The sequence below is a fragment of the Leucopleurus acutus genome (genome assembly GCF_964270905.1).
Source record: "Leucopleurus acutus genome assembly, chromosome: 13".
In the NCBI taxonomy this organism is placed as follows: Eukaryota; Metazoa; Chordata; class Mammalia; order Artiodactyla; family Delphinidae; genus Leucopleurus; species Leucopleurus acutus.
The window spans coordinates 65,928,150-66,000,055 of record NC_139155.1 but is presented as its reverse complement, the minus strand read 5'-3'; the positions used below and the strand labels follow the sequence as shown (position 1 = coordinate 66,000,055).

General features: G+C 46.2%; 3 protein-coding genes across 3 annotated transcripts; all 3 read right to left on the bottom strand.

Moving 5' to 3' along the window:
* Positions 1-12,855: 12,855 nt before the first annotated feature.
* Positions 12,856-26,073, bottom strand: LOC309970891 (zinc finger protein 280B-like). Its single transcript, XM_082853589.1, has 2 exons — positions 26,013-26,073; positions 12,856-14,754 (listed from the first exon to the last, which is right to left on the bottom strand). Exon 2 carries the CDS (start codon positions 14,683-14,685, stop codon positions 13,051-13,053), a length of 1,635 nt encoding a protein of 544 aa, XP_082709715.1. The 5' UTR covers positions 14,686-14,754; positions 26,013-26,073; the 3' UTR covers positions 12,856-13,050.
* A 6,494-nt stretch (positions 26,074-32,567) lies between these two features.
* On the bottom strand, positions 32,568-37,551 carry LOC309970890 (zinc finger protein 280A-like; the record flags this gene model as incomplete). The annotated part of the gene is made up of 2 exons (XM_082853588.1): positions 37,459-37,551; positions 32,568-34,320 (listed from the first exon to the last, which is right to left on the bottom strand). Exon 2 carries the CDS (start codon positions 34,254-34,256, stop codon positions 32,568-32,570), a length of 1,689 nt encoding a protein of 562 aa, XP_082709714.1. The 5' UTR covers positions 34,257-34,320; positions 37,459-37,551.
* Positions 37,552-47,551: 10,000 nt separating this feature from the next.
* On the bottom strand, positions 47,552-64,976 carry LOC309970983 (melanoma antigen preferentially expressed in tumors-like; the record flags this gene model as incomplete). Its single annotated transcript, XM_082853742.1, has 5 exons — positions 47,552-48,128; positions 49,600-50,208; positions 50,555-50,874; positions 59,068-59,184; positions 64,941-64,976. 5 exons carry the CDS (start codon positions 64,974-64,976, stop codon positions 47,552-47,554), a joined length of 1,659 nt encoding a protein of 552 aa, XP_082709868.1.
* Positions 64,977-71,906: the final 6,930 nt, after the last annotated feature.

Sequence of the window (71,906 nt, the reverse complement as noted above, 5' to 3'; positions counted from 1 at the left end):
GCCCTAACATATACCTACTATTCAACAGAAATGTATTTATATATGCTCTCCCAGAAAGTGCCAGCTTCTGTTGTCACAGTTTAATGACTTATTGCTACATAAAAAGTAAAATTTATGTTACTAGAAACTTCCATCTTGAAAAACCATTAACATGTTACCAAGGAAAATCTATGAAATATTTTTATGTAAGGGACTAATTTCACCTAATATTCCTCAAGTTAAATCCTGAATTAAATCAGAGATTTAATTTTGGTTCCAAAAAATAGGGGGAGGGAGTATAAAAAATTGGAAAGGAAGAAATAAAAACTGTCTCAATGCTTTTGAGATATTAAATATCTCCAAATTGGTATAGACGTTCAAACCAATCCCAATCAAAATTCCAGTGGGTTGGCAGAAATTACTAAATGATTTAAAGTTACTTAGAAATGTAATGCACCTAGAATAGCCCTAGTAATCTTGAAACTTTCTGCAAAGCCAGAGTAATTAAGACCATGTGGTACTGGTGTAAGGATAGAAAAATAAATCAGTGGAATATAATAAACAGTTCAAAAATAAACCAACATTTTATACTGTATATTTTAAATTTTCTAAGAGAGTAGATAAGTATTTTCACCACACACACACACACACACACACACACACACACACACACACAAAGGACACTATGTGAGATGATGGATGTGTTAATGAACTTAATTCTGGTAATCATTTCACAGTGTATACATACAGCAAGTCATCATGAATACTGTACAATTTATTTTCTTTATTTTTTTGTTTTTTTTGTTTTTGTATGTTTTAAATATATACAATTTTGTCAATTATACCTCACTAAAGCTGGAAAAAAAACCAAACACATTTATAGTCATTTGATTTTCAGCAAAGGTACCAATGAAAATCAATAGAGGAAAAAGTGCTTTTGATAAATGGTACTAGGACAACTTAATATTTATATTGGGGGAGAGCTCTGACTCCCTACCTCACACCACACACAAAATTAATTCAAGATGGTTATAGGGCTTCCCTGGTGGCGCAGTGGTTGAGAGTCCGCCTGCCAATGCAGGGGACACGGGTTCATGCCCCAGTCCGGGAGGATCTCACATGCCTTGGAGCGGCTGAGCCCGTGGGCCATGGCTGCTGGGGCTGCGCAGCCGGAGCCTGTGCTCCGCAATGGGAGGGGCGGCGGCGGTGAGAGGCCCGCGTACTGCAAAAAAAAAAAAAAAAAAAAAAAAAAAAAAAAAAGCTCTATTTGGGCTTCCCTGGTGGCGCAGTGGTTGAGAATCTGCCTGCCAATGCAGGGGACACGGGTTCGTGCCCCAGTCCGGGAAGATCCCACTTGCCGCGGAGCAACTGGGCCCGTGAGCCACAATTACTGAGCCTGCGCGTCTGGAGCCTGTGCTCCGCAACAAGAGAGGCAGTGATAATGAGAGGCCCGCGCACCGCGATGAAGAGTGGCCCCCACTTGCCACAACTAGAGAAAGCCCTCGCACAGAAACGAAGACCCAACACAGCCATAAATTAATTAATTAATTAAATTAAAAAAAAAGATGGTTATAGAATCAGTGAAACCAAAACAATAAAGCTTCTAGAAAAAATAGCAATAAGAGAATAAAAATTAATAATATAATATTTCTATAATATTTGCATAGAAAAGGCACAAAGATACCAAGAATACAAGAAAAAAATTGATAAATTGGACTTCATAAAATGTAAAAGCTTCTACTCATCAAAAGATACCAGTAAGAATGTGAAAGGCAAGCTACAAGTTGTAGAAAAAAATCAAAGGAATTAAAACAATATTTGTTAGTTGAATGAATGGATGATCACTCATTCTCACTAATCTCCCATTACCATTCACATTCTCTTGAAGAAGCCCCCACGAGGCACTATGCATTCCCTCAGAGGTGAGCACAGCCCGAAACAAACTCAACACTTCAAATTTAAGGGGCTCTGGACCCACTTGCTTCACCAGACAAACTTGTCTCCTGGAAAGGGAGCTGCTTTGAGAGCTGAGGACACGGTTGGGAGGAGAGTAAAGGGAGCAGATTTGCACAATGCACCACACACAGGAACTAAAGAGCCAACAGAGAGCTCAGCATCAGCTGTGGAGCCAGCAGATCCTTGGAGCATCTGCACCATGGCCTGGACCCCTCTCCTCCCACTGCTCACTCGCTACCCAGGTTCGTGGAGATTTCAGAGACTGGTCTTTGGAGTGATTCCTCTGCTTTTGTTCCTCATTCCTAAAATGGGTCTGTTTTTGGTTTCAGGGGCTAGTTCTCAGCCTCTGGTGACTCAGGAGCCCTCACTCTGGACAGTCACTCTCACCTGTGCCTCCAGCACTGGAGTGGTCCCCGGTGGTCACTATCCATTCTGGTTCCAGCAGAAACCTGGCCAAGTTCCCAGAACGCTGATTTAGGACACAAACAACAAACATAGATTCCCACCCGGTTCTCAGGCTCCCTCCGCGGGGGCAAAGCTGCCCTCACCCTCTCGGGGCCCCAGCCTGTGGATGAGGTTGAGTACTACTGATGGCCGTACTAGTTAGTAGGTTTTTTATTATAAGTAGTATGAGTTAACAATTCTGAATCTATGTAATGTGCTTTCTAGAACTGAGCAAATAAGAAAATATATTGTAGTTAATGGGAGCTAGTGTTCTCACTAAAACAGAAGGGAGATATAATATGGAAAAATAGTCTAGACTGAATCTAGGAGTGCTGGAATTAAACAGGAGGTATCAGTATAAACTCTTCCAATAGACAGGTATGGAAATACCATATGTATAGTATAACTAAAATATTGAATACAATTTAAATTTTAAAGATTAAAAATGTATATTATTCTCCAAAGTTCTACCAGTCAAAGAAGATTGAAGAAAATTATAGGTGAGAGTTGAACTGTTATAAAAAGGAAAACTTTAAGAGCAAAAGAAAGAAATGAATAATTCACAAACATTGCATATGTTTTCTCTACTCTTATTCTGCTATTTTGCCAAATTTTAAAGATGCCTCCTATTTATTTGCTTTCTTATCTCATTTCCTTTTGCTTTCGAGTTCTAGATCTCATTATAACATGAAGCCCCTATCTTTAAATATTTTAACCACAAAGTATTAGGGGAAAATTAATAATTGTTTAATCTAATACCCTCATTTTACAAATATATGTCTTGGGCTCAAACTTTCATCCATCTATTCATCTGCCCATGCATCAATTCATTTACTCAACCATTTATTAAGGGCTACTCCTTATAAGGGCTAAACAATGTATTAGGTTGGTCTGGGAGGGTGTAAATACAAAGACAAATAAGACAGGTTTCCTTCTGTGAAGAAGATTTCCCTCAAAGATATTAGAAATAAATTATAAACTCATATGCTAATTACTATTACAGAGAATTAGCTAGGATCTTTGAAACTCAACTGATAAAGCAACTACCCTTTTTCTGGACAAATCAAAGAAGAGTCCACTTAGGTAAGACATGTATGCAGGGTCTTAGAAGAGGATGGGTAGGTGAATGTCGAGAGAGTAAGGGAATCTTCAGCAGAGGGACTGTGTGATGGCTATAGAATGTATCTCTCCAAAAATTCCTATGTTGAACCCTAACCCCTAATGTGGTGGTGTTCGGAGATGGGGCCTTCAGTAAATAATTAGGTTTAGATGAGGGTAGAATCCCTATGATGGGATTGGTGTTCTTATAAGAAGAGAAAGTGACTAGAGCAAGTGCTCTCTCTCGCTCCCTCTGCCTGTGAGAGGATCCAGCCATGTGAGGCAGGCAGCCATCTGTAAGCAAGGAAGAGTGCCCTCACCAAGAACCAAATCTGCTGGCACCTTGATCTTGGAATTCCTAACCACCAGACTGTGAGAAATAAATGTCTGTTGTTTAAATCACTCATTCTATGGTAATCTGTTATAAGCAGCCCAAGTTAAGACAGAAATTGGTACCAAGAAGTGGGTGCTGCTCTAACAAAGACCTAAAAATGTGTAAGTAGCTTTGGAACTAGGTTATGAGTAGAGGCTGGAAGAGTTTTTAAATGCATGCTAGATGAAACAAATATTGACATGAAGGGACATGAAGCCCCTTTAGTGAGGGCTCAGAAAAAAAAATAGAGCAGCTATAGAGGAGGCTTCCATCTTCTTAGAAAATACATAAATAGCCATATACAGAATGTTGGTAGAAATATGACAGTAAAGGTCATTCTGATGAGGTCTCAGGGGAAAATGAGGAACATGTTAGTGGACAATGGAGAAAAGATAATCCTTGTTATCAAGTGCCAAAAAACCTGGCTGAATTGTGTTTGTGTTCCAGTATTTTGTGGAAGATAAAACTTGCAAGTGATGAAATTGGATATTTAGCTGAGGAGATTTCCAAGCAGAGTATTGAAGAAGTGGCTTGGCTCCTCCTGACTACTTAAGGTAAAATGAGAGAAAAGAGAAATAATTTCTTTTCTTTTGGCCACACCATGTTGCATGCGGGATCTTAGTTCCGTGACCAGGGATGAAACCCGCACACCCTGCAGTGTCTTAACCACTGGACCACCAGGGAAGCCATGGAAAGAGAAATAATTGAACAAAGAATTGTTAAGCAAAAAGGAAACAGAACTTAAAGATTTGGATAATTCTCAGTCTATCTATGTTGCAAAAAATGAGAAAGCATACTCCAGAGAACACTAAGGGTGTGGCCGAGCGAACATTTGATAAAATTGGTTATCACTGACTTAGTCAGCCACCCCAGCAGGAACACTGAAGGATACGGAGATGGGACAGAATGAAGGTGCAGAAAACTTGTAATATAAATCAGTTATATTAAAAAGAGAGAGAAAAACACTAGAAATTATATAGAAGGCTAAAAAAGAACCTGAGAATGGTAGTTATAGTTTTTGATGTTCGAACAATGTGAATATATTATGTATTCCAAGTTTTAAAAATAATGTACGTACTTCTAAAAAAAAATCTCATCTCAGATTGACCAGTGTCAGCCACAATGGCAAACTGGAGAGTGGGAAAGTAACAGCATGACCATTAACTCATTTTTATCTGCATTCCTTGTAGATTCTGTGTCATATATATTTCTATGTTCCATTCTCCCTGTGGTAGCCTCAAGATGGCCTGCAAGGATTCCCCACCCTCTGGCATTCCTGCCCATATATGGTCAACTTCCATATTATATCAAGTTTGGTCTGTGTCACCGACAGTAAACAACAGAAGTGGTGGTATTTCACCTCTAAGGCGAGATTACAGCTTCTCCCATGCTCTCTCTTGGATTAGTCACTCTGCCACAGCCAGCTGACATGACACGAGGAGCACGTGACAAGGAACTGAGGCCTCCTGCCAACAGCCATGTAAATTTAGAAGTTGATTGTCTTATTCTGTTCAAGCTGTTATAACAAAACACCACAGACTTGGTAGCTTGTAAACAACAGAAATTTATTGCTCTGGAGGTTGGAAGTCCAAGATCAGGGTGCCAGCATGGTCAAGTTAGGGCCTTCTCCCAGGTCACAGACTTCTTGTTGTATCCTTACATGGTGGAAGGAGCTAGGGAACTCTGTAGGAACTCTTTTATAAGAGCATTAATCCCTCTCATGAGGGCTGCCCCCTCACAACCTAATCACCTTTCAAAGCCCCCACCTACTCAACACTATCACTTCTGGGAGACAGGATTTCAACATGAATCTGGGGGGACAAAACACTTAGACCACAGCACTGATCCTCAGCCCCAGTCAAGCCTTCAGATGACTGGAGCTCCATTTTAACATCTTAACTGTGACCTTATGAAAGAAGCTGAGCCAGAACCACTCAACTAAGCTAATTCCAAATTCCTGACTCTTGGAAACCATAAGATAATAAATGTTTGTTGTTTTAAACTGATAAGTTTGGGGTAAAATTTTATACAGCAATAGGTTACTTGGAAGGGGAGCACTGCTGTAACAAATACCTAAAATATGAGAGTGGCTTTCAAACTGGGCAGCGGACAAAAGCTGGAAGGACTTTGAGGAGAGTGTTAGTGCAAGCCTTAGTAAAAAAACAAAAACCGAACAAAAAACCCTGGACTTTGAGAAGGCATGGGTTAAAAGGAAGTGAGGGACATGTTATTAGAAAACTGAGAAAGGGGGTATATAGCAGCAGAAAGTTCAGTAACACTACACATACAGTTCTATGACAAGTAGAAAATGTACCTACTGAGCTGAAAGGAGAAATTGTACCTAATTAAGTGAGTCATCTAGCTAAGGAGATTTCCAGCCAAACGGCTGAAAGTGCTGCCTGGTTTCTTGCTGACTATAGTATAATATGAAGGGAAATAAAAAAGCTAAGGGAAAGACTATTAAACAAAAAAGGAGACAGAACTTGCTGATTTTGAAATGTTCCAGTCTTTTAAGATGGCAAAAGATGCTAAAATTAATGGCTACCAAGCAAAGATCATACCCAGGGCCCTGAAGAAAGGTGGTCTAAATATAATATTGTACATCAACTATACTTCAAATTTTTTAAATTTAAAAATTTTTTTAAAAAGGTGGCCTAAAGATGAGTGTGACTGTAAAATTTTTTTAAAATTTATTTTATTTATTTTGGATCCTACTTGGCAGATGGAGAAACTGATGCTCAGAGAAGGGACTGACCTGCCCTGAGCTAGAGGCAGACTTGGAACCTGGGTATCCAGGCTCCTGCTGGCTTCACTTCCCACTGCTCACATTTGGGTTGTTTTAGGTCTTCGTTGCTGCACGCGGGCTTTCTCTAGTTGTGGAGAGTGGGGGCTACTCTTCGTTGCGGTGCACAGGCTTCTCATTGCGGTGGCTTTTCTTGTTGCAGAGCACGGGCTCTAGGTGCACGGGCTTCAGTAGTTGCGGCACATGGGCTTCAGTAGTTGTGGCGCATGGGCTTAGTTGCTCAGCAGCATGTGAGATCTTCCAGGACCAGGGATTGAACCCGTGTCCCCTGCATTGGCAGGAGGTTTCTTAACCACTGCACCACCAGGGAAGCCCAAAAATAGCTTTTAACCAGAGGAAAAGGAGCCTGGCCTTCTTGGAGGAATGGAAGGAGAAGCAGATGGCTGGAACAGAGGTTCAAGGGAGAAGGTGGATTCTAAAATTCTTTGTTAAGCCTCAGAAAGATTGAAGGTGATGCTTCACAGCATCATTTAGTCAGGCCAAGGCCCTCCAAAGAGTTAGGGGTGTGACTCAGCAGTCATCTCAATCACACAATACGACTTCTACAAAGCTTAAGGGTGTTATCCCTCAGCTATCTCAGCAGAAAACTTAGAGTAGGCCTTATCTTGAAGAGATGTGTGGTTGTGGCTTTGGAGTGGAGTTCTTTGGCATGAACACCAATAAGATTAACAGGAGAAACACCAAGTTTTTAAGAGAATATATTTAAGAAATGCCTCTAGCTTGTACTGAAAGGACCAGAAATAGTACAAAATAGAGAGCTTTGGACTTCTGCCTTCTACAAGCAGGAACCAGGCTAGGCAAAGACTATTTCACTGTAACCATGTATTACCTACCCTTCATAAAATGGAAGCATGTCAGAGGGCAGAATCAAGAATCCAGAGATTGAAGCCCAGAAAGTTTCCAGGTCTTGAATCCTAGTCAATGAACTGCCAACATGTACCTGGTGGGATTTCAGAATTGCTACTGACTATTGACTCCCATCTCCCCTCCCCTTTTGGAACAGGAGTATCTATGAAGGTTATCTATGCCATCCCACCACTGTATGTTGGCTGTGGAAGTGGACAGATTAACTCATCTCTTTTGTTCACAGGTCTTCAGATCTAAAGGAATTATACTTGAGATGCTGCACAACTGGACCCTGATCCATATCTGGACCTGATTTAGATAAGATTTTAGACTTCAAGTTGGAGTCTTTGGGGGGAAAATGGATTTTGCACATAGGAGGTATGTAAACAATTTGTGGCCAAGTGTGTACCCTGGTGGTTTTAAATTATGTCCACAAATTCTTTCCTTCAAGGGTGGGCTGGATTTAGTGGCTCACTTCTAATGAATAGAATATTGTAGAAATGACAGTGAAATGTCTGAGACTAGGTCATAAAAGGCATTGCAGCCTCCTTGCTCACTCTCTCTAGAAGCCAGCTTACTCATATCTTGAGAACACCCAGGTAGCCCAGTAGAGAGGCCCACATGAAATTACGGAGGCTTTCTCCCAACAGCCAGCAAGGAAACTGGAGTTTCAACAGCTATGTAAGTAAGCCATCTTGGAGGGAAAGCCACCAGCCCCTGTCAAGCCTTCAGATGACTGCAACCTCATGAAACCCTGAGCCAGAACCACCCAGCTGAATTGCTCCTGGATTCACAACTCTCAGAGCCAGTGTGAGATAATAGTTTTTAAGCTGTTAGTTTTGTAGTAATCTCTTATGCACCAATAGTTAATTAATACACTGCCAACTTTGGGCTATGTCTTTATCCAGGGGCTCTGCCCATTTAGTCCAATTTTAGCAAGAATCCTGCTGAGTTAGTCCAGGAAAAATCCCCCACCCTTGATCTGACCACCCTTGATATCAAATTCCTCTCCCCTCACCTAAATATCTCATCACCCTGGCCTGGCCTCAGCAATGATCCCATCAGTGGGTTTAGCTAGAATCCACCCTTACCCCTGATGCTTCCTCTCAGCAAGTTTCCATGCACTGACACCCACTCTGATCCTTGGCTATAAATCCCAACTTTGTCCTTGCTGGAGTCAGAGTTAAGCTCAATCTCTCTCCCCTATTACAAAACCCCATTGTAGTAGTCTTCCCTTGAATAAAGGTTTTCTTACCACCTTTAATAGGGGTTATGAATAATTTTTAACATTTCCAAGTTTTGTTACTAGGAATTACTCTCAAATGAATATTTTCATGCCTTTACCTTTTATACTATATTCATTTAGGGGGAATAGATTTCTAGAATTAAAACATTTCACGTTTTTACCAAACAGAAAATATCTTTTTAAAAAATAACCCATATAGTAATCTGAAAAGGATGTGTATATAGACATGTCAGTATACATACACACAAACACTCAGAGCTCCAAGGAAAACTTAATTCTCAATAAACTATAAATTAAGACTAAAACATTCAGCCTGCAAATTCTGAAATCTTTGGAATTAACTTACAAAAAACATACAGAGAATGAAAATTTTAATAAAAAAATATATGCATCAAAATATTTGGGATTCAGACAAAACTGTTATTTAAATAAAGGTAGGTAAAGTCCTAATCCTTTATTAAATAAAAAAATACTCAATATCTTGTAATAACCTATAATGGAAAACTAAAAAAGGATATATACGCATAACTGAATCACTTTGATGTACACCTGGAACTAACACAACATTGTAAATCAATTTTCATAAAAATTTTTAAAAAGAAAGAAAGCTTTTAAAATGCAAGGTTATAAAAAAGAACAATCATAAAGAAAGTAGAAGGTATATAATGAATTGAGACAAAAATAGATTACAGATAAAACTTGTTGGGATAATAAAGCAAGGGTTGCTTCTTGGAAAAAGTAAATCAGAAACATTGATAAAACTGTGGCAAATCTAGTAAGGGGAAGAGGAAATTAATTCCAATACTAGAAATGAGAAATGGAATGAGATTCTGAGAGGATAATATTCAACCCCAAGTGGAATTATTTTTGTTTCACGAAAGAAAGTTTCTAATAGAAAAGTTGTGAATCCAGCCAAGCAAAACCTTGGGTTAGTGAAAGAAAGGAAAGAAAGGGAAGGAAAGAAAGGCAGGGAAGGAAAAGAAAAGAAGGGAAGGGAAGGGAAGGGAAGGGGAGGGGAGGGAAGGAAGGAAGGAAAATGACTGTCTCAACGGATGTTGTAAACTATCCAATAAAACAATTCTCTTTAAATTTTAAAGATAGAAATAGAAATTCATTAAGCCATATACTCATTACCTCTGATGGTAAAGCATTTCTAATTAAACCAAGAAGAAGAAAGCCCATTTACACATCATTGTTTAGAAGTCCTGGCCAATGCAATAAGATTACAAATAAAACTAAAAATATGCCACATTACTGGTGAAAAGACAACATAGTGAAAACACTTTTTCAAAAAAACATTTTATTTCTATAATTGCTAATTTTACTTACAATTTTTGGCAACATTAATAAAATAATAAATTTTATCTGAAAGAACAAGCAAAATAGACAAGGAAATTCACAAAGGGCAATAACAAAATAGTAATCTTGACAGATATTCAATACATTTGTAAACAAAACAAAGTGACATTCCTTAAAAAAATATAGAGGTATCAATAGAAAAACAGAGAAAGTTCTTGAAAGAACTCAACTCACTATTAATTGTCTTCTATTTGCAGGCACAGAAACTGACTCAAGCAAACTCAATTCTAAGAGAGAAGCAAAGCCCTTGATAATTATCTCTTCCCAGCTTTTTGTGAAAACCTAGGAAATTTAGACTGATAGGGAAGAAGAGTGTGGAGACTTAAAGTGCGTTTAAGAGGAGGAAAAAAAGGGGGGTGGGTTGGAGACTTCACTGTGTGATTGTAACAACACTGGTGAAGCTCAATATACCAAAGGAAGTGTCAAACAATTAAGCGAGGTAGCAAGCCATGCAGGCCTAGGGGAAGAGCATTCCAAGAAGGAGAACAGCAGTTACAAGTCTTTGGATCGAGAAGAAATGGAATTTGCTTGAGGAAAAGCAAGGCCAGTGTGTCAAAAATAGTGCACCAGTGGGGAAAATGGCAGAGTAGCACGACAGAGAATGGAAGAGAGGAGGTAGTCAGGGGCCATATCACCAGAACCTTAGTTGGCAATAAATAACAACTTGTACTCCTTAGGAGCATACTTTAGAGCAAACAACAGTAACAGGGTTGATAACACTGAGCAACCACAAACACAAAGAACTAAAACATTTCATATTTTTACCACAGAAACAGAATAAGGGAGATAAGTATGCAAAAGTATGCACATTTATTTATATATAGAAGTTTCCACCTGAGACCAGAACACACACACACACACACACACACACACACACACACACACACACACACACATACACACACACACTCTTTCTACACCTAACAAAAGGGGTTCAACCTGAAATTTTACCAAAGTGCTTTGGCCCAAGCAAACTAACTGGAAAGGCCTAGTAAAATATTCAAAGTGCAAATCAATCAATCAAGCATTGAGCAAATAAATACAACAGAATCTACACTCAGGAAATTAAAATATGGATGATATACTCACAACAACTTTGTTATCTGTAGTCCTTCCTCCTCAATTCTAAGAGGGATGCTAACCCCTTGATGATTATACCTTTCCAGCATTTTGTGAAGGCTTAGAAAATTTAACTAGATTGAGGAGGGGGCAAAAGGAGTGGGGAGAGATAAAGTACCTTTAAAGAGGAGGAGAAAGCAACAGAAAAAGGGAGAGATTTCTCCTGGAACAGGTCTACAGCCAGGATCCCAGATTCCTTGAGTGGTGCACAGAGGCTGCTAGGTACCTGGGCTGGAGGTGGAGTGAGAAGGGATGGCACTTAAACATGCCTAGAGAGACTCAACTCCAGGAGCCCACAGAGGTAACCAAGGCTGCTGATGTTCAGGAACCAATACTTAGAAGGTACCCCAGTTCTGTGAAAGAGCCCTTGGAGATGGCAAGGAAAAAGGTTCCGGCAAGTATAATCACAGATTAGACAGTTGATAGATCAAATGAAGGATAATAACCCTATGACCTGATAATTACTGAAATAAATGAGATATTTCTGGCACATTGGAGTGTGTCAAGTAAGACCCAAACTCAGTATTAGTTTAAAAAATGGGAAATTATACACACAGAATTAACTGTTAACTGTAATACATTCATGTCCAAGGCAAGATACAAAATTGCAAACTTCACATGTTCAATTAGGGTAAGACATATGTAATTGGAAATGTTAGGAAAAGTCCTATAATGGGTTTAATCACTCTTAACTATTTTTATCCACTATTCCTACTTTTCTTGGACAACCCCATTCCAGCTTACGGGTAAGAGAACTAAACTTAGCTCAATTCATAAACTGGACAGATTCCATGTGTTTGGCCCTTTTCAGTTAAAACTATGGGTCCAGTACAGACCAAACTATGGATGTCAGGGATTTTTTTCCTTGGGAACGTTAACTTGCTTTACTGCTGTGACTGAGAGAGATATGGCTAGTTCATTCTGACTAAAGGCCAGCCAGATGGGAGAGGTGAGAGAACAAATTCCCCTTTTGATCAGTCAAAAGGAGGTCCCCTGGCACCAGGTCCCATTCTATTAATTATCTCTACTTCCCCATCTGAAGCCAATGATACACAGTACCTGCTTGATGCCTGCAGGGGCCCCTCACTAAACACAGGCATTTTATTTTAATGGTTTGGCTTCCTTGCATGTCCTTGGGCTAGGTAAGGACAGTCCGAGACAGTGTTCCTTCTGCCTTGGCTCCAAGCCTGGAGTGAATGTGTGCCCCTTCCTCAACTGGGACAAGCCACTGCTCTCCACTGACTGAATTCCCTGTTTCTGGTCCCCATTCACACCACAGGGTCTCCGTCAACTTCTCCACACCAAGGCTTTCAGAGCCAGGTTATTTTAGATCAGCACAACAGAGGCACTTCTGAGAGTTCAGCAGCAAACGGGACCATGCCATAACAAAGCCATTTCAGTCTGGCTATATTTAATATTGAAATATTCAAGGCATGGAAAAAGTTGAAAATAAAATTAAGTTGTTAAAAAACTCTACAGATTATATGTATAGCAGAGCTTTCAAACTTACAAATAACACGAAATACCAAAATAATAGAGGTTTTCACTTTTCTCTTTCTCTCTCTTCCCCCCATTCACACACACACACACACACCCCTTTTATGTAAGCCAGATAGTTATATGAAAATCAGGTAATATATTTTTTAATAATATCTCAAAATTCAGATCAAACAATATTGTACTTCATGAGTTTTTAGAAAAACCTCATAAATGATCCATTGGTTTCACTATATTTGATGTTATTGAATAATGTTATGATTTGGATTTTTTGTTTTTAGTGGGGTTTTTAACTTTGAAGTATTTGCTTCAGATTTACTGAAAGTAGAATTAATGGGGTCTTTTTGAAATTCTACTTTTAGACCTGGGGGGTGAAGGTTCAGAATCAGATGTGTTCACAGTAATGGATGCTAATTCCACTGATCCTGGTTTAAGAGGTCCCAGTGACACCTGGATAACAACTTTTGTTTCAGGAGGCAATCCTTCTAGTTGCTTAGGCTTCTTAAACATTTGATGACACTGGGTCTTGTGCTCCATTTTCTCCTTGAAAGTTAAAAACTGTAGCCGGCATTTGGAACACTGGTGAACATTCTTTTCCCAGTGTCCTCTATAATGACACATGTATGGTGTTGCAGTTTTGAAAATTTTGAGACAAAATGGGCAAAGCAAATTCTTAGTGTTTTTGTGGTATGTTCTGAAATGTGTTTCTACATCAGCAAAGGCTGACGATCTGTAATTGCAGACCTGGCACACATAGGGCATTTCGCCAGGCTTATGATTGTCCTTCATGTGCTGTAAGAGAACCTGATCTGTTTCAAAAGACAACTCACAGATTTTACAGACTGCAGAGGGCTCCTGGAAAGTATGGACACTTTCAATGTGACACTGCAGCTGGAAGGGAGTGGGAAACTGGCGGTGGCAGTGCTGGCAGGTAGTATGGTTTTTCCAGCTGTCACCCCTCTGCTTTTCAAGTTCCAAATGGTGCTTCATGTGATTCATAAACTTGACATTTTTTAGAACTTTCAAGCAGCTGAGGCATTTAAAGGCTGTGTGAGTCTTCTGTTCTGGCTGCCCATCTCCTGTATGCTGTCCATAGTAAAAGTCATGAAGTAACACGATCAGATTTCCTTTCATGGGATCAACAGTCTTGTTTTGACTTGTTGGACTCGAAAAGTCTGTTTTTGCCAGTCCATTTTCCCCAAAAGGACTTATAGGCTTGCAATGAACACTGTCCTTTGGAAAAGCTGTTGGACAAGGTTCTCCATTCTGAACATGGCTTAATGAGGTATGAACACTGTCTGAGGGTGTGCTTTGCTGAGCTGTCATTGTATGAAAGATACCTGAAGGGGCCAGAGCTAAAGAGTGTCCCCCTATGATTCCATTACTGAGTTTAGGCCTTTGGGGATTTGTGCTATTTGTTTCAGAAGTGGAAAGTCGTTTTGTTACACGAGGACTTTTATCCATACCTCCTATAGAAAGTGCTGCTCCTACTGGATGCTGCAATGAACTTGTGAAGGTAATCAAAGGAGGAGAACATGACTCTGAAGAGCTAATAGGCACGACTTGTAGTAAATTATTTTTATAATCAGGTTTAGACAAAGGCTCAATAATAATAGGACTATCTGTTGATCTTGACTCAGAGTCAGAAACTGGTAAGACAGTCATTGCTTCTGATGCAGGCATCACATGACTTACAGGCCGCAATTTGTGAGCATTATCTTTTCTGACGTGACCAGACTGTCTTCTCCTTGAACACGAACCTGGGGTAACTCTATTCAATATGTTTGAAACGACTGGTTTTGAATTTGAGGTCATCCCAACAAAGATCAGCTCAGCATCTTCATTTACATGTTCCACCCCAACGAAGATCAGTTCAGCATCTTCATCGTCTACTTGTTTGGTTTCTTGTATGCTTTTCTGCGGTTCTGACTCTTGTTCTTCACATAACATACATGGTGGTTCCATTTTCTAAATTTTTTTATTCTTGAAGGGTGTGGCCACAGGTCCCAGTGCTTCCTTTATGTAAACTGCCACCTAAGTATAAACATACCACACATCAGTTAAGTACAGAAAAATACGTTACTTATTTCTCTCCAAAACTCTAGGGTATTTATAAACATCCTTATTTTACAGATAAGGACACTGAGAGTTAAAGAGGATAAATGACAGCTTAAAAACCTATGATTACAAGTCTGTACGACTCTAGAATCATAGCTTTGCCCTATGCTGATTTTGATCTCTCCTATTAAAAAAAGAAAACCCAAAACTCCAACAACTAATCACTAGGTGAAATCACATGTAAAGTATGAGTATTTTTACAAAAGCACCATTGTGCAGTGTTTAGAAACATGGGGTCCGGAGTCAAAGAAGATTAAGCCGGAATTCTAACCAGCTACATTTTTTTTTTTTTGTGGTATGCGGGCCTCTCACTGTTGTGGCCTCTCCCGTTGCGGAGCACAGGCTCCGGACGCGCAGGCTCAGCGGCCATGGCTCACGGGCCCAGCCGCTCCGCGGCATGTGGGATCTTCCCGGACCGGGGCACGAACCCGTGTCCCCTGCATCGGCAGGCAGACACTCAACCACTGCGCCACCAGGGAAGCCCAGCTACATCTTTTTTGGAAAATTTATAACTTTTAAATGTGTTTCTGTATCTTAAAGGCAAAAATCCTTATTTCTTAGACTTAAAGTAACAGCTCTTTTTAAAAAGCATCGGGACTTCCCTGGTGGCGCAGTGGTTAAGAATCCGCCTGCCAACGCAGGGGACACGGGTTTAAGCCCTGGTCCGGGAAGATCCCACATGCCGCGGAGCAACTAAGCCTGTGTGCCACAACTACTGAGCCTGTGCTCTAGAGCCCGTGAGCCACAACTACTGAACCCACGTGTCACAACTACTGAAGCCCGTGTGCCTAGAGCCTATGCTCTGCAACAAGAGAAGTTACCTCATTGAGAAGCCTGCACACCGCAACAAAGAGTAGCCCCCCTTGACGCAACTAGAGAAAGCCGCGCAACAACAAAGACCCAACGTAGCCAAAAAATAAATAAATTTTAAAAAAAGAAAAAGCATCAAATATTCAATGGCATCTTGTTTTGTACTAGAATTGGAAGAAAATTTATATTAAATGCACATATATAAATTGATTCACACATACTGATTTCATATATGTTAATATAGAAAAGAAGTGTCAACTTCAAAGAATAGAATAAGAGTATCTACATATGGTCAACAAATAGCATAATTCAATGTCAAGTGCTTAGCACGGGCCTAGCAAATTGGGAATGAACTCTCTTGATAATCTCACCCCAACTCAACACTGATGTCTCCTAAATTTCTTCCTCTAATCCTGACTTCCCTACTAAACTTAAATCCAACAGTGCTTTGTGCCTCACTCCACCTGTCTCTTCACATAGCAGGCAAAGTAATGCTGTTCAAACAAATTAGACTGCATCACTGCTCAGCTCAAAACCTTCCAATGCCTTTCTGGTTCACTCAGTAAAAGGCCAAGTCCTTCCAATGCCTATAAGACCACACTTCCAACCCTACATACTGTCCCCTGCAATTATCTCATACTCCTCTCCCCCATCCACTTCACTTTAACCACACTAACCTCCTTGCTATTTCTTGAACAAACTAAACACTTTACCTTACTTAGAGTCTTTATATTTGTTGTCCCTCTAATATGAATGCTCTTCATTCAGATACCTACATGGCTGGCCCCTCACCACCTTCAGGGCTCTGTTCCAAGCCTTCTCAGAGAGGTTCTCAAATACTCCAACCAACCTCTAATTCACATTCCCAATTTCTCTTCCCTTCTCTTCCACCTATAAGCATTTATCACCACCTAATATATTATAAACATTATTTATCTTGATTATTTTCTATTGTCTATCCAGTAAAATGTAAACTCCAAAGGGCAGGAATTGTCTTTTGTTGACTGCTGGATCACCAGCACAAAGAACATTGCCTACCATAGCATGGGAGCTCAACAAATACAGAATTTGTTAAATGAATTAATAAATAGTAACTCTCATCAATATGAACCTTTATTTGTAGAGCAGAGTGTGCTCCATTAATTCCATGTTTTCTATCAATTTACTCTGAGAACCTTGTCTGAATCAGAAATTCACATGTTGAAGCCCTAACCCCCAATGTGATGGTATTTGAAGATGGGGTCTTTGGGGGATAATTAGGTTTAGATAAGGTCATGAGGGCCCTCATGACTGGCCTAGTGCCTAGAAGAGACATCACAGAGCTTGCTTCCTCTCTATTTCCCCCAACACCCCCCCAAATGTGAAGACACAGGAAGAAGGTGAAAGAGAGCCCTCAGTGGGGAACCAAATCAGCCAGCACCTTGATCTTGGACTTTCCAGCCTTCAAAACTGTGGGAATAAATTTGTTGTTTTTAAAAAATAAAAATAAACCGGGTTCCAATAACATTGTTGAACTTTCACCTAACTGATCTTCGTAGAATTTTTAGCTGTTGACCATACTGATTAACTTTTCATCCAACCAATCATCTGAGATGAAAAGTTAATTAAGAGTGGAGAAAGAATGATACATAAAACAAACAAGTTAATGAATGCGTTCATTTAGAACAAGAGTAACAACAGACCATGGGAATTTTCTTATCACTTCTCCTCTAGTGTCCTTATTTTCTACAATTACCAGAAACTTGAGAATTCGGGGTAGGGAGGTTGGACATGCCAAGACCTGCTAGAGCTAAGGGATGAGTCCTCAAAAATCACTTCATTTCCCCCACCAACAAAGTTGCCAAGGGCTGTCCAAGGAGCCAATGAGAGGTTTCACTCCAAAAATAGCTGAGAGAACAGTGGGTGATGACCCACCTCCCAGGTTATTCCTGTGCATTTCAACAACGGCCCTTTAAATGGGTTTTGTTATAGCCACACAACAGATTTTTTCAGGCATCAGTCCCTCTTAAGTAACTTCCTGAGATTACACCACTAGGACTCCTCTGGTACCTACCCTCACCATTTTCCCTTGCCCGTGACTCTTTTCACCCATTACTGCTCCTCCAGATTCTTGTCCCAACCCTGTCACTCTCTCTCCACCACAGCACTCAAGTCCCTTCTCCACCACTCCTTCTTCCCGCTACTCCATTAACCCCACACAGTTGCTGCCTTAGAATTTAACATCCATTAAACACAGACCCTCGGGGGAAATGGGGGTTTCACAGGATCCTTAAAACTGCCATAAACATTTGGATTCTATCCTAGGGCAACTGAGCAAAACAAAAGTAGTTTTTTCATAAATATTTTTTAACAAATATTTTTTCACAAATAAGCTCAGGATGATAAAGGAATGCAAAAATAGAGTCTAATCTAGCCTGGGAGTCGAGGAGGAGAACAACTATTAAGCCAAGGTTGTTCATGGTCAAAAAAACAAGACTATTTCTATAGAATGGACTGAGAGAAAAAGTAAGGATTTACAGACCCTCACCACCACTTCCACTCTTCTTTTTTTACTTTATTTTTGAGGTCGCCCTGACATAAACCCCTTCCTTCGCCTGAGGGCTTCTCTCTTTCAAAAATTTTATTTATTTATGGCTGTGTTGGGTCTTCATTGCTGCACACAGGCTTTCTCTAGTTGCCGTGAGCGGGGGCTACTCTTCGTTGCGGTGCACATGCTCTTCATTGCGGTAGCTTCTCTTGTTGTGGAGCATGGGCTCTAGGAGCGCGGGCTTCAGTAGTTGTGGCATGCGGGCTCAGGAGTTGTGGCTCACGGGCTCTAGAGCACAGGCTCAGTAGTTGTGGCGCACAGGCTTAGTTGCTCCGTGGCATGTGGGATCTTCCCGAACCAGAGTTCGAACCCGTGTCCCCTGCATTGGCAGGTGGATTACTTAACCATTGTGCCACCAGGGAAGTCCCACCATTTCCACTCTTGCTACCTCTCTGACCTCTCCTCTCTCTACTCTAACATTCATTCACTCCAATCCAGCTACAGTGGCTTCCTTGCTGCTCCCTTCGAAGTCTCCACCTGAAATTCTTGTCTTCCAGATATCCCCATGGCTAACACTTCTACCTCCTTCAAGTCCATGTCCAAACCTACCTATTCCAAGAGACTTACTCTGACCACCTTATCTAAAATCACAACACTCCTACCTACCCAACATTCAATCCTATGACCCTACTCTATTATATTTTTCCTAATTTCATAACATCACCTTTTATTTCACAAGAGAATGTACATATTTATAATTCTATCTTTCTTCTTCCACTGAACTGTTAGTTCCTTCCACGGGAGAAATTCTGTTTTGTTTTTTAGTTTGTTTTTGTCTGTTTTGTTCACTGATTTCTCCCAAGGGCCAAAAGCAGTCCTGGCATACAATAAGCACTCAAATATTCATTAAAAGAAAATAATTATCTCGAAGGGGATAAAAATAATTCAACAAAAGAAGGTAGGGTGATGGAAAAGGTAGGAAATGTTCAAACTTGGGATATAACCAATTTTCTTCAAGTCTGGGAGCCACTGAGGTGCACTGTTATACCAAATGTGAGAGCCCTGCAATCCTGGGATTCAGGAGGATGACTGGCCAGATCTCATCATGGGGACCAACAGTTTGGGGAAGCCTTTTCTTAGAACAGTATGGTTAGAGTACTACATTTCACCCAGGCAGGCAGGAGAGAAATTCAGCCACTTTCCCTTTTCCTTCCTTTCCTCCCAAGAGCAGCATCTTAGAAGAATCCACAAAGGAGATATGAGCAGGGTAGGAGTTCAACCTAAAAGTGGCCTGTTAGTTCTGAGGCAATTCCTTTCACTAAGACTAAGAATTTGGAGAGGGTTTGGAAGTATCAGGTGAGTGGATTTAAAGAGAGGGGCTGTGGAGGACCACAAAAAAGACACCTTAAAAAAAAATGGGGCTTCCCTGTTGGCGCAGTGGTTGAGAGTCCGCCTGTTGATGCAGGGGACATGGGTTCGTGCCCCAGTCCAGGAAGATCCCACGTGCCGTGGAGCGGCTGGGCCCGTGAGCCATGGCCGCTGAGACTGCACGTCCGGAGCCTGTGCTCCGCAACGGGAGAGGCCACAACAGTGAGAGGCCCGTGTACTGCAAAAAAAAAAAAAAAAAAAAAGACACCTGCCTGCAGAAAAAGCATTTGACTAAATCTAGCACTTTTTCATGATGAAAAACAAACAAACAAAAAACTCTCAACAATTAGGAACAGAAGAGAACTTTCTCAAGCAAAGGGTACCTGTAAAACACCCACAGCTAGCATCATACTTAGTCGTGAAAGACTGAAAGCTTTCCCTCTAAGATTGGGAACAAGACAAGGGTGTCTACTACTGCACTTTGAATCAATATTATACCTGAAGTTCTATAACCAGGACAATCAGGCAAGAAAAAGGAGTTAAAAAAAAAAAAAAAAAAGAAGTAGCAGCATTCAGAATGGAAAAGGAAAAAGTAAAACTATATTGGAGATGACATGATTTTGTATATACAAAATCCTGAGGAATCCACATAAAAAGTATTAGAATTAAAAGGTTGCAGAATACAAGATCAATATAAAAAAATCAATTATGTTTCTATATAGTAGCAATAAATGTTCTGAAAATGAACGTAAATAAACACTTCCATTTACACAGTTACAAAGAATACTTATCAGAAAGAGAAAGACAAATATCATTATGATATCACTTATATGTGGAATCTAAAATAAGACACAATTGAACTTATCTATGAAACAGAAACAGACTCACAGACACAGAAAACAGACTTGTGGTTGCCAAGGATTGTGGGGAGGGATGGATTGGGAGTTTGGGATTAGCAGATGCAAACTATTACATATAGAACAGATAAACAACAAGATCCTACTGTATAGCACAGGGAACTATATTCAATATCTTGTGATAAACCATAATGGAAAAGAATATGAAAAAGAATGTATATGTACAACTGAATCACTCTGCTGTACAGAGGAAATTAACACAACACTGTAGATCAACTATACTTCAATAAAATAAATTTTTGAAAAAAGAATACTTAGGAATAAATTTGATAGAAATGCAGCACTTTTTTATTCTGAAAACACTGAATTATACTAAATACATTGTTGAAGCAATTAAAGACCTAAATAAATGTAAAGACATCCCACATTCATGGATCAGAAGATTTAATATTGTTAAAACGGCAAGACTCCCACAACTGATCTATCAAAATCTTGGCTAGCCTTCTCACAGAATTGAAACTCATATGAAAATTCAAGGAACTCAGAATAACCAAAACAATCTTGAAAAAGAAAAAACTGAAAGATTCAGACTTTCTGATTTCAAAACTTACTACAAAGCTATAGTAATCAAGAAATGTGGCACTGGCATAAGGATAGAAACAGATCAATGGAATAGAATTCAAGAGTCCAGAAAAAAACCCATGCATTAATGGTGAACTGATTTTCAGCAAGATTACCAAAATAATCAGTGGGGAACAGATAAATCTTTTCAACAAATGTTGATGGAACAACTGGACATCCATATGTCAAAGAATGAATGAAGTTGGGCCCCTGCTCACACCATACATATAAAAAATAACTCAAAATGGTTTGTGAAACTAAAAGTACAGCTAAAACTAAAAAAAACTCTTTAAAGAAAATTGGAGTAAATGGTTTCTTAGAGAAGACACCAAAAGAATAAATGACAAAGGAAAAAATAACAGGACTTCATCAAATTGACAACTTTTGGACTTCAAAGGACACCGTCATGAAAGTAAAAAGATAACTCACAGAATGGGAGAAAATTATCTGTAAATCATATATGTGACTAGGAACACATATATATACGATACATATACATTGATATGTTACAAGGGACACATATAGATACTAACATATGTGATAAAAGAATATATAAAGATCTTTTATAACAGAAGAATAAAAAAACAACTCAATTAAAAAATCAGCAGAGGACCTGAATAGCTAATTCTCCAAAGATGATATAAAATGGCTAGCAAGTATATGAAAAGATGCTCAACATACTAATCATCAGAGAAATGTGAATGTAAACCACAGCGAAAGATCACCTAACACCCATCAGGATGGCTACTATAAGGAAGGAAGGAAGGAAGGAAGAAAGGGAGGAAGAAAGGGAGGGAAGGAGGGAAGGAAGGCAGGAGAAAGGAAGGGGAGGGGAGGGGAGGGAAACTGTTGGCAAGCATGTACACAAACTGTATCCTTGTGTGCTATGGATGGATTGTAAATAGTGCAAATGCTGTGGAAAACAGTATAAACGCTCCTCAGAAAGTTAAAAATAGAACTACCATATGATCCAGCAATTCCACTTTTGGATATAGATCCAAAAGAAATGAAAGTGGGGTCTCTAAGAGATATGTGCACATCCATGCTCACAGCAGCACTATTCACAATAACTAAGAGGTGGAAGCAACCTAAATGTCCATCAACTGATGAATGAATTTTTAAAATGTGATATACACATACAACGGAACATTATTTAGCCATAAAAAAGAAACTCTGCCACATGCTACAATATGCATGATCCTTGAAGACATCATACATCATGCTAAATGAAATAGCCAGTCATAAAGATAAGGTCATGAGGGCCCTCATGACTGGATTAGTGCCAAGAAGAGACATCACAGAGCTTGCTTACATACAAATACTGCATGCTTCCACTTATGTGAAGTATCCAAAGTAGTCAAAGCAATAGAAAAGAAACATAAAGGAGAATGGTGGATACTATGGTCTAGCAGGAGAGGGAAAAGTTTGTTGTTTAATGGGATGGGTAGTTTCAATTTTGCAAGATGAAAAAGTCTAGAGATCTAAAAGTCTAGAGATCATTTCAAAACAATGTAAATGGGGAATTCCCTGACGGTCCAGTTGTTAGGCGCTTTTACTGCAGGGAGCCTGGGTTCGATCCCTGGTCGGGAACTATCCTGCAAGCCGTGCAGCGTGGCAAAAACAAAAAAACAAAAAAGAAAAAAACAATGTGAATATACTTAACACTTAAAAATGGTTAAGATGGGGCTTCCCTGGTGGTGCAGTGGCTAAGAATCTGCCTGCCAATGCAGAAAACACGGTTCGAGCCCTGATCCAGGAAGATCCCACATGCCACAGAGCAACTAAGCCCGTGTGCCACAGCTACTGAGCCTGCGCTCTAAAGCCCGTGAGCCACAAGTACTGAAGCCCACGTGCCTAGAGCCCGTGCTCCGCAACAAGAGAAGCCACTGCAGTGAGAAGCCCACACACCACAACAAAGAGTAGCCCCATTAGCTGCAACTAGAGAAAGCATGTGCCCAGCAACAAAGACCCAACACAGCCAAAAATAAAATAAATGAATTTTTAAAAAATGGTTAAGATGGTAAAATTTATGTTATATGTTTTTTACAACAATAAAAAAACCTTTTTTAAACAGGCAAAGGATTCGAAGAGACATTTCACCAAAGAAGATGCTATACAAATGTCCAATAAGCACAGGAAATACTGCTTAACATGATTAGGAAAATGTAAATCAATCACAATGAGATACTCCTTCACACTCACTAGATTGGCTATAATCAAAAAGAGAAACAATAACAAGTGCTGCAGAGGATGTGGAGAAATTGGAATCCTCATATATTGCTGGTACAATTGCTACAAAGTGCTACAACCACTTTGGAAAACAGTTTGGCAATACCTCAAAAATTAAATATAGAGTTACCATATGATCCAGCAACTTCACTCTTAGATATATACCCATAAAAACTGAAAACATTAAGTCCACGCAAAAACAATGTTAACAGCAGCATTCCTCACAATAGCCACAAAGAGCACACAATCCAAATGTCCACTAACTGATGAATGGATAAACAAAACTGTGGTGTATGCTTACAATGGAATACTATTCAGCCATAAAAACAAAACACTGCTGTGTATCTATGACATGGATGAACCTGAAAACATGCTAATTGAATAAAGCCAGACACCAAAGGTCACATATTGTATGTGAGAGAATTGTATGTAGAGGAGAATCAAGAAAGAGAAGCATCCTGTAATCTAAATGAAAATTTTTTTCAGGGAGGAGGAAATGAACTACTTTGATAAATGCTGCCAATAAATCAAATAAAATAAAAACTAAAAATTGACCATTGAGTTAAACATTGTGGAATTCATTAGTGACCTTGACAAGAGTGGATTTAAAAGAAAACAAGAGACTTGGAGATAACAAGTATGGCCAACTCTGTAGAAGTTTTCCTATAACTAGCAAGTATGAAATAAAACAAGCAGAAGGGGGATGTGCCATCAAAAGATGGATTTTTTAATGAGAGATGACATTATAATCAGCCTGTCTGCTGATGGGAACCGTCCAGATAAACAGAAAACTTAATCCGAAGAAGAGACTTGCTAGAATATCCTTGAACAAACAGGAATTGATTGGATCTAGTATACAAGAAGTGTACACAAGCCAAATAATTCACTCATAGTAACAGACCTGAGACCATATGAAGAAAGGCTGGCATGGTGGATTAATGAGTATGGTAGCCAGCCTCCAAGATGGCCCCAAATGAATCCCGCCTCCTGGTATTCCCAATCCTGTGTAGCTCTCCCTCACACTATCACAGGGTTGACTGTGAGACTAAGCAAAGACAGAAGTGAAGGTGTGTAACTTCTGAAAAAGACTCTGCACTTCATCTTGGGTGCAAATTCTCTCCTGAATCACTCGCTCTGGGGGAAGCCAGCAGCCATGACATGAGCAGCCCCATGGAGAGACTCAGAGAGGGAGGAACTGAGGCCCCTTGCTAACAGCCAAGTGAGTGAAGTTAGATTCAACAAAAGTCATGGAGAGACCCTGAGGCAAAACCACCCAGCTAAGCCACTCTTGGATTCTAGACCATGAGATAATATGTTTTTTCAAGCTATTAAGTTGTGAGATAATGTGTACAACACAGATATTTCAAGTTACCATATCACTCACATGTCGTACTTGCAACTCTGAACTGTCATACACAGAATAGCTCTCCTATAGGTACAGCAAAATTTAAAAAACAAGCAAACAAAAAAACAAAACGGGAATTCCCTGGCAGTCCAGTGGTTAGGACTTAGCACTCTGACTGCTGGCACCCCAGGTTCAATCCCTGGTTGGGGAACTAAAATCCCATAAGCCACGCGGCGCAGCCAAAACAAAACAAAACAAAACATGACAAAATTGACATGCCATGAAGCTTGTATAGTCAAATCAAACTTGTATAGTCAAGCCAAGGACTCAAAGTTGTACCAGCGACAGATAAGTAACTATACAACAGAGCTGTATGCACAAGTTGCTGGGCATAAAAACTTGTTTACTGACATGAAGTGAACACAGATACCCCGCCCATCCAGTCACAATTACTTCATGAAATAAAACCCTTAAGGAAAAGGGTACAGAAATGAACAAACTAATCCCATGGAATCATGTTAAATCACAACACATTTACTCCGAATGAACCACTTTATTTATTTATTTATTTGGCCGTGCCACGTGGCTTGTGGGATCCCAGTTCCTCCAACAGGGACTGAACCCGGGCTACTGCAGTGAAAGTCCAGAATCCTAACCCGGAGGCCACCAGGGGGCTCCCATCACTTTATTATTTTAATACATTAGCTGAAACCTTAGGCCACGTGCATCAGCCCACATTAGCCTCACTGCGTGGTAGAAGTCAGCTTTACACAACTTAAAAATCCATGGTGCTCTTACTTTTTTCCCTTTCAAAACAGCAGGTGAAAGCCGGCCCCCAGCCCCCTGCCCCTTTTTGAGGCCGCAACTTAGAGGGCTCCAGAATGAGCTGAACCAATGAGTGCCCGGAAGTCGTCACACACATTCTGGGTCGGCTCCCACCCGCGCAGGAGAACGCTCTCTGGGCAGCAACGTGTTAGCCCGGGAGAGAACAAGAAAAACGCTAAGGGTAAAAAAGATACCACTCTGGGCGCTTCTCTGGTGGTGCAATGGTTAAGAATCCGCCTGCCAATGAAGGAGACACGGGTTCGAGCCCTGATCCAGGAAGATCCCACATGCCACGGAGCAACTATGCCCGTGCGCCACAGCTACTGAGTCTGTGCTCTAGGGCCCGAGAGCCACAGCTACTGAGCCCGTGCGCTGCAACTACTGAAGCCCGTGCACCCTAGAGCCCGTGCTCCACAACGAGAGGCCACCGCAATGAGAAGCCCGCGCACCACAACGAAGAGTAGCCCCCGCTCGCCGCAACAAGAGAAAGCCCACGTGCAGCAACGAAGACCCAACACAGCCATAAAAAGATAGATAGATGGATAGATAGATACCACCCTGGTTCTCATTAGAAAGACGTCTGTCACCTTACCTCAGGCGCGCACTGAAAACCTGGGGGCTTGAGATTTTCCAGGCAGGAGCAGGTCGCATCCTAGAGACCAGCAGAGAAACGGGTGAGGGCGAGTCACGTGTTACGGGATCATCCTATCCCCCAGGCCCTAGCCGGTCCTGCCCTGAGCATGTTTGCCAGGCGTCTCACACTGAACCAGAGAACAGAATCGCGAACGAGCCTCCTCCTCCCACCTCCCCTCTCTCAGTAAAAACCACCTCATCCGCCACCTGCCCAAACCGAAAGGCTGGACCGCGGGCGCCCAGGGGGGCTCCCACAGGGGCCCAGGCGCAGCGGCAGGGGAGAAGCCACCAGATCGATTTGTTTTTTGGTTTTTTTTTTTAGCTGCGCCCTCCTGACAGCGCTTGGACCCACGGCTCTCCAGAACCCCGCCCGGCCTGCGTCACAGAACTGCCCTGACCTTGTTTTGTGCTGTAACGTATTAGGAGACCTCGGCGGGGGCCGGGGGCCTGATACGCCCGTCCCCCGAGGCCAGCTCGGCCCACCCCTGGGGGAGGGAGGCTGACGGAGAGCGGCGCCCGCCCAGATTGGGGAAGGGAGAGGGTGAAAGGGATGTCAGGGCCTGGGCCTCACCCTCCCTCCTGAGGGCCCGCGGCCCCACACAGGCCGCCAGGGCCGTGCCAGGCCCGGCGCTCGTGAGGACCCGAGAAACCCTCCCCTCGGCCCTCAGGGACCGCTCCGGCCGCGCCACGGTCCCCGTCGACGGCGGGGCCAGAAAGTCCGGCGGCTCACCGGCCCCGAGGCGCTCCCCTGGCGAAGCCTGAGGCGACTACGCCTCCTCAGGCCCCCGGCGCCGCAGACGCCGCCAACGCCCACGCCCCAGCTCGCGCGCCCGCTGTCACCTGTGATTGGCTGCCAGGTGCCGGCGCGAGGTCGGGCGCTGTGGTCTGATTGGCAGCGAGTCCGGGTGGGCGCATGCGCGCTCTCTAGCGCCCCGGCAGTTGCAACCGTTGGGAGCGGGGTCAGGCTGAACCTGTGTCTCAAAGGTCTTGGGCTGGCAAGACGCCAGAGTTCGCCAGGGCTCAGGGTAAAGAGCGGGCTCCCAGTTCCTCAGGGGAGTCCAGCTCTTGCAATCCTCAGGTGTGATCCCTCTTCCATAAAAGCACTATCTGCCGGCCCCTTTCTTAAGGAACTTTGCAACTGGGTGTTGAAGCCCGTCTTCTTGGACTTGCATTTGGGGCCAATCCAGTGCAGCCTGCCTCCTGTTTTTGTACAGCCTGCAGCGAGCTAAAAAAAGAGCTTTACAATAAAAAAAAATTCTTTTTATTTTAGAGCTTTACATTTTTTAATGGCTGGGGAAAACCACAAAGAGAATATTATTTTGTGACAAGTGAAAATTATATGAAATTCAATTATCAGAGTCCTTAAAGTTGGAACAGGGTCTTGCTTGTTCCTTTAGCTATCATCTATGGCTGCAAAGTAGATTAATTGCCAGAGATCATATTCGCAAGCCTAAAGTATTATTTGGTCCTTTACAGAATCTTTTTTTTTAAAAATTAATTTATTTATGGCTGTATTGGGTCTTCGTTTCTGTGCGAGGGCTTTCTCTAGTTGTGGCAAGCGGAGGCCACTCTTCATCGCGGTGCGCGGGCCTCTCACTATCGCGGCCTCTCTTGTTGCGGAGCACAGGCTCCAGACGCGCAGGCTCAGTAATGGTGGCTCACGGGCCCAGTTGCTCCGCGGCATATGGGATCTTCCCAGACCAGGGCTCGCACCCGTGTCCACTGCATTGGCAGGCAGATTCTCAACCACTGTGCCACCAGGGAAGCCCCTACAGAATCTTTTTTAAGTGCCCTGTTTTGCTGGAATCTCCTAGTAATCGTTTGAAAAAAAAAAAGTTTTTGGTTTAATCTATAATGCTATTTTCTTCTCTATTATATTCATTTTCCATTCTTTATTATTTCCTTCCTTCTTATTACTATAGGTTTGTTCTGTTGCTCTCCTTTACAACTTTTTGAGATAAATGCCTAACTCATTTATTTGTAACTGATTTTTCTTGTATGTAATGCTATAAATTTACCTTAATTTACTAAAATACAGATTTAACTGTGTCCCACAATTTTTGCTTAATAATGTGTTCATTATCATTCACTTCCAAGTATATCCTAATTTCCATGTATATCCTAATATCCTAATATTCTCTTCTTAAAACAAGGGTTATGTATTATATACTAATATATTTATTTTCCAAATCTATGGGATTTTAAAAGCTGTTTCTTTATGAATTTCTCATTTTGTTGCATTATGGTCAGATCACACAGTTTAAATATTATTGATCCTTTGAAGATTTCCATTCAGTGAAGTATACCATAGTCAAAATGAAGAGGATGTAGTGTAGAGAAAATATTTGCAATGTCTAAAATGTGTATATGTGAAATGACCTCCTTTAGGCCTCACAATTACTCCAATACCTTTCAGTAAGCTACCATCAACTAAGCTCCAGGCTTTATTCAAATTTCACTAGTTTTCCCACAAATGTCCTTTTTCTGTTCCAGATTGCCATATAGGATACCGAATCACATTTAATTGTAGCACCTCCTTAGCTTACTCTGGTCTATGGCAGTTTCTTAAACTTTCCTTGCTTTTCATCACTTTTGACAATTTTCAGGAATCCTTAAGTGTCGGGTATTTTGCCAAATGACTCTCGGTTTGAGTTTGATGTGTTTCTCCCGGTTACACGGGTTTATAGGTTTTTAGAACTATACCGCAGAGGTGAGGTATCCTTCTCATCACTTCCCATCAGGAATACATACTATCAATATGACTTACCACTAGTTTCTCCACTGTAAAGTTACTTTTCTCCCCCAGCCATATTCTATTCATTGGAAACAAGTCACTAAATCCAAACTACACTTAGGGAGGGGCAAGGAAGCTCATTGAGGGGAAACATCTATGAGAAACACAAATTATCAAGTACACAAATTAATTGGAACTCATTTGTAAGGAAGATCTGTTTCTTCTAGCTTTACCTTTTAATTTTAAATTAATCAAATTGAATAAAATTAAAAATTTAATATCTCAGTCTACACACTAGCTACATTTCACCAGCTCCGTAGTCACATGTGGCATATTGGACAGAGCAGATACAGAACATTTCCATCTGAAATTTCCAGTGGTTAGGACTCCACACTTCCACTGCAGGAAGTACAGATTCGATCCCTGGTCAGGGAGCTAAGATCCCACAAGCCTCGCAGCATGGCCAAAAAGAAAATTCTACAAGATGAATACTCCAACCAAAAAATGGGCAAATGATATGAACAGGTCACCTCACAGAAGAGAAAAATACACATTTATACATGTGAAAAGCTGATCATCCTTATTAGGAAATAAATGTTACATTACATTTTAGGAAATAAATGTAACAATAACATTAAAAAAAATTCCATCACTGCAGAAACTTCTGTGGACAGCACTGACTTAGATCATTCTTCTTTTAAAACATAATGCACTTAAACATATGAATTTCTTCTAAGAACTGCTTTAGCTCTGTCCCATAAATTTTGCTGTTTTCAATATCATTCAATTCAAATATTTTCATTTTTTCCATAGCGATTTCTCATAGGAGCTACAAGTTATTTCGAATCAGAACCAGGACTAGGGTGAGCCTCAGACCACAACATTAAAGAGGCTTGTGAAACACAGGCATGGCACGTTTGCGCTTTGGGCTCCTGGCAACACTTACTCTGGCCCCAGCCCTGTTTGCTTCATTATATTGCTTCATTTCAAAATTTTGGGGTTTTTTTCCTTAATTATCTTTCTGGTTGGTTTTTTTGTTTGTTGTTTTGTTTTGGTTTTGGCCATGCCTCAAGACTTGTGGGATCTTAGTTCCCTGACCAGGGATTGAACCCTAGCCCTCAGCAGTGAAAGTGCCAAGTCCTAACCACTGGACTGCCAGGAATTCCCATATCTTTCTGTTATTGATTTGCAGCTCAATCTTCCTGCAATCAGTGGGTAGTTACAAAAAGCCCTATAACTCATGTCACAATTGATGAACTACAGTACACGATGAACTACAGTGTCTTGAGAACAAGATAAGAATGTTCACTATAACCACTGCAGTACAACAAAACACCTGGAATAGCCAAGATAATTTCAACACCAAAGCTGGAGAACTTAAACTCCCAGATATCTGTGTTAGGGTTCTCCAGAGAAATGCAACCAATAGGATATATACATGAGGAGGTATGTTATGGGAATTGGCTTATGTTAAGTCCCACCATATGCTGCCTGCAAACTGGAGAACCAGGAAAGCCAGTGATATAACTCAGTCCCAATCTGAAAGCCCAAGAACCAGGAGCCTTGATGTCCAAAGGAGAAATGGATGTCCCTTCCTTCCCCTTTGTTCTCTTAGCAATGAACCCACATCCCATCTTAGGGATCATCCACATTCTCCTGGATGATGCCAACCCACATTGCTGAGGATTTATATTTTTACTCATTCTACTGATTCAAATGCTAATCTCTCCTGAAAACACCTCACAGATATACCCAGAAATAATGTTTCACTAGCTATCTGAGCATCCCTTAGCCCAATCAAGTCGATAAAAAAAATTAACCATCACACAAACTTAGGCAGAACCCCAGTAATTAAGAGCTATAATAATTGTGGCATTAGCACAAGACTACAGCACTGGACAAATGGAATGGAGTCCAGAAATACATATACGGCCATCTCCCTGATTTACACAGAGCTTCCACCGCAATACAGTGGCATGGTCTTTTTAGTAAATGGTGGTTGATTTGAATACACATATGAAAAAACTAACGTTGATACTTTGATTTATCACACCATAAATAAAAAAAAAATACATTTGAGCTAGATCAGACCTAACTGTGAAAAGCTATACCGTAAAATTTCCAGAAGAAAACATGAGAGGAATATGTCCTTGGCAGACAATTTCTTAAACAGAACATTCCATGAAGCACCACTTTTTGTACATATGTACACCCATGAAATCACCATCGAGGCCAAAATAAGGGACGTTTTCAGGGTCCCAGAAGTTCCCTAATGCCCTTCCCAGTTGACAGTCTATAGTTTTGTTTTGTTTTTTAAGAGGAGGAGCAAGACTTGAATAGGCACTTAATAAAAGAGAGTAATATTCGAGTGGACAATAAGCATGTGAAAAAAATTCTCAAAATCATTACTCATCAGGGAAATGCAGATGAAACTACAATGCGATACCACTACAACGTCAAGAGAATAGCACTAATTGTTCCTGAACAAAACTTGAGTCTGCTAGCCCGAGCACAGTAAAGCAAATCTACTAACACCATGTTGTGATGAAGGAAAGTACTGTGTTTATTGCAAGCCATCCAAAATGGGACCAAGCAAGAACAGGCAGCTCATGCTCAAAAGACCCAAACTCTGGGATGGCTTTCAGGGAAGGGTTTTTAAATACAACGTGAGGGAGAGGGTGGCAGGGTGTGTGATCGGCTCATGCACAATTATTATGACCATTGGTTGGTGGTGAGGTAACCAAGGTTGTATTTCAGGAGTCAACATCATCAACCTTCTGGTTCCAGCTGGTCTGGGGTCTACATGCTGGTGGGCAGCATACAGTTAACTTCTTCTGTCTTCTGGGGGTTTTAGTTTCTGCAAAACAACTCAAGGATATGGCTCAGGATATTATCTGTAGCCCCTGAGGAGAAATTAAAGATCCTTGACTTTGTTTTATGGCTAAACTATTACTGTTTTGTCTTGCTTGCTTGATTGTTTTCTTTTGTTTCTGCATTTTCTCACTTCTCTAGTTAAATTCGCTCTTTGGAACATGGGGAAGGCCTAGGACCTAAAGCTTTTCTACAAATAAGAGGCAGGGACATGGGGGTGGGGGGGTCTGTCCCTGGGAAGGCCCTGCAGGGTCCTGCTCAGTTATATACTGAAAAGGACTGACAGTACCAAGTGTTGGAGCTGTAGAAATGGAATTCACAGTACTGTTGGTGGAAATACACATTGTTTCAATCACTTTGAAAAAGTGTTTGGCCAGAAAGCTAAATCTATGCAGTTTCAGAACTTCTCATATCTATATTTAGATGTATAGATATAGATATCCTAAAGAAATTACTATGAAAGACAGACACACGCTCATAGCAGCTTTATGCAAAATAGCAAAATTATGAGCCTCAAAGTTCAGGAACAATAAAATGGATACATAAACTGTGCCATATTCATTCAAGGGACTTCTACTCGGCAATGAAAAAGAATGTGCCACAGCGACACACAACAAGAATGTATCTCACTTATTTTAAAGAAAACAAAGACCAGACCAAAAAGAATCTATTGTGTGATTCTATTTACTTAAAATTTAGAAACAGGAAAACTAATCCCTGGTCGTTGAAGTCAGAAAAGTGGTTACTTTGGGAAGGAGAGGGTGGCTGGGAAGGAGCATGGAGACTTCGGAGTTACTTGACAGTGGAGAGATGAAGCAGGTACAACCTCAGTCACTGTAAAGCCAGACAGGCGCTGACACTGCTTGCTGGCATCTACGAGCCACTACGTACAGCTGGCCTAGCCTCAATTCAGCTTTTTGGGATTTCTGGAGGTGGGTAATAATTTTTAGCCAGAACCCCTGCTGCAATACGTCTGGAATATCTCGTGTTCATAGCCATCCTCTTGGTAGTTTTTTCAGGTGACACTCGGGATTCAGTGCTGGTCACAATCATGGATGCTGCCTCTCTTGGTCCTGGTTGAACTGAAGTTTGGATCTTGACCTCTGTTTCAGGAGGCAGCCCTTCCAGTTGCTCTGGTTTTTTAAATGGTTGATGATTCTTGGTTTGGTGCTCCATTTTCTCCTTCAAAGTCAAAAACTGTAGCCGGCACTTGGAACATTGAAAGACCCTCTTGTTCCAGTGCCTCCAAGCATGATTTACGTAGGATGTCGTCACTTTGAAAATTTTGAGGCAAAACAGACAAAGCAAACTGTTTGTGTTTTCATGCCACGTTCTGAAATGTGCTTCCACATCAGCAAAGGCTGACGATCTGTAATTGCAAACCTGGCACACATAGGGCATTTCGCCAGGTTTATGATTGACCTTCATGTGCTGTAAGAGAACCTGATCTGTTTCGAAGGACAATTCACAGATTTTACAGACCACAGAGGGCTCCTGGGAAGTGTGGACACTTTCAATGTGACACTGCAGCTGGAAGGGGGTGGGAAACTGGCGGTGGCAGTGCCGGCAGGTGGTGTGGATTTCCCAGCCGTCATCCCTCTGCTTCTCAAATTCCAAATGGTTCTTCACGTGGGTCATAAACTTGATATTTTTGAGGACTTTCAAGCAGCTGAGGCATTTGAAGGCTGCGTGGGTCTTCCATTCTGGGTGCCTGTCTCCTGGATGCCGTCCGTAGTAAAAATCATCAAGTAACATGATCAGATTTCCTTTCTTGGGATCAACAGTCTTGTTTTGAGTTGCTAGACTCGAATAGTCTGTTTTTGCCAGCCTTTCCAAGCTACGTGCTCCCTCTGGATCCATAACATGGTAACGTGCCTGGTTATATGCATGAGCCCGTGGAAATGATGCCCCATTGTGAACATGGCTTGACGAGGTCGGGACACCTTCTGGGGTCATACTCGTGTTCTTTGTAGGAAGGATACCTGGAGAGGCCACAGCTAAGGCCTGTCCCCCTGGGATTCCATGGCTGACTTTAGGTCTTTTGGGATTCCCACTGTATATATCCATATCTGAAGTGGGACGTCGCTTTGAATCACGAGGACTTTTATCCTTGCCTCCTACCGAGAATGCAGCTCCAGGTAGACAATGAGGCCATGGAGAGAGCAACTCTGAGGAATTGTGAAGCACGACTTGCAGAGAGCTCATTTTATAATCAGGTTTAGACGAAGGCTCAAAAATAATAGGACTATCTGCGTCTCCCCATTCAGATTGAAAAGCCGGTGAAATGGCTGCTGCCTTTGACATCGGGGTCCTGCAATTTGAAGGCTGCAATGTGTAAGTCGTATCTTGACTCACGTGACCCTTCTTTCTTGTTGAGGATGAGTCCCTGGTCACTCTGTTCAAAATGTTAGAAATGACCGGCTTTGAATTTGAAATCACTCTGACAAAGAGGGTTTCAGCATCTTCATTGACATGCTCCACTCCAACAAAGATCACCTCAGCACTGTCATCGTCCTCGTCTCTGGGTCTGGACCCTCCCATCTTCTTCTCTGGTCGTTCTGGTGCTTGTGCTTCCTCACACAGAAAGGCGTGTGCCATTTTACAACCGCTTTTTGCTTGAAGTGGTCCCTTCTTCTACTGCTTTCTTTTGGCAAACTCCCACCTAAAGGCAACCACATGACACGGTCAGTACAGTTGTCCCCCCAGATCCGAGTTTTCGCTCTCTGGGGTTTCAGTGAACTCTCGGTTGTTAACTGAAAATATTAAATGGAAAATTCCAGAAATAAATAACTCATAAGTTTTAAATTGCACACCATTCTGAGGAGTGTGATGGGAGTCTCGCACCGTCCTGCTTCCTCCCACCTGGGACACTCGGTTATCAGATTGTCAAGGTATCACAGTGCTCGTGTCCAAGTCATGCTTATTTTACTTAATAATGGCCCCAAAGCACAAGCAGAGTGATGCTGGCAATTCAAATATGACAGAGAGAATCCATAAAATGCTACCTTTAGGTAAAAAGGCAAAAGTTCTCAGTTTGATTAAAAAAAAAGAAGAAAAAATTGTACGCTGATGTTGCTAAGGTCTATGGTAAGAATGAATCTTCTATCTGTGAAATTGTGAAGAAGGAAACGAATCTATGCTCGTTTTGCTGTCACATTTCAAACTGCAAAAGTTATGGCCTCAGTGCATGGTAAGTGCTTAGCTGAGATGGAAGAAACATCAAATTAGTACAATAATATTTTTGACACAGAGACCACATTCACAAAACTTCTATAACAGTGTATTGTTATAATTGTTCTATTTTATTCTTAGTTACTGTTGTCAATCTCTTACTGTGCTTTTTTTTTTTTTTTTTTTTTTTTTTGCGGTACGCGGGCCTCTCACTGCTGTGGCCTCTCCGGTGCGGAGCACAGGCTCCGGACACGCAGGCTCAGTGGCCATGGCTCACGAGCCCAGCCGCTCGGCGGCACGTGGGATCCTCCCGGACCGGGGCACGAACCCGTGTCCCCTGCATCGGCAGGTGGACTCCCAACCACCGAGCCACCAGGAAAGCCCTCTTACTGTGCTTTTATAAATTAAACTGCATCGTAGGTACGTTTGCATAGGAAAAAACATTGTGTATATAGGGTTTGATACTATCCATGGTAGCAGACGTCCACTGAGGGTCTTGGAACGCATCCCCCCCTCCCCATCGTGGATAAGGGGGGACTATTGTATTTATTTCAAAAGACAAAATTGGTGCCTTATTTAATCATCAGCTGAAACATTGAGATAACTATTAACACCCTTATTTTATACGTGAGGAAACAGGCTCAAACCCAGTTAAGTAACATGATAATTTTAAACTTACCTCTCTGGCCCCCAGCCCCCACTTTTGCCTTATCTCCCCAGGGCGGCCCCAATGCTCCCATTAAACTCTGCAGGAGAGAGCTGGTATGCACCCTTTTGCTTATAGATCTCCAATCTCACTCAGAAATGCCAACCAACATGAAAGGTCCAAAAGAGCCCTAGGCTATCGCCCGGGATGCCCCTCCCTCCCTCCACTCTGTGAGTCTGGAAGGCACCAGATCCTGTACACCAATCAAAAAAAATTTTTTATTTTGGTTGCACTGCGTGGCATGCCGGATCTTAGTTCACCGACCTGGGATGGAACCCTCGTCTCCTGCAGTGGAAGTCTTAACCATTGGACCGTCAGAGAAGGCCTCGGATCAAATTTTTTTTTTTAATTCCAGAAAGATCTTAAAAGCAAAACTTGAAGTTGCCTTGTGCTGGCAACTATATATATAGCATTACACTGTACTTAGAACTATTTACACAGCATCAACATTGTATTAGGTATTATAATGAATCCAGAGATGATTTAAAGCATATGGGAGGATCTACTCAGTTTATATGCAAATACTACACCATTTTATATAAGGGACTCGGGCATCCATGGCTTTTGGTATCTTCGGGGTGGGGAGTCCTGGATCCAATCTCCCACGGATACCGAGGAAGGACGGTACTTTCTCAGGACTTCTGTTGCTCCCCCTGCTTTGGATGCTCTTTCTCAGGTACCCTCATCCCAGCTCCTGACCTGCTTCAGGTCCACAGCTTCTCTGCAAGACTTCCCTGACCACACTTTCAAAAATCACAACCTCCCCCAACTCACATGCTATATTCAACTCCGAAGCTATTTTTCAACAGCGTTTATCACCTGCCTAACACACAAGTATAAAATACATCTTGCTTCTTTTGTCTCCACCCACTAGACTATGAGCTACACACACGAGGGCAGGGAGTTGTGTTTTGTTCACTGCTGTATTCTTTGTTTCTAGAGCAACATCTGGCATGCTGTCAATGCTACATGTTTGCTACATAAATATAAAGTAACTGTTAGTAAAATGATCATTTACCTGTACAACAGGCCCGAACCCACTAATTCCAGGCTCCCCAAGCACTTACACTTGATCTTAGCCAAAAGGCTGAGAAGTGATTTTCCAAGCATTTAATTAAATCCAAATCCTAATGATTTAACAGCATCATACAAGGGAGGAAATCAGCCTGTATGTAGTTGGGTGTGGGGAGGGGTGACTATTGAAATAAAAGTTTTGTAACGTAGTTCTCTCCCTACAATAGATTTGCTGATAGCTTCCATGCCATTAACACATTCATTGACACTAAGGGACATTCTAGTGTTGACATTTGACCATTTCTGTTATCTTGCATTTCATCAGTAGCACTTTATAAGTTTGTTTGGCTGTATATATATATATTTTATAGTGGTATCAGAAATAATGTATGTTACAGCTGATGGCATCTTAGATTCAATGAAAAATTCTATTTCTTTTCATAAGCTGAATCCAGCCTACTAAATTGACTTCACAAGTCACTAATGGGATGCTAGCTGCATTCTATAGGCAAATGGTTTAAACAGCGATTGGCAAATTGGCTTGCCCCCTGTTTTTGTTTTTTTATTGCCCAGCCACCAAGCTAAGAATGTTTTTTATATTTTTTAAGGTTTTTTTTTTTAACTTTTAAGAATATATTTAATTTTTTTTTAATTTGGGGGAAAAAAAACAAAGGAATATTTTGTGACATGTGAAAATTACATGATATTCAAATTTTCAGTGTTACTGGAACACAGCCACGACCACTTGCTGTTGCTGGAGGCTGTTTTGCACTACTAGGGCAGAGTCAAGCCACTGCAAGAGACCACATGGCCCTTAATGCCTAGTTACTATCTAGCCCTTTACAGAGAAAGTTTGCAGACTCATGGCTTCAGAGAACAAAATGGAGCATACCAAACTCTGTAGCTCACCAGCTCCTGAAGTCCAGATGATTCAGTGAACTCTGAGCCCGAGCGAAGGGTGAAGCTGGAACGTCCTGGTCTCCATATCCAGGAGAGATTTCTCTCAAGTTCACCAGGGCTACTTCCTGAGTCCTCTGTCCGTGGAACTCCTACCTGGCTCTCCTCAGTGAAGCTGAATCAGAAGATTCCATGCCTTTTAAAGCCCATTATAATCCAATCCCTAGCATCCAAACAGGGCTCCAATCACGTTCCTGAACCAGTTTATCCTGATTGGATATTCAGCTAGAAACCTTTCACCCAAATTGCCAGTGAAAGGAAAGAATGTGGGTGGGGCTTCAGGGCCAGGCCCAGAAGCTGCCTTCCTGGTCCCCATGGCAGGAGTCCCCACTCCTCTCTCTGGCGTCCACAGGCTCACCACCTCATCTCTAATTTACCTGCATTTTAAGCTATTGGGGGTCAGCAGGGGCAGGGGAATGTGGTCCACACAGATATTCCAACAGAACCCAGGCTGAGGTCAGGAACCTGAAAGGACAGAGGTCCTTTTCCAACGGCAGAAAATTCTCCATCTGCAGAGAGCAAAACCCTGCTCTCCTCCTGTCCCTGGGGGATCCAGGGCGCAGGGCTCACTCCCAAGTGGTCTGCACTTGAAGACTCAGCACCCATGGGACTCCCGGGGTCCTCACTGTAGGTCTTCAGGCTGAAGCCCAGGAGCTTTTTCTAAGCAGGGGCTCATTCTTTCTTAAACCAGTTCCAGGGGTGACAGCTCATACCCTGGTCTCCCTCTCTCTCCCCTCCTCCCTCCCTCCTCCTCCTTCACTCTCCCTTCCCTCCTCACCACCTAGATTATATCTGAAACTTTCCCTCCCACTGCCTTTACAGCCCTCTGCATACAGATTCTTGGAGATAGGGAGGGCTTCTAACAACTCCTCACTGGCAAGAATTATTTGTATTTCCTCTCCTAATGCAACAGAGTCACTGAATAGAACAAAAATGAAGTTCACTAAAGAAAGCATACTAAAGTGCCATAACCTGATATAACATCAAAAATACCTTTCTGGGACTTCCCTGGCCGTCCAGTGGTTAAGACCTCGTGCTTCCACTGCAGGGGGTGAGTGTTTGATCCCTGGTTGGGGAACTAAGATCCCACATGTCAGGCAGAGCAGCAAAACAAACAAACAAAAACCTTTCTTGGGCTTTTCTGGTGGCGCAGAGGTTGAGAGTCTGCCTGCCGATGTAGGGGACACGGGTTCGTGCCCCGGTCCGGGAGGATCCCACATGCCGCGGAGCGGCTGGTCCCGCGAGCCATGGCTGCTGAGCCTGTGCGTCCGGAGCCTGTGCTCCGCAACGGGAGAGGCCACAACAGTGAGAGGCCCGCGTACCACACAAAAAACAAAACAAAAGAAAAAAAACCTTTCTTATCAAATCAACATGCTATACACCTTAAATTCACACCATATGTGTCAATTATATCTCTCTGAAGCTGGAAAAATAAGTATAAATGATCTGACCATTAGAAAGAGCTCATTTTATACTTTTTCAAACGGATGGTGGTGAGTATCAAAACCCTATGCTATTTACATTCTTTTGGATACGTTTAAAAGCATGATAGTAACAGTTTTATTTCCTTTTTTTTTGGCCACGCTGTGCAGCTTCCTGTAGGATCTTATTTCCCTGACCAGGGATTGAACCCCGGCCCTTGGCAGTGAAATCGCCACCAGTTTTATTTACTTAAAGGGCCTATTTTTATTATACGCCAGAAGCTACATCCTTTGCAGTGTTTACACTTATGATGAAAACATTTTTTTTTTTTTTTTTTTGCGGTACTCGGGCCTCTCACTGCTGTGGCCTCTCCGGTGCGGAGCACAGGCTCCGGACGCGCAGGCTCAGCGGCCATGGCTCACGGGCCCAGCCGCTCCGCGGCATGTGGGATCTTCCCGGACCGGGGCACGAACCCGTGTCCCCTGCATCGGCAGGCGGACTCCCAACCACTGCGCAACCAGGGAAGCCTTGATGAAAACATTTTTGATGTCAACTTTAAAATGTTTGCAAAAACTTAGGGGAAAAGAAGGAAAACTTTGACTATTTGATACGTTTATAAAGATTGCTCAACTCTCAGAATCACCTGGGACATTGTGAAATATACAGATTCCAGGGCTGCATCTCACACCTGGGAAACTCAAATTACCAGGGCAGGGGCCTGAGAATCTGAATGTTCAATGTTTGCCCCATTTGATTCTGAAGTGAGGGGTGGCCCAAGGTGGAAAATCCTCCAATACTTTGGGAAACACTGATCTCTCCTATGATTAAAATACCCACGAGTCCACTCCTTCAAGGGAGCCTGAGGATGGGTTGAGGGTCAGGAATTCATTTCTCTTTCATTTGACACACTGAGCACCTGCCTTGGGATGAGCATTTTATTGGTGACTCAACAAACCAATCAGGGACTTACATGGTGGCCCAGTGGTTAAGACTCCACACTCCGAATGCAGGGGGCCCGGGTTCGATCCCTGGTCAGGCAACTAGATCCCGCATGCCGAAACTAAAAAATAAAATAAAATCAGAAACATCCCACATGCTGCAACTAAGACCCGGCACAGCCAAGTAAATGAATGAATGAATGAATGAATATTAGAAAAATATAAAAAATAAACCAATCAGAGGCTGGAGCTTGAGCTGGGTGCCTCCCCCTCCCCGTCAGAGATTCTAGGACCCCCACCTGGGATATGTAAGCAAAGCCCAGAGATCAGGAGTCAGTTCGGGCTGCACTTTTGAATCACCTGGATTGTGCTTCTTAACCCTCAGTGAATCTAAGGAATCACCTACACAGTGTTGTGAAAATGCACATTGTGGTCCAGCAGTTCTGGGTAGAGCCTAAGAGTCTGAGTTTCTCACAAGCTCCAGGTGATGCCCAGGCCACTTGGCCAAGGACCAAATATTAACCAGTAAATACTAGGGAGCTATTGAAAAGTACTTATGTCCTGGTTGATTCTGCCCATCTTACTCCAAACCAACAGAATCAGTATCTTCAGAAATGGGACCAGGGAGTCTGTATTATTAAAGGTCCCAGGTCTTTCTAAGGAGCAGGTGGGGTACAAATCCCCTGCTTCAGATGATGACAGCATCTGTGCAGCATTCACCAGGTGAATCACCCCTACCATCGCCCCCTGTTTTGGGCTTCATTGTGTCCTGCAAAATTCATATGTTGAAGTCCTAACCCCCAGCACTTCAGAATGTAACCGTATTTGGAGATAATACTCTTAAAGAGGTGATTAAGTTAAAATGAGGTTATTAGGGTGGCCCCTAATCCGATCTGATGGCTCTCTGTATAAAAAGAGGGAGGGGAATTCCCTGGCGGTCCAGTGGTTAGGGCTCCGTGCTTTCACTGCCGAGGACCTGGGTTCAATCCCTGGTTGGGGGACTGAGATCCCAGAAGCCACGCAGCGTGGCAAAAAGGGAATTGGGACACACAAGACATCAGGGATGCTTGGACATAGAGGAACACAGGGACACAACAAGAACACTCTCTCCATCTGCACGCCAAGGAGAGAGGCCTCAGGAGAAGCCACCCTGCCAACACCTTGATCTTGGACTTCTAGCCTCCAGAACTGGGAGAAAATAATTTCCTGTTGTTTAAGCTCTCCCCCACCCCCAGTCTGTGGTATTTGTTATGGCCGCCCTAGCACTCGTACACACTCTTTAGATCAGGAGCCCATGGAGAGGGCTCACCTCAGGTATAGGTAGGGGGTATGCAGGTGATAGCTCAGCTCGCAGGTGACTGCCGGCCATCAACAAATGCCCAACCACCCTGATTTTCCAGGAAGCAGTCTGTTCCTCTTGTGGATTCCTTCCTGGACCACTGCTGCTAGGGGCCCCACTCAATTCTCTTTCTGGCCCCAACTCTTTTACTTCTCACTCTAGACTGTGATGGACAGAACCTTGAGGACAGAGCGAGTCCCATTCTCATACCTTCCTGAATGTGAGGGGAAGTATCTGTTTTGGCCAAGAAAAGGAAGAAAAACAAACCACAGCTGTAGAACAGAATACTCTGGGACATCCCTGGCGGTCCAGTGGTTAAGACTCCACGCTTCCACAGCAGGGGACGTGGGTTCGATCCCTGGTCTGGGAACTAAGATCCCACGTGCTGCACGGCGGGGCAGAAAAAAAAAAAAAGGAAATGACCTGTTCTAACCTTTCCTTCCATGGACAGCCCCATGGCCAAGTCCAGCCCAGGCCCAGTGCCGTGGAGACAGCTCCCTGGGACTTGTGGTCATGATAGTGGAGTGATATGTGGTCAGCCTGATTATCTACCAACAGGGCTGGGCATCTCACACCATCTTAGAACTTTGTACCCAGGAGGAGATCAGGCCCTCAGGACCACAGGCTGTCCTCCTGACATGCAGACCAGAGCTGTGTGAAAAGTGGACTCTACTTTACAATGTGGCCCAGGAAGCACACCTGTTCCTGAGGATGCTAATCCAGATGGCCAGCCTCTACCCCTTCCTCCGCCTCCATGGGAGAGCTTGGCTCTACCATTGGCTTACCCAAAGCAAGGTGATGTTAATTTCCAGGGCATTCCTGGATGAAAATTTCGGTGGCCCATGCTAGCCACAAAAAGAGTTTAGTGGGAGCCCCCAACTCTAAGGAGTACCCCTAAGGAAGGGGACTTGGTCACAGAAAAGTGCTCTGATGGGCAAGGGGAATTAGTTAAAACCTTAGCTCTGCCAGGTTGGCAGAGAACCAGGATTCGGGGGAAATTCTGTCTGTACCACATGGATTAAGGTAAAAACTCCAAATTACAGATGAATCATGCCAAGGAGAAAAATGTCAAGTTACATCTAACGCTGAAATCCTGAAATCAGATGTGATTCTTTTTTTTTTTTTTGACAATTGAGAATGGATTTTGGTCAGCCTTTGAATAAAAATCATGTACAAGTTTTTATTCATTTAAAAACAAAACAAAATAAAACCTGCGGGGATATTAGTGGCATAAAAGCACAGTTAGACAGTGGATCCAGGGATAATGTATTGTCCCTTAGAAACTCCTTTTTTTTGGCCTAGCTCTGTGGCTTGAAGGATCTTAGTTCCCCAACCAGGGATTGAACCCCTGCCCCCTGCAGTGGAAGCTCAAAGTCCTAACCACTGGGCCCCCAGGGAATTCTCAGAAACTACTTTTCAATTAAAAATCATACTTATGCAGAGTTAACAATAAAAGCGAACCACGCAAAAGAGCATTCACCCACTGTACAGCAAGTTTCACTCCTGCCCCAGACCACAGGTATCTGTCTCTGTTCCCAAAATAAACTGTTGTTGAGAATTTCTCAAGTGTCCTTCCTTGCATGTCTTCCTCATCCACAAGCACACACCCCTCTTCCCCTGCTTTTATGTAAATGGTGTATATTATTTGCATACTCCGCAAATTTAAGTTGTGTTTTATTAACATAATTTTACTGAGTGACTTTAACTTGGATGGGGAGAAATGGATCAGGGAGTTGGATGATTATCCTCATTTGATTTCAAATGATCAGAAGCAAACAAGAATGCATCTTCTGTGGAGGATGTGAGGGAAGGACCACAAAGGGAGGCATGAGATGCTTCATGAACACAAAGGCATGGGCGTCCCAAATTCAAAGTCGAAGCAACTTACAGATAAATGTCAGAGAGTGCTCTTTGGACGTATCTGTGTTTTCTGGTTGTATGTTTCTACTAGAAAAGATCCCAAGCCTTTTCCAATGGTGGCTTAAAATGCCACTAGGTTCTATCTTTACCCTGAAAACGACTGAGTCACTGCCAGCCAGCAGCCATGTCATGGGAACACTCAGGCAGCCCTCTGGGGAAGTCCACGTGGGGAGGCACTGAGGCCTCCAGCCAAAAGCCAAGGGAGACAGCCGTCCTGGGGGAGGATTCTCCAGCACAAGTCAAGTCTGTCAAGTCTTCAGACGAATAAGCCGATTAAGCCAGTATTTTGAGTCCACCCTCACAAGAGACTCTGAGCCAGAAACACCCAGCTAAGCCACAGTAACTGTGCAACAGGAAACAGTTATTGTTTTAAGCCCCTACGTTTTGGGATCATTTATTTTGTAGCCACATCATTGGCCATATGGGGGGTAAACTCAACCTCCAGCCCCTCTCTCCTCCCTGGAGGTCATCGGGCTGGGACTGATTATTTCAACCCTCTAATCACAGGATTGGCCCCACTGACAACCACCCCCAGCCTTAGGCACTTTCCTGAAGTCACCTCATTAACAAAAGACACCTTGATCATTCTCATCACTTAGGTAATGCCAAAGGTTTTAGGAGGCAGTCAGGTTTCATTTCTGTCCTGAACCGTTTTGGTCCATTTAAGGGATTGCGTGGAAGCACTTCTCTACCTGTCAACTAAAACACTGGGGGAACTGAGCTGGAAGAAAGAAGCAAGTGGAGCTGGATCTTCACCAATGAGTGAAGTGAGGAAAACATGGGTCCATCTCCTCAAAGGAAGATAAGATATTGAATATCCTGTGGACAAGAACAAAGCCATGCAGGTGCCCAACGGGGCCACGAGTGTGGGGAGTATGTAGAGGTCGGACCCCGGGCCCCACCGGGCACTTGTGCTTCTCACACGAACCCCACTCTGGCACTTTTGGGTCCACATGGCACCCACCACTGCATTTCTGCAGTTCAAAGTATCCCACGACACAGACTCAGCGTCTCCAACTCCCCTCCAACTTTGTGTCAGCTGCAGAGTCTAGGCTATTTCTCTCGGAACCTAGTTGCATAAGCCCCTTATTAGTACCTCAGTGTAGTTTTGATTTGCATTTCTCTAATAATTAGTACTGTTGGGCATCTTTTCATGTACCTGTCGGCCATCTGGATGTCTTCTTTGGAGAAATGTCTATTTAGCTCTTCTGCCCATTTTTCAATTGGGTTTCTTTTTGGTTAGTGAATTGTAGGAGCTGTTTGTATATTTGGGAAATTAAGCCCTTGTTGTTCGCATCATTTGCAAATATTTTCTCCCAGTCCGTAGGCTGTCTTTTCATTTTGTTTACGGTTTCCTTTGCTGTGCAAAAGTTTTGCTATGCAGTAACTTTGATTAGGTCCTGTTTGTTTTTGTTTTTCTTTCTATTGCTTTGGGAGACTGACCTAAGAAAACATTGGTACGAGACTTATGTCAGAGAATGTTTTGTGTGGCCTTTTTTTTTTTTGGCCGTGCTGCACAGTTTGCAGGATCTTAGTTCCCAGACCAGGGATGCAATCCAGGCCAAGGCAGTGAAAGCGCCGAGTCCTAATCACTGGACTGCCAGGGAACTCCCATGTCAGGCCTTCTTTTGGTCTTGTTTCTGCCCGTGGCTATTTCCCTGTGTTAGATTGCTCTCTGGCTCTTTCCTATTCAGCTTCACCCCTCTCACATCCTATCCCTCAGCTGCCCTAACCCTCCTGCCTGTCTGACGTGCAGCTGGGGCTGCTCCTGGGTAAATGGTTACTTCCAATCATCCCACCCTATGTGCCATACTCTCCCTGCCTGCTTCCCAACAGCTGCAGACCCCGCTCCCCCTGCCCACACACACACAGGGCCTCCATCCACATGGCCCCCGGGCCCTTGGGCCCCCAGCGGTCACTACCTCCCCATGCCCCATCCTTACGGATGAGCTTCCTCTCCAGCCAAACTTGACTTTGAGAACCTCACTGCATTGATAGCATATGCCTCTTTGAACATGTTCATGACAAAATCTAAATTCTGAACAAAGACTCTTGTAAGATTTCTTTCTCAAGTGTGGTCTCTGGGCCAAAAAAAGTCCCAAGTGCAGGGCACCCTGCTTGAGAAGCAAGAGGCAGTGTTCACTTTTGCTTTTCTTCCTTTACTTGCATCGGGCAGCTAATAATCACCACTGTCCTATATGGGGCCATCCATGACCGGGGAAGTGCCTTCCGTAGGTTAGCCCTGTGGGTGACCTCACTGCAATGTCATGAGGCCAGTGTGGTTATCTGTTTTGCGGCTGAGGAATCTGGCACTGAGATCACATGATCTCTGCCTCTGTCCTTCCTCGTGGAGAACCTGCTCGTCCTGTATACTTTTCCTCATATCCCAGAGGTGCCAGTTCCCGTTCCGGAAAATACGGTCTGTAACTTAGGGATGCTTGGGGATGCTGAGACTGGGTGCGCACTGGGGAAAAGTAAGAGAGATCTTTTTCTGACTCCCTTCTTCCCAGCACACCATCACTTATACAGATTTCTGCATTCTCTCTTCTTTCAGAAATGGCAAAGCATGTCCACAAGCCGAGGGGTCCATTTCTTGTTCTTTCTTACGGGGCATAGGGTAGGAGGCTGGCAGGGGTGGGGCAGAAGAAAAGAGGGTGCCTGCTAGGAGAAGAGGATAGAGAAGGGCCAGTGGCTGTGCGGCAGGATAAGGGATTGCTGACAGTTGGCCACACCAGAGAGGCGGTGGAGGATGGCTCATGGTCAGGGACATGCAGACGAGCCCTGCCCCGGCCTTGGTGTGTGGCCTCCTCCCCAGGTCGTGTGTGGGAAGCCAGGTAAGGCAGCCCAGGGCCACAGGGCGGACCCCACTGTATGACATGTCCCTTTTTTTTTTTTTGTAGATTTATTTATTTACTTATTTTTGGCTGCGTTGGATCTTTGTTGCTGCACACGGAGTCTCTAGTTGCGGCGAGCGGGGGCTGACCTTCGTTGTGGTGTACGGGCTTCTCACTGCAGTGGCTTCTCTGTTTCGGGGCATGGGCTCTAGGCACGCAGGCATCAGTAGCTGTAGCGTGCAGGCTCAGTAGTTGTGGCGCACGGGCTTAGTTGCGCTGCGGCATGCAGGATCTTCCCGGACCAGGGCTCGAACCCGTGTCCCCTGCATTGGTAGGTGGATTCTTAACCATTGCGCCCCCAGGGAAGCTCGTGTCCCTTTCATTTGGATGGGCTGTCTTGGGGGGTCCCACGGGGTGGCTCCACCACACCCCCAAACCAAATCTGACGTTCACCTGCTCTATCCGAGTGCTCCCAAGACCTGGCGTGGGTTTGTTCTCTCTTGGGACCCAGAATCCAGGGCATCAGAGCTGGCTTATCACCTCCTCGACAGGGAAGAAGGGGGGTCTTCCCGGAAGAAGGGCATTCTCACCCTGGTGTGACCTACCTCCGCACAAAACGATGAACTCTTTTCAATGTGGGAAATGAATAGTAAACAAATGTTATTTGTCTATGTGAGCTTACTAGTATTTTGCTAGCAGGAATTAGGATGTTTTTACAGGCCACAACTAACTGAATTCAAGGGGCTGGATGCAGTGGGAAGGCGGGTATGGGCTGGTGAGTCCCAGAGGCTCCAGATGGTCTGTGGGTGGATTATCCTCCCAGGACTCGGGGCCTGACTTTGCACATTGAAGCCCTATCCTGGCACCACCCAGGGCCAGGGATGGAGGCTCTGCATCTGCTGGATCCACTGCGGAGGGTGCTGGAGTCCAGGGCCTGGGTGGAGCTGGCAGCGAGGGTCCCTTGGAAGAATGTTCCCTCCAATGGTGCTCACTATTGGACACTTAGTACATTCCAGGCCCTGAGGACGCACCTTGTGTGCAATGATAGACTGAACAGCCACAGAAGTAAGTGAGGACCTAACAGGTGATCCAGAAACAAGACCAAAGGGAGGGAGAAATGGTGCTGTTAACTCTTGGGGCCGAACCTCGTCCAGCCTAGGCTGCCTGGGCCTCACACATGCTGGCTTCTTACTTAATCACTAACAGGAGATTACTGAGGTTTAATTTACTGAGGGAGAATCACGGTCACAGATCACAGCGAACACCAGGTGAATGACACTGAGGTTCCCTTTATTTCTGACCATTTCTTTATAACTATCTACGTAGGGGTAACGCCCCCATCTACTTCTCAAGCCTGAATCCCCCTCTAGAAATTTAGATTCACATTTCTAACTCTACAAGATGCATCTCCCCGAAGATCCCATCAACTCCCCAAGTCACCATCCCCCCCGCCCAGCTCTGAATCACCTTTCCTTTTCCCGCTAACAATGAACAATTGTCTGAAACTATAACTTGTGTTTCTTCGAGATGCGCTGACGTCTGAGCGGCGGTGTCCGCGTGCCCGCGACAAAGCCTGCGGCTCGTTCGCTGGGCTAGGCGGCCATGTAACAGGGGCACAGGATGGGCTCTGGGTTGTAGAAGGTCCTGTCGCCACAGTGCGGACAGGGGTCGCCACTGAACCAGACCATACTGGGAAGCCCCAACTCCTGCAGCACCTGCTTGAGCCGGGCGTGCAGGTGCGCCAGGCGGCCCAGGTGGACGGTGCCGTGCACGTCCTCGTAGCTCTCCAAGGGCGCGGGGTACAGCACGAGGCTCAGCTTGCTCAGCCCCACGGTGTGGCGCAGCAGGCTCTCCAGCACAGCCATCGAGATGGGGTTGCCGCAGAAGCTGAAGGTGGTGAGCTGGGAGCAGTGGCTCAGGGCGGGCAGGAGGGCGCTGAACTGGGAGTCCATGATGCCACACTCGTCCAGGTCCAGGTCCTGGAGGGTGGCCGAGGCCTTCTCGATCAGGACCCAGAGGGGCTTGGAGCTTATGCCGGTCAGGTTGACCCCGCTAAGGCTCAGATCCTTCAGCCGGCTGACGCTCGGCCACTGCGACAGATGCATCAGGTCTGCCTCTGAAATCAGGCACTTGGTAATCGACAAGGTCTCCAGGGGGTTCTTCAGACACCTGGAGAGAGACAGAGCAGTCAGTCCTGGGAGGATGGAGGTGGTGGGCGGAGGGATGTGGGGTGGCCCAGGCCTCAAGGGAAGAGAGGCCCATTTCACCATATCCCAGTCTTCCGGAGGAGGCTGCATGGTCAAAGGAGAGGTGCCAGGTCAGCCCAAGGTTGAGCGGGGTCCTTCCCCATCCCTTATCTGCCGTGTGACGGGGTCGAGGGAAGGAATCCTCAAGTGCTCCCTGTGCTCACCCGTCAAGTGGGGGATGACATACCCCTGCCAGGTGTTGTGAGCACAGGTAAGGTAACAATGGCAGGTGCCCACCGGGGAGCCTGACCCCATGTCCCAAGTGAGAGAGGGGATCAGCAATTGGGAGACATGACCTAAACTGCTTTTAACTCGGGCTTCCTTCCTGCCGCCTCCTGGACCCCATCACCTGTTTCTCTGTTCCCAGTGAGAGTACTGGGATCTGTGCTTAAAGGGCTAAGCCTGGCAAGGTCTGGCAACATCCCCAGGGGTCCAGCCGGCAGGGGCTAACTCTGGTCGCTGTATCAGCCACAAACCATCCCTCACTTTCCACAACTCTTTTGTTTGTCGTTGTCCTTGTCATGAACACGTTTATTCTTAATGCTTTGAGTTTGCAGTCGCCAGAAAGGAAATCAATCCAACTCTTTCACACAAATAAATCGGGCTGCATTCTCTCCTCTTTCATCATTGTGTTCCAGGTAAAGCTATGATTCTATTTTAAGAATGAAGAACACATTTCTAGAAGAAATCATCTGTTACTGAAGAATTCCTATATAATCAGAAGCCTTAGAAGCAAACAATAGTTGTAATTTGGACTCGAGATTGGAGCCACTTCAATAATGATACTCATTTGACTTTTTGTTTCTCTTCTCTGGACTATTTAGGAGCAATAACTGCTAACGTCCTGATGGACGCCACAACTCTTCACTCCTGCTCCCTCCCCGTCATTTCCAGAATCACCCATTTCCCACATCACACCTCGCCTGGAGCCTAAAGCAACCCGGGACAGACAGGAAAGTGGGATAGGTGGGAGGGACAGGCTCACGTGGACCAGCTGCTCAGCACAGAGCTTCCGATTTGAAACCTCACGTTGGATGGGCTTTCCCCTGGTTAATGTCCTCCTGCTTAGTTATTTTCCATCATCTCAGCTTAGACATCACTCTCTCAGGAAGAATTCCCAAAGCCACCCTCACCTGGCCCAAAGCCCCCACGATGCAGATTCCCAGCAAAGAGTCCCCTTTGACAGGCATCTAACTGAAGTCACACCTCTGACCCTAACCTGGGAGGCTATGTGACAAGATGCCGGGGGACGGACTGGCGGCATCGTGTGGATCTCTGAGTGGCCCGTGCACCCTGGCACCATCCATGGCAGGCAGACAGTAGACAGACACCCCACGGATAACGAAACGAGAGAGGCCTGCCCTGGTCTGCAGAGAGACAGCGCCACGCCTCACCTGAGCACCTGGTCCAGGCGGCCCTCAAGGAAGGAGATGGAATCCAGGTAGAGCTCCTGCAGGTGCTGCAGGCTGGAAAACTGGCAGGTGAGCTGGCTGACGCAACGCTCCTCCATGCCGGGGGCGGCGTGCGGTGTCATGTGGATGTGCGAGAGGAGCAGCCGGCGCAGGTTGACCATCTGGCCCAGGTGCGGCGCGAACCTGCCCAGGGTGGCCAGCTTCCAGGTGCAGTTCACCTCCAGGTCCTGGACAGAGTCGACCTGCACCAGCTTCAGGATCTTCCTGATGTTCTGCATCGGCATGGAGAAGACCCTCAGCTTCTGACAGCACAGGCGGAGTGAGCCCCTCCTCTGCTTCACCTTCTTCAGGAGGTAGCTTAGGGACGCATCGGGGGTGCCCTCCTTGAGGCACAGGTCTATGAGCACCTCCACGGGGGCCGAGGTCTGCTTCGACCACGCCCTTGCACCTTCCACCCGGCGCCTCTTCCTCACGGGCCGGGCCACCTCAGGCTCCAGCAGTGAGCACACACCAGCCCTGGTGCCGGAACACACGGTCCAGAAGTCCTGGTGGGCGTTCCGGCGCAAATCCAGCACCTGCAGCTTCCACCGCCTGCGGGACAACGGGAGACACACTGAGCTGTGCGGAGACCCACGGGGACCAGGACCGCACGGCTCAGAACCCAGGCAAGGGTGCTACACCCCAGACACCAGCTGCTCCTCGAGCTTCCGGGGCCCCTCCTGGTCCCCACTTTAAGCGCCACGAGGAGGGGGTGAGCCCACGTGCCTTTTGTCACCTCTGCACCTTAAGTAGCCCTGCACGCCCGAAAGCCTATTCCCAGAGTGGCCCAGCCACGGCCCCAAGGCCTCCCCATGGCCCCGCACACCCCCCCCCTCCCGATGCCAGCTGCGTCTTGCTCAGACCCCCAGGCCCCACCCGCCTGCTGGGGCGCCCTCACCTGGGGCGGACCTCCTGGGCAAGCAGGACGTCCAGGCCGTCGATTGCAGCTTGGAAGGTCTCCAGGTGAGGCTTGTGCTCCTTCATCAGGGACCCCAGCGGGAGGCAGGGGAAGGGCCAGGCCTGCACCATCGCCTTCACAGCCTGGCTGTGCATCCCGGCAAAGGCCGCGGAGAACAGGGGTGGGAAGAGCTCAGCAGGCAGCTCCTCCAGAGCGGCGATGGCCAAGGCCTCATCCCTCAGCAGGCTCTGGACGGCCAGTTCCAGGAGTTTCGGCGGGGCCCGGATGCCCACCCTGAAGAATCTGCTCAAGAGTGAGTACTGGAGGGACACCAGAGAGCAAGGGGTGGGTCCTTCTCCGGCCAAGGACCGGCGACCCTGCCATCCCTCCACCCTCTAGGGGACCCAACGCAGGGCCAAAGACACCCCTCTGGCCACAAAGCCACAGCTCTGGCCCTGCTGGCGCCAGCCCCAATGAGGGGACGAGGTGACCTCTCGCCCTATCCCATATCCACCCATGCTGCATTTAATCCCAGCCCCTCTGAAAGGTGGGTACCTAGAAGCCTGACAGCTGACCCCACCCTCTCCGGAGAAAAGCTTCTGATTATCACTCAAGGACTGAAAACAACAGGAATAAGGAGTTTAGCCCAACATGGTCTCTTCCTAAACTCCAACAAATAACCCAGATGGGAAAGGTGGAGGAGTACCACACAGTGGGTACCGTTACCCCATTTAAAAATCTTTAAATCAGAAACCATAAAGCAGCATGACAGTATTTGATAGCATGTGATGTTAGAGATTAAGAAAAAAAAAAAAACTGATTCCAAGATGTACCTATGAGTATTATTATTATGGAATTTTTTTTTATTCCATGGAATACAAAAAAAACCTTTTCATTTCTAAAATGAAAACAAACCAAAAAAGCCCTTTAAACTAGTAAAAATCACAAAACCATAAATGATATGAACTATAATTACTAGTCGCAAACCAAATATGTAACATGTCATCCAAAAATTCCAACTAATTCGATGTCTTACATCAAAAAAAGAAAAAATATCTATTTGGTTAAGAAATACTGTAACTGTCTATGAGTGGCATAAGCAGAGCAGAAATCAAAACGTTTGGGATTAAGGCAAAACTTCACATAGAAGCAAAAGCAAAGCCTGCTACTGCAAACGCGTGCAGCAGGCGAAGAAAAACTCTCTACAGGACCTTGGCCTGCATGGCCTGTCCTGCGGAGACCCTGGCTGGGGCGGCGGTCAGGGCCCGAGGCCCCAGATGCCAGGGCGGGTGTGGCGCAAGAAGCAACGTGCTCGGCCTCTGAGCCCCTCCTCTGGCTCCTGAGGGGCCACGAGAGGCCTTCCTGGCCACACGCCTCAGACCCCAGCTGAAATTTCCATTTCAAACGGAAAGCGGAATCTTCGTACTGGAAATCCATCCACCTAGCGCTGATCTGACTTTCTCCTTACACACAACTGATGGGATCCTCTGTCCACTCGTGAAAGCGAAAGATAAAAGAAGGAAACCAACCTGCAAGCATATTTGTTCGAGCAGCATGGGCCACATCAAAACCATCCCAATGTCTGAGTTAAGCCAGCTTTGTGCAGACCTAGTGGTGTCACCCCAAAGGAAAAAGAAATGTAACACAATTCCTGAGAACCACACAGTCACTTATACGTAACCTACAACTGCAAAATGTGTGCCCGTTCATGGGGGAACAGAGGTAACACTGAGGGATGGCGGGTCCTCCAGATTTTGAGGCTTAAGGCTTCCCCAAAGGAGGTCAGGTCAAAATGACAACTAGGAGCTGGCTGGGAAGAGGGAGGGGCTGGGCGTTTGTAATGAGACCAAGGAAATTACCCAAGACGAGGTAACGTGTGTTCTGTTTGGAGGAATTCAGAGACCTTTGTCAGGATGGGCCTGAGAAATTGCCAGCAGGAGTGGCTACGGGGGGACCTGGTGGATCCCTTAAAGCCAAGGCAAACCCAAGACTCAATCTTCCTCCCTCTGTCCCTGGAGCAAAGGGTGTTTCCTCCCAGAAGCCGGGATATGCAAATTGGCTTGACAAGATGAAATGTAGGCATGTGGGCTGGGAGAGGCCGGAACTGTGCTGGTGGCCAAACCTGGGACACATCTTATTCAGCCTGAAAGCCACTGAGGGGGTCAGGGCTGTGGGCTCTTTGGGCTCTTGGAGGCAGGGAGGAAAATAAACGTGGGCCAAGCACACATATCGGTGTCAGCGAAGGGCTGCAACCAGAAGAGGACTTGCCCTGAGGCTCAGGCGTCCTCTTCCACATCCCAGCCCAGGCTCTGTCCAGCAGCTTCAACCCTCATCATGACCTTCAAAGGCCCCTTCCCAGTGTTTGTGGATAACTTAACATTTCCTCAATCCTAGGAAACAAGTAATGCAAAGCGGCTTCAAAAAGCCCCCCGACCCCTCCCCTAAGGCTTTCACTTACAGGGTTTCTGATGCGAGAGCGCCATTAGGCCCACAAACAAAATTCAGCTTTTCTCTTGCTCTGCGTTAAGCACAGCTACTCTAACACCGAACTTCTCCTCAGGGGACGTGAAGTTCTGTTCGGTATTGAAGGGTTTGGGGGCGATGCCCCTGCTGGGCTGGCTCACACGTTGGTTCTGTTGAGGTTTCAGAATACAGGCTGACGGAACCTCTCCACCCCCTGCATTGTGACGCCCCGACAATTCTATTCTGTGGGCGAGGTGGCAGCATTCTCTGAAGGATGCTCTCTGGTTTGGTAATTTCCCAGAGACTGCTTTCTCCAAATTTCTACCGTCCCTATCAGCTGTTTGCCTAAAACAGGGTTAAGCTAGAATGTGCTCTGTGGACGCTCAACTCCCAGACCATCACCTGGACTGATCAGCTGCAGGACGTCGAGATTAGTAAGTTAAGCAGAATGTTCCTGATTCTGGAGCAGCCACTGAGTGGTGCTCGCACTTGTCATCCAGCGCCTCAAATAACCTTCAGAGAAAAGCTGAAATTCAGTTAGTTTCCTTTTCAGCCTGGTGAGCCGGGGACTTGGCCAGGGGTGGACACTGCCATGCTCCACTCAGGGAGTAACCAGAAGACCTGCTTGGGGGAGGGGTGTGGATGGATCTGCCCCACAGAGCATTAGGAAGAGATGACTGACTTCACGTGGACCTCGGGGAAACAGGAAATGGCAGACGTCCAAGCCTGGGATGTTTCCATGGGAACCCAGCATCCAGGAGATCCAAGGAGGCAGGAGGGACCACTGCCTTCGAATGATGTAAAAATGGTAAGTATAAGCCGAACATTCTTCCCCAGCGAGGCAGGGGACCCCCCTCTGTCCACCTCCACCTCCATGCAGAGCCTGTTTGTCCAGAGGCAGAAGGACCAGGGGCACAGCTGCAGGAAGACCTGTCCTTCCTGCCCAGTGTCAGGACTGGCCCAGGACGACTCCCAAGGCCCAAGCATGAGTCAATTGGGGGGACGTTTCTACCACATCCTGGTCACCTGTTCTCATGCTGCACAGGCCAGAGCAGCCTCTGAGCTCATGGTGGGGGGGTGTCCTGTCCCCCTTCCCGTCTCCAGTCACAGAATTTCTACTGAGAACGCAAAGCATCTGCCCCCAGGGCCTTCCTGGGGTCTTTAGAATGCATGTGTGTCCCCAGGTTCCTGCTCCTGGCCTGTGCTGATGGGGCAGCCCCCGCTTTCTGCATCCCTGGCAAGTCAGCTCACCTCTCCCAGAGCCTGGGATGTGGCCACGATGCGGGGAGGGTGAGGGACCGGACATCCTTCCACTGGCATCAACAGAAATCACGGATTTCTCCCCAATTCTTCTGACATAACGAGTGTAGAAGAAGGTAAAGAAAAGGCCAGCTGCTTTTCTGCATTCAAAGAAGCACCAGAAATGCTGGAAGATGACCCTTCCTGGCTTCCAGAGGAAGACCCCAACCCTGCTGGTCTTCAGAGGCGCCAGGCTGACAGAGGCCCTGGGTGCCAGGCCTTGGTGGCTTCTCCTCCTTCGGCTCTCTTGACCCCACCTCGAGCAGACAAGATCCTACCCAGGATCTGGTACGTCTCCTTTCCCTCTGCAGTCAGATCTCTTCTTGCCCTGGAATATTTTGCCCTCTGGGCCTTTTGAAAAATCGAAGGTCTCTGTCAGCCCTCTCTGCCTCTTCCTGCACTTGGCAAGATGTGGTTCCACTTCACATCCAATGACATCTAGACCGAAACAAGCAAGTCTCCCCACTTCTTCCTCCCCAGTGAGGACACGTCGGACATCCAGGTCACCCTGGGTCCAGCCAGTTAATCCTGAGGGAAGTGCTTCTAGAGGCAAGTAGGGGTGCGGGAGGCTGAGGGCCCACTCCAGGCTGGTTGGGCGGGGATGGCCCAGGACGAGGGGGTAGGAGGGAAATGGCAGCAGAGCCGGGGGCCTGGTTTCCTGGCTCTCAGAGCTGTGTCCCTTATATGCTGAAGCCATGTCTGGGACCACTAAGGGCACTTGGGGACTGGGAGTGTCCCCAGGATCTGGCTCTGTTGGCCTTGGCCTGGGGGAGGTGCCAGTGGCTGTCCCCCTTGCCACTCCAAGGGACAGAGAGGGAGCACTGACCCTAGACACAAAGATGAGAGAGGTTCAGAGAGAAGGGGAGGCCCCAGTCTTGGTCTTTGGCCCCAGAGAGGATGCTTCTCAGGACTTTGCACGGTCAACCACGGTATTGCCTGAGATGGTGGGAACTATGCTTTTGGACAGAGGAGGAGAGAAGAGGGGTCTGGTGTTCATCCCTGTCATCCAACTGACCCCGACTCTCCAACACCAAGCCATAAGGTTACTGTGGCTCAGAGTGACACCAGGTGCGTTAGGCTGTCCGGCCCTTTGCACTGGACTGTTTTCCACTGGAGGAGGGTCAGTGAGCCTCAGGACTCGGGGAGCACTGGCTCCACCTTTGAGGGGACAGCCCACCCTGTGCTGAGGGCTGGCAGGAGGCACCAGGCAGAGGGGATGCGCTCACAGGGAGGTCTCCCGCCCAGCTGGTCCCCTCGCCCCCATACCCAGACTCCCCCTCTATCGGCAACCCTCGATTTACTCAAAACATTTACAGAGTGCCTGGAGCAGACCATCCACTGCTGTTCTGGGGAGGAACAGCCCAGTGAAAATGTCATGGTCGTCTTCTAGTTAGAAGTACATACTAGGGAGATGATGTACAACAGGGTAAGGATAACTGACACTGTTGTAGGTTACGTATGAAAGTCATTGAGAGAGTAAATCCGAAGAGTTCTCATCACAGGGGAAAAACGTGTTTTCTGTATAAGCAGACAAATAAAAAACAAGCAAGTCGAAAAAATAATGAGAGGTGGACGTGGCCTGCACGGTGGGCCAGGGCCACCAAGGCGACCAAAGCCAACCTTCATAATCTAAGGCAAAACATGACTTTTCCTGCAGTCGTTACATATTTTTTGAAAACGTTAAGAACCCTCTTAACACGATCCACTGTAATGTTTAGAAAAGTAAAAATAGTAAAGCTATTTTTCTTTTTTTTTTTCAGTACGCGGGCCTCTCACTGCTGTGGCCTCTCCCGTTGCAGAGCACAGGCTCCGGATGCGCAGGCTCAGCGGCCATGGCTCACGGGCCCAGCCGCTCCGCAGCATGTGGGATCCTCCTGGACCCGGGCACGAACCCGTGTCCCCTGCATCGGCAGGCGGACTCTCAACCACTGCGCCACCAGGGAAGCCCAGTAAAGCTATTTTTTTTAGTACACTGTGATTTTAAGCACTGAGAAAAAGTGTTTTGTTTCTTTGCGAAAAACTCATCAAGAATCCTCTCAACACTGCTTCCCTGCTTCTCATCACATAACTTGCAGTCGGGGCTGAGTGTCCTTCCTAAGCCCGGACAACTTATCACTCTGCCTTTTTTTTTTTTTTAAATTTATTTATTTACTTTTGGCTGCATTGGGTTTTCGTTGCTGCATGCGGGCTTTCTCTAGGTGCATCGAGCGGGCGCTACTTTTCGTTGTGGTGCGTGGGCTTCTCATTGCGGTGTCACTCTGCTTTCTAAGCCTGGATCTGCTTCCAACATTTCACCCTTTGTGTTTTCAGGGCCTGACATTATCTCCAAGTTCCTTTACTGTGAAGATGTTTGCTGGCATCGCCGCCTCTGGGACATCTTCATTTTTTTGTCACAACCATGCCCTTCATTGAAGCTTCTCCAGGAGATGGGGACAAGGAGCCTGAAGCTGGATTCTGAATCAGAATGACGAGTCAGTCAACAATTCGTGTTTGGTAGAGCTTAAATCACCAAAGCGTTTCACTCTCCTAGCCTCAGGTTCTCCCTCAAGATCTGAAATGTCGGCAGGGGCCTTAAATTGCTTTTTCCTTTCCCTGTGCAGTGGCTGAGGCTCAAAAGGGCGAGTCCTTTGCACCTGTGTCACAGAGCCAGCCACGAGAGGGTGACACGGGAACGAGGCCCCTGGCTCCTGGTCCAGGGCTCGCTAAGCCATCAACGTGCCAGCCCAGTGGGAGTGTGCCCGGGGAAGTCGCCTGCGGATGGGAACAGCCCACTCTGTTCGTGGACAGTGGACAAGGTCGGGGACGAGAGCGGAGGACAGGAGCCTCCATTCAGGGGACATCACCCACCACAGTCTAGGCACTCAGCAGCTCTGTGGGTCCTGCCAGGTCTTCCAGGAAGATGGGGGGAGGGGCGATATATCAGGGAGAAATCCAGAAAGGCCTGCACTCACTGGTACCTCAGCTCAGCAGCCGTACCCCGGGAGCTCAGGCTCCAGGAAACCTCCCAGCACTGCTTGCCCTCGGCAGGACGAAGGAAGCAGATTCGCTGATACGGTGTCGCCTGAAGGATTTGGGAAGCAGCTGTGCACAGAGGACCCTCCCACACGTGAGGCAGGGGCTAAGAAAGGTGTGGGGAGCCCAGCCTGGCGCCATGGCTGCAGAAGAGCTTGTGGGGGTCTCCGCCATGGCCTGGGGTCTGCTCATGGTCTATCTGCACAGGTGAGAGGCACTAAGGAGGGGACCATCTGGCAGCCCAGGGCTGACCCTCTTTTCTCCCTCCACCCTCAAAATCTCCGGAGTGATGACCTTGACCTCTCCCCTTTGCACATCCTGCTCCTCTCTGGGTCCCGAGCCCAGTCTGTCCTGACAACCACTCAGTGTCTGTGTTTAATACAGGGCTGTGGCTCTGGGACAGAGAGGCCACATTTCCTGCTCTGGAGGCAGCAGTGATACTGGGGGTTACAGCCCGGTGCGCTGGCATCAACAGCACCCATGTGCTGCCCAGCACCCCCAGTGCACGAGCTCGTCCTCGCTCCTGGGGTCCCTCTCCATCCTCCAGCTCCAGGTCCGCCTCCCTGGCCACCTTGGGCTGAAGCTGGAGGACTCGTTGTGCCCTCGGGGTGCTTTCTTTCCGGGACCGCCCCTAGGCCCAGGGGTCCCAGCCCACCGCTTAGGGAGACCAAAACCTCCCTGGGCTCACCCACCCTGCCCCTGACCAACACCACACAGGACTCAAGTCTCTGGGGGCTGATGCCAGCCCTGCTCCTTCGCCCCAAGCACAGGTTCTGAACGTAACCGTGGCTTCGGGAATGGGACCCCAACACATTGCAGCTGCTTCTTCTAAGAAGGCAGCAGGATGAAAGCTCTCTTGGCAAAATGACTTGGAAAAATAAAGGCTGCTCATCCTCCTCCCGCTGTGAGGGCTTCAGGATGCAGAATGCATGCAGCTCCACGATTAACAGCACTGAGGGGGCAACAGGACATCCTGGGACATGATGAGGTGCAGGGGACCAGTTTACCTGAAGATGTCTTCCGCCGCGCTGGTCCAGCTCACGCTGGCCTCAGGTCCTCCGACACCTGGTCTCCCTGGTTTCCTACCGTCTCAGTCACCCGTCTCCACCCAAGTCTGAGAATAAGAACCCAAATTCTCGGGCTTCCCTCGTGGCGCAGTGGTTGAGAGTCCGCCTGCCGATGTAGGGGACATCGGCAGGGTTCGTGCCCCGGTCCGGGAAGAGCCCACATGCCGCGGAGCGGCTGGGCCCGTGAGCCATGGCCGTTGAGCCTGCGCGTCCAGAGCCTGTGCTTCCCAATGGGAGAGGCCACAACAGTGAGAGGCCCACATACCGCAAAAAAAACTCCTCAAGAAAAACAACAACAAAAAAGAACCCAAATTCTCCAAAAAACAAAGACACGGTGTGTTCACACGTGTAGTTATGAAGCCACAGTGAGAACTCTGCTGGGCGAACTGAAAACCGGAGCCCCGACCCTGCCATTTCAGTGAGAATCTCTTCGTATCTCCAAACCCGAGAAATTTCTCATCGGCTGAAGCAGCAGACAGTCGAAGGAAAGACCTGATGCTCGGGTCAAAGGGACCTTCCTCTAAGGGCACTAACCGCCGTCCTGCAGCCCCAGTTCTGTCCCTTTCTCTGGCCCCACACCCTGGCACCTCCCGAGGGAACCCCATTTGCAGCGCAAAGAGCGCCCAATGAGCTCTGGCCATCCCCGCAGACCCGGGTGCCCTGGATTATTACGTCCCCCACGCGGCGCTGCGGCCTCTTCACGGGGCACGTGGCCCGGGTAGGCCCAAGGCGGCCCCCCACCGCCTGTGGCCTCCGCTCCAGCCCCAGGTCGTGAGAGCTCGTTTTCGGCTGGAGAACAGGAGCGGGGGCCCGCAGGGGGCCCCGGGGACTAGCTCAAGGTCACCCCACGGGAACGCGGGGGCACCAGGATGGGAACTTACCTTTCGTGCCGCAGCGCCACGCCACACGATCCCCCGCTTGGGCTCTGCAGACAAAGAACCGCGAACTCAGCAGCGCCCCGCCCGGAAACCACGCGGCCCGACCAATCCTGCTTTCTGTTTCCTCCTGGAGCAAATCTCACGAGATCCTGGGATCGCGAGTGGGGTCTTCCAGGCAGTCTAGAAGGGGTTCCGTTTAGTAGGCGGGGAGGGAGTGCGGAGAGGGGGAGGGGTGGCGTCTGTGGCCATGCCCACTGGACGACCGGGTGGTGAGAGTGGGGATGGGGTGGGTCAGGGGTGGGATGGGGGAAAGGTAGGGTTAGGGGGATGAAGAGGAGATGGGGGGATGGGTGAAGTGGGGGTAGGAGATGGGATGGAATGGAAGTGAGGTGGGGGAGGGGGGAATCGTGGAATGGGGGAAGGGAATGGGGTAGGATGGAGAACGGGGTGAGGTGGGGATGGGGTGGGGGTAGGTGGGGGCGGTGGGGAGGGGTGGGCGTGGGCTGGGATGAAGGGGCTCTTGAGATCCGGAGGGAGGGGTCGAGGCTTAGAACCCCCCACCTCCAACTCCTCCCCCACCCCCACCTCTGGGCCTGTTCTTCCACAACCCCTTCCTCTCTTCGGGGCGTGGGGTGTCAGGGCCGGCTCCGGGGCCCTCGCCCCACTCCCACCTCCCTCTTGTAGATAAGATGTCCCCGTCCTTGGCCAGTCCAGTGCCCCCTGCTCTCTCGACTTTACCACTTATGTGACCCCTGGGGCAGCGGAGACCCCAGCCAGGGTTTGACTAGATCGTCCTCCCTCCAGATTGTGCTTCCCACCCCCCCACCCCCCCATTTGGTTTTTCAGAAGCCAAACAGTTGCTGTGTCTGGTCTCTTCACCTCCGTCTGACCTCCGCAGCCCCTCTGATGGCCTCAGCTTGTGCTGGTCCTGAGTGCAGGGTTCACCTCTTTTGACCAACGGACCCCTTCGGACAAAGTCAGGAAGGGGCCTGGAAAAGGAAGTGTGGGCGGGGCGGGGCGGAGCGGGGCGGGGCGGAGCGGGGCGGGACCCTCGCAAGCGGTGCCCCTCAACCCTGGGGATGTCGCGTCCGGGCCACCAGGGGGCACTGGAGACATGGAATCCAGGACGGTTTTGGCACCTCCTTCCTCCCAGCCCCTCTAGGGGAGAAAGTCGGGCTTCTGGAGAGATGGTGAGAGCCAGGTGGGTGAGGATTCTTGCCTGGAGGGGTTAAGAGCAAAGCGGAACTCCAGCCCTGTCACTAACGCTGGCCTGGGGGACCTCCTTTGGGTCCTTTGAATTCAGCTTCCTCACTCAAGCCCAGTAAGTGTGAGGCTGTGTCCTTGTGGTCCAGGTGACCCTAAATCTTTAACCACAGGCCACCAGAAGGTAGTGGTGGCCAAGAACAACAGGCAGGGCAGTAGTGATGGCTATCTTTCGTGGCTCAGCCCTGCCATTCCCCCACACATGCCCCGTGCCTGTGAGCTAACAGAGCTTAAGGTGTCCAGCTACACCCATGGTTGGATGGATGGATGAATGAATACATAGGTACATACAAATGGGGGAATTGTGTTGATCCCCCTGGGCCTGGGATTGTTACCTGGAACAGGGCTGGTAAAACCTCAATTTTTTCACTTTGCAGCTGGAGCCTCAGCCTCCCCCTCCTTCCTCTTGTCCAGACTCAGTCAACAAACATTTGTCCTTGAGAGGCTGCGGATGCAACACTCAAGGAGATAGTGCTCATAAGTTTTAGGATGGAACCAGGAAAAAACCAAACCCAAACAAGAAGACCATTGTTTTAAAGTGGCAGGTTGTAACTAATTCTCTGAGAGGGCCAAGGATGCATCTGTGGGACTTGAAATGGAAAGGGGATCCCTTTGAAGATTGCCGAACGTTATTTTCATGATTCGATGGCTGATTTAAGGGCTGATTTCAGGTTGACACACTGCAAAGATGACGTCGGAGATATTTGAAAGCAAAGGTCACAGGATTGCTTATATTGTATGATATAGTCCTATTCATGTACAAGTAAACATGAAAGTAACATTGATTCATTTCATTGCTTCAAGCAATGCTCACAATGTTTACTATGTTCCTGGGGCTAGACTAGGCCTGGAGTAGAAGAAGCAGTGAAAGTTACAGGGACCCCCCCCCCACCTCCTGGAATACATGTAATTCTTTTTCCTGAACATTGTACTTAAGCATGTCAAGATGTCCAGAAGATGGTCACTAAAATGATAACGCTGGCCATGGTCAAATAATTTTCTATATTTTGGGGGTGTTTTAGCTTGTTTTTTATGGTTTTGTTTTGTTTTTTGGCCTCCCCACACGGCACGTGGGATCTTAGTTCCCCGCCACCCAGGGATCGAACCACGCCCCCTGCAGTGGAAGCACAGAGTTCTGAGCACTAGACCGCCAGGGAATTCCCAACTTTTCTATATTTGGGAGTAAACTTTTCCATCATAAATGTTTTCCTTGACCAGTGATTTATTTTGGAGATACGAAGAAATTCAGTCACCCCACACAGCCCCTAGTCCCCCAATCTGCTGCAAGATTAAGCTGACAAGGAAGGTCTTGGAGAGAATCCAGGATGGCTGGTCTGCGTTTCTAAGGCCGTATGTCCTGATTTGGGGGAACCACCACTTTTGAAAACCCTTTTGGGGGACTCTCCTGGCGGTACAGTGGTTAAGACTTTGCCTTCCAATGCAGGGGGTGTGGGTTTGATCCCTGGTTGGGGAGCTAAGATCCCACATGCCTCGTGGCCAAAAAACCAAAACATAAAACAGAAGCAGTATTGTAACAAATTCAATAAAGACTTTAAAAATGGTCCACATGAAAAAAAAAAGAAAGAAAGAAAATCCTTTTGGGGTAGCTATGAATGAGCTCAGAGGGAAAGGCAGGAGCCTTCAGGTAGAGGGCAGCATCCTTCCATCCCAGACTCAAACTCAGGCCTCCTGCAGTCAAGGGCCTTGCAGATGCAGAGGGCAGGAAGCCCCTCCCCAGGTGTGTGTGTGGTGGAAGGGGGAGATCAGGTGTGTGGGGAGGTGAACTCATCAGAAGGCCAGGTGCTCCGTGTCCCTCAGAACCAGCTTCAGAACAACTTCTTGGGAAGAAGATATCCTCCCCCCTGCCCCTTCCTGGCTAGGCCAGGGCATGCCCGCTCCCCTGTGTGCCAACCCTCAGTGCTTGGAGCAAAGGAGGAACTGAGAAGCATCCAGTCCTTTGAGGGTCTGGATAGAACACGAGCAGAGGAAGGAGGAATTTGCACCTTTCCTGTCTCGCTGTTGAGCGGGGACATCTCATCTCATTTTCCTCCGTCCTCAGCAACTTCGGTATCAGGTCTTAGGACTTGGTCTGAATCACAACAACAGCTTTCCTGAGTCTGCAACTTGCAGACTGTGGGACTAAGTCTTATCTTTAATAACAAACATTATTATTTTAACCAGTGTGTAAAATAAAAAAGCACAAACATGTTCAAAACACACTTAAGCAATAGTCATGAGTCAAAACTGATTGCTTCGCCCATACATCTTTCTCCTTTTCCCTCAATCCCCAAGGCAAGCCTTTAGCTTTCCCCACCATTGGCCATAGAGTCACCTCTCTTGGGCTCCTGAAATGTCTGTCACTTGGTATGAAGAGCTGCCTCACAGGCATAACCTGGTACCAAGGCTGTGGTGGGGCGGGCTAAATAGTCCTGGGGTGAGGGTCCAGGCCACCTGGTGTGGCAGGTGACACATCCCATCGTGGAGGGAGTTAATGGACAAAGGGAAATGAGGTTAGAGGGGATGGAAGGGATCGGGGGCCTGGTGCTGAGCTTGATGGGGAAGGAGGGAGGAGGGGAGGGCGATGCAAGAGGGATTTCCAGCCCCCACTCAGCGGCCTCCCAGGGGCTTGGTTGGCACCGTCTGCAGCCACCAGGGGGCAGCAAGGGCCAGGATTTGGGGAAGGTACTTGAGGGTTACACTGTCCTGCATGAAGTTTCAAGAGGGGCTCCCCACGGAACACTTCTTATGTCCCAAAGCATTTGTACCCCAACAAATCATCTTAAAAGGTGCTAATAAATGGCCCAGGGCTCAGGCTCGGGCCTCAGACTCAGAGCACTGCAGAGACAGAGGCTGGAGGGGAATGTGAGGACCCTCCAAACTGAGGGGGATAAGAAGGAGTTGGGGTGGGGGAGGGATGGATTGGGAGCTTGGGACCAGCAGATGCAAACTATTATATATAAGATGGATAAACATCAAGGACCTATGGTATAGCACAGGGGACTCTATTCAATATCCTCTGATAAACCATAATGGAAAAGAATATGAAAAAATGTATATAGAGTATAACTGAATCACTTTATTGAACAGCAGGAATTCACACAGCATTGTAAATCAAGCACACTTCAATAAGAATGTTCAGTTTCTTTGTTCTTTTCTTTCTGTTTTTTCTTTTTTTCATTTTTCACAGCACTATGCGGCATGCAGGATTGGAGCTCCCCGACCAGGGATCAAACCTGCACCCCCTGCAGTGGAAGCACAGAGTGTTAACCACTGGACTGCCATGGAAGTCCCTTCAATAAAATGTTTTTAAAAAAGAGGGAGTTGAGGGGTTACTGTCCCCAGCTCTGCCTCTGACTTCTGGAAAGTGGGGCAGATGTATCTTTCAGCCGCCTGGGCTCAGGGCCTCTCCTTTGTCCCAAGAGCACAGAGGGGACCTTCTGGGATTCCTCCCCCAGGAACCATGATGACTCTCACACCAGGAGAGACAGGAAATCCCGGGCTGGATTCCTTTCCCACATCCTGTCATGGACTCGTTCTGTCCTTACAAACCATGTGAAGGAGTTAATTCTCCAGGATTGTCTGCTGTCCAGGGATGTAGAAGAATCTGGAACAAACCATGTCAGAGGGGGTGAGAAGAAGGGGTGAGGACAGGCAGGTGCAGGAAACAGATTTGCATGGAACCCCTCCCTCCTCTGGGGGGGGAGCGGATAAGAGAGGTTTGGGGGAGCAGGCTGAGGGCTGGGGGCTCAGAAGGCAGCGTCTGGGGCGTCTCCACCATGGCCTGGGCTCTGCTCCTTGTCACCCTCCTCACTCAGGACACAGGTGAGGCCTCCAGGGAAGTGACCCCAGGGACATCTGACTGATCATTTGTGTCTTTGTCCTCTGGGTGACAGAACTGACTAGAGTGTGTTTCTCCTCTTTCCAGGGTCCTGGGCCCAGTCTGGCCTGACTCAGCCTCCCTCAGTGTCCGGGAATCTGGGACAGACGGTCACCATCTCTTGTGCTGGAACCAGCAGTGACATAGGGAAATATAACTATGTCAGCTGGTACCAACAGCTCCCAGGCACGGCCCCCAAAACCTTGATTTATGAAAACAATAAACGACCCTCAGGGATCCCTGATCGCTTCTCTGGCTCCAAGTCTGGGAACACGGCCTCCCTGACCATCTCTGGGCTCCAGGCTGAGGACGAGGCTGATTATTACTGTAGCTCAGCTTCAAGTTGTAGCCCTTGGCACAGTGGTCCAAGGTCATGGGGAAGTGAGACCAAAACCTCCCTTTAGCTCCCTCCAGCCCCTTCACTCTTAAATACAGGATTTCAGTTGTTGCTTGTTTGTTATTATTTTATTTGCCAATAATTACAAACTTAAATGAATTTGAAGATTTCATAAAGAACTGCTTCATACCTTTTTCCCAGATCCATCATTTTTCACTATTGCCATCTTCGCTTTTCATTATATCAGCTTATCTCTCATTTTCTCTCTCTGCCTATATATATGTGTGTGTGTATGTGTGTGTGTGTGTGTGTATGTATTTGGATGTGTATCCATATATAAACATCCATAAATATACATACTCAACACACCCACACACGTAAACAAAACATTCATTTTCTGAACCACTGGGAATAGGTTTCATCCATCAGCATCTAAGACTTAATACATTTCTTTTAGACAGAGTTCACATGAAATCACAGTCATCATTTAAGGTGTAGAATCAGGGTTTTTAATGTATTGACAAGTTAGTCCATCCATGATCACTCCAGAGTCCAGATGCTTCCTGCCCCTCAAGACACACGTCATCCACCTGCAGTCACTCCCTGTCCCCCTCGGACCTTTGTGCCAGGATCCCCCCACATAGCCTAATGTTTCCAGGCTCATTCCTGTGGAAGCATATTCACTACTTCCCCCTTCTTACAGCCGAATAATACTGCATTATAAGGATGTACTTCATCTGATGGATCAAGTAATCAATTCACAGATTCACATTCATTTTTTCTCTCTCCTGTCACAACCCATTACAGAGTGATCCTTTCGGGGCCTAGGAAATGAAAATTCTAGGTTGACCTCACTTCCCAAGATGAAATGAAATCACGACATTCCCCTCAGGGACATCTTCAGGAGGCAGTCAAGGCTTCCTCTTCTCTCCTTCTCAGAGCCTCCTAAGGATCCCGGGTGGGGGCGTCTCCCCTTCCCTCTAGGTGCTGTTTGCATGTGTCCTGGATGAGCTGGAGGGGCAGGGAGGGGGCACGGTCTCAGCTGCATCAAACAGCCTGAGACGGTCTTTGTCCCGACGATGACTCTCTTTTCCTCTCCACTTTTTTCAAATGTTCCAGATGCCTGTTTCTACCATCTGTAAGGCTTCAAGGGCAGGTTTTCATCTTACACTTGCAGATTTTCATGAAAATTTCCTCCATGTCTGAGTCCTGGTCTATGTAGCTAAGCAGAAGAAAAGTAGTCATGTCTCTTTCAGCGTATTTTGCACAATTCCTTTGATTATGAAATGCAGCATTCCTGAAGAAGCATTCCTGAAGAAGAATGTGTGAAATGCACACTCACAATTTAAGGAGGAATAATAAACCACATAACCCCAGAGGAAATCTACCCCCCAAAACACATCTGTCTACCCCACTCCCCGATTAGCTGGTTTGCTGACTCCAGGGTTAATCATTCCATTGCCTTTCTTTACATTCCTGCCCCAGCCTTCCTAGATATGCATCCCCCAAACAACATAGTTTGAAACAGTGGGTACAAGCATCCAACCCACTGAGTGAGGAAAGGGTAGTGTGTCTACAGGTGAGGCCCCAAGAGACATGGATCCTAACAGGCGCTCAGCTTGGTCCTGGGCGGGGCTTCCCTGGATTTCCTGGAGCCCGTCCTGAAGACGGCAGACAGGGTCCCAGAGGAAAGACAAGGAAGCCTAGAGTCAGGCATCTGGCCTTGTGGGATGTGGGTGGGTCCTGTATTCCTAAGGCGAATATTGTCAGGGTATCAGCTTTCCCACGTTTCCTGCTATTCAGCGGGACGTGGACTCCAGGAGTTGTCTGAGATTACTTCACTGGGAGGAAGCGAGAGAGATTGTTCCTGGCTGATCAAGACCCTAGAAAATTGTTCATGTCAAGACAATCCTAGCCAGCCATACAGTACAAATCAGAATCCGGGCGACGCGCATCCAACTTTACAGGATGGTGTCAGGTATGTCAGCACCTGGATGATGTCAGCTTCCTTGTAGGTGAATATTTCTGCCGGTTGCCCATTGGAGAAAGGCCTCCATGGGAGATGGCCATTCCAGAGAGGTGGGCAGAGGCTACAAAACTCTGGAGGCACACAGGCTTCTCCTCCTGACCCCCACAGAGTCAGCTCTGCCGTGCCCCCTTATCCAGGACATGTGGTTCACCCTCTCCCTAGAGCAAATCTGTCGGTGGGGTTAGCGGGCAGTGGTCTACCAGCCTCACGACTAAAAGGAGAGAGAATCTGCAGATCTACCTGCATCTGTAAGGACTCACACTCATTATAATTGTTAAGTTACCTCAGCTCATCACGACCATACTCACCACTGGTCACGACCTAAGGAATGACAGGTCTACTTAGCACCACTGCAGACCTGAGACTGGCCTTTCTCAGGAAAAAGTCAGTAAACACTTGTCGACATGCATCTTGGCTTCCATATTTGTGTTTTTCTGTACTCCTGTGTTCTTTGGACTCTTCCTAAACTCTGATATATGACTCTGACTATCAGTATTGTTTGACTTGGGTTTAAAAGAAACAATCATAGTTGTGCATGTGCTCCACGCACCCACAATAACCAGAGTGAAGAACTCTGGGACAGGCGTTTGTGTCGTGAGGTTGGGGAGAGGGAGAGAGAGGAGGAAACATTGTGGTAGAATTTGCAGGGACCTGGGTTTTCTTTTTTTTTTGACCCCACCAAGTGGCATGTGGGATCTTAGCTCCCCGAACAAGGATGGAAACCGTGTCCCCTGCATTGGAAGCACTGCGTCTTAACCACTGGGCCACCAGGGACGTCCTGGAACTAGTTCTTTAGCTGACATTTTCCTAACATACCAATAGTGAACCAACATGAAGAGGGGTCTCAAAATTGTCCACAGCTCAAGATGTCATTACAATGAAGCTCGATGTGGTTGCCCTCACGTTTCTACACCCTGAGGCGTGTCAGGATTCTGGATGTGAGGGTTTCTCTGTGTCTCTCTGTCTCCTCTCCTTTGGGAACTCCAATTATTTGTGTATTAGGTCAATTGAAGTTCCATAATTTGTGGATACTACTTCATTCTTTTAAATTCATATTCCCCCCTTCTGTTCAACAAGGGACTGTTTCCATTGCATGACTTCAAGTCAGAAATCTTTCATTATCCAGTGCTCTGTCTGTCGTTAATCCCATCTGCTGGAATTTTCTCTGTAGTAGATTCACTGTGTTTTTCCACCTTCTATTGCTTAGCTGAGACTTTCTTTCTTAAAAACATTTTATTGGAATATCGCAGATTTACACTGTTGTGTTAGTTTCTGCTGTTCAGCAAATTGAATCAGTTATACATATACATACATCACTCTTTGTTAGATTTTTCTCCCATATATTGGCTGACACTCTGTATCTCTCTATTGACTTCAGTAGGTTCTGTCCTTACTTCGCGCATCATTTTTCACAAACTGGATGAATATCTTTGTGACATAATTCCAGCAGATCTGTGAGACGCGCTCTGTTAACTTTCCCTTCCATACAGTTGAGCTGTTCTGGTTTTCCATATGCCAAGTGATTTCAGTCTATCCTGGTGTGGCCAATATTATGTGGTGAAACTATAGGTCTTTAAATCCTATGTTGGCATTTTGGTTTAATCAGACTGTCAGCCCCGTTGAGTCCAGGTGGTTAATTCCATCCAGCTTTTTGTGAACTGTGCTTTCCATGTCAGTTCATTTACACAAACTTGGACCTGCTCTTCGGAAACGTCCTACAAGGAGCTGCACAGCAGCCAGTCTGGGGACCGGGTTGTTTTCTGTCCCTCAGGTTCCAGGGCCTTGGTTGGCACCATCTGAAGCCACCAGGGGGCAGCAAGGGCCAGGATTCAAGGAAGGTACCTGTGGCTTCTACTGTCCTGTATGAAGTTTCAAGAGCTGCTTCCTGCGTACTTCCTCTTAGTCCCAAAGCATTTGTGCCCCAAGAAATCATCTTCAAAAGTGCTACTAAATGGCCCAGGACTCAGGCTTGGGCCTCAGACTCAGAGCACTTTGGAGACAGAGGCTGGAGGGGAATCTGAGGACCCTCCCAACTGAGGGGGATGAGAGGGAGTTGGGAGTGGGGGAGGGATGGATTGGGAGTTTGGGACCAGCAGATACAAACTACTCTATATAGGATGGATAGACAACAAGGTCCTACGGTATAGTACAGGGAACTGTTTTCAATATCCTATGACAAACCATAATGGAAAAGAATGAGAAAGACAATGTAAATATAAATGAATAAGTGAGTCACTTTGCTGTACAGCAGAGATTCACACAACATTGTAATCCAACTATACTTCAATAGAATTTTTTTGTTTCTTTTTTCTCTTTTTTTTAATTTTTAAAAATTCTTTAGTTGCGCCACGCGACATGCAGCACCTTAGTCCTCCGACCATTGATCAAACCCACACCGCCTGCAGTGGAAGTGTGGAGCCTTAACCACTGGACCGCCACGCAAGTCCCTTCAAGAAATTTTTTTGTTTGTTTTTTTGTTTTGTTTGCGGTACGCGGGCCTCTCACCGTTGTAGCCCCGTGCTCTCCGGACACGCGGGCTCAGCGGCCATGGCTCACGGGCCCAACCGCTCCGCGGCATGTGGGATCCTCCCAGACCGGGGCAAAAACCCGTGTCCCCTGCATTGGCAGGCGGACTCAACCACTGCGCCACCTGGGAAGCCCTTCAATAAAATTTTTAAAACAGAAGTAGTTGAGGGGATACTGGTATGCAGCTCTGCCTTTAACTCTCAGAAAGCGGGGCAGTTGGATTTTTCAGCCGCCTGGGCTCAGGGCCTCTCCTTTGTCCCAAGAGCACAGAGGGGACCTTCTGGGATTCCTCCCCCAGGAAGCACCATGACTCTCACACCAGGAGAGACAGGAAATCCCGGGCTGGATTCCTTTCCCACATCCTGTCATGGACTCGTTCTGTCCTCACACACCATGTGAAGGAGTTAAGTCTCCAATAATCTCTGCTGTGCAGGGATGCAGAAGAATCTGGAACAAACCACGTCAGAGGGGGTGAGCAGATGGGGGGAGGAGGGGCAGGTGCAGGAAGCTGATCTGCATGGAGGCCCCTCCCTCCTCCGGGTGGAGGGGATAAGAGAGGTTTGGGGGAGCGGGCTGGGGGCTCAGAAGGCAGCGTCTGGGGCGTCTCCACCATGGCTTGGGCTCTGCTTCTTGTCACCCTCCTCACTCAGGACACAGGTGAGGCCTCTAGGAAAGGGACCCCAGGGACATCTGGCTGATCCTTTGTGTCTTTGTCCTCAGGGTGACAGAACTGACTAGAGTGTGTTTCTCCTCTTTCCAGGATCCTGGGCCCAGTCTGGCCTGACTCAGCCTCCCTCAGTGTCTGGGAATCTGGGACAGACGGTCACCATCTCTTGTGCTGGAACCAGCAGTGACATAGGGAAATATAACTATGTCAGCTGGTACCAAAAGCTCCCAGGCACGGCCCCCAAAACCTTGATTTATGATGTCAATAAACGACCCTCAGGGATCCCTGATCGCTTCTCTGGCTCCAAGTCTGGCAACACGGCCTCCCTGACCATCTCTGGGCTCCAGGCTGAGGACGAGGCCGATTATTACTGTAGCTCAGCTAGAAGTGGTAACACTGTGCACAGTGGTCCAAGTTCATTGGGAAGTGAGACCAAATCCTGCCCTGGCTCACAGGCTCCCCGTTGCTGTGACTCTGCTGGTGGCTCATTTGCATCTGTGGTTGAAGCATTTACAGCTGAGAGGAGATGTGAGGACCCTGCAGAGGGATGAGGACAAAGGACAATGTGTGATTTTCCTGTTTGTTGTCCCTGCTCTTTGACCTGCATCTGAGTGGGCTGAACCAGGGAGGGTTGGGGACACACTCTGGGTCTCAGAATTGTCTCTGTCCTGGCATCGGTGAACCCTGTCCAGGGACAGCCCTACAGGAAGGCAGTCTTCTAATACGATGGGCACTTTGCAACATGGCTCCAGTATGGAGGGTGGGTTGGAGGGTATGTCCTTCCTTCCTCAGTGATATCAAGGTCACATGTTTCCATGAAGAGCCAATGCAGCTTCCAGGTGGAATCCCAGCACATCTAACACCTGTGAGAATTCATTGAAAAACAGGCGTGAGTGTCGTTGCTTCAATATTAAATTTTTCTTGAACCTGAAAGACAGTTTTCAAATGGAAACATTACTAAAATGTAAATTATGTGAATTCAGTAGTTAAAAAAATTTGTTTTTTATGTTTTGTTTTGGTTTTTGTTGTGTTTTCTGTGGCCATGCCACGCAGCTTGTGGGATCTATGTTCCCTGACCAGGGATCGAAAGTTCACCCCCTGCAATGTAAGTGCTAAGTCTCAACCTCTGGACCGCCAGGGATATCCCAAATTCAATAGTTTAGACGAAAAAGTACGTTGGTTGGATTCCTCAGGACACATCATCCCCACAGTAACAGGTGAAGAGGAACATTTGATAACTGTGTTTTCAGGCATCCAGGACTGGAGAGCAGCTCTTTCTTGGGGTCCTGGCTCCTGGCTCTCATGAAGTTGGAGTCACGTGTCAATCGGACTGTTTTCAAGTGTCAATCGGTCCTCTATCTTTGGAAGGCTCGTCATATATGGCTCACTCTATGCCGGTCCTGGGCACGCTTTTCTTGTCTAAATCATCTTCCTGATAAACCTGATTATTTTTAACCCAACCAATTAGGCCCCTTATTTTCCAAGTCTATGTTAGTCTCAATCTGTGTATTCATTTGTCTTTATCACAGCATTTTACAAATGACCAGAATCTTTGGTCTTTCTATCTATATCATCAGAGCTCAAGTAGAGTGTAGAAAATATTGACCAACTTCATTGCTAAGTTCTACTTTCATTGGGATTATAGCTGCTAATAAGTGTGCAGTGCGGGAATCAGTGTTTTTACTCTCCTGAAATAGCCTCTGTTATGATTTCTACCCTCCCCCATTATTATGGAAACAGCCGTTGCTCCTTTGCCTCTGTCCTGTTATTTCTTTCTTCTTTTTTTCTGTTAAACATATAGCTGCATTTATAATCAGTGTTACATTTTTCAAAGCAAGACTTTTTCTTTTAATGACAATGACCTGAATATGGCTTTCCACATGTTCAGAAGTTACATTCTACAAAGTAGACTGAGCTGTGATATCAAATATTCC

Bases quoted from the DNA above. Each gene is read 5' to 3' on its own strand.
- LOC309970891 (XM_082853589.1), bottom strand. From the start codon at position 14,685: ATGGAACCACCATGTATGTTATGTGAAGAACAAGAGTCAGAACCGCAG.